Source organism: Macaca fascicularis, chromosome 9 (genome assembly GCF_037993035.2).
Source record: "Macaca fascicularis isolate 582-1 chromosome 9, T2T-MFA8v1.1".
Classification (NCBI taxonomy): domain Eukaryota; kingdom Metazoa; phylum Chordata; class Mammalia; order Primates; family Cercopithecidae; genus Macaca; species Macaca fascicularis.
This window is the reverse complement of record NC_088383.1, coordinates 127,300,197-127,372,285: the sequence shown is the minus strand read 5'-3', so window position 1 is coordinate 127,372,285 and position 72,089 is coordinate 127,300,197. Positions and strand designations below refer to the sequence as shown.

General features: G+C 38.0%; 1 protein-coding gene and 1 long non-coding RNA gene across 5 annotated transcripts; one reads left to right on the top strand and one right to left on the bottom strand.

Annotated features, from left to right (window-relative positions):
* Nucleotides 1–1,292: 1,292 nt before the first annotated feature.
* LOC102126612 (uncharacterized) lies at nt 1,293–4,729 on the bottom strand. Its single transcript, XR_006689552.3, has 2 exons — nt 4,603–4,729; nt 1,293–1,734 (listed from the first exon to the last, which is right to left on the bottom strand). It is a non-coding gene; the product is annotated as an uncharacterized lncRNA (long non-coding RNA).
* A 19,024-nt stretch (nt 4,730–23,753) lies between these two features.
* Nucleotides 23,754–56,065, top strand: FAM204A (family with sequence similarity 204 member A). Of its 4 annotated transcripts, XM_065521465.1 has the most exons (9): nt 23,754–23,808; nt 24,150–24,351; nt 29,632–29,873; nt 30,407–30,494; nt 30,620–30,650; nt 30,835–30,934; nt 40,733–40,822; nt 55,482–55,588; nt 55,883–56,065. In XM_065521465.1, exons 3-9 carry the CDS (start codon nt 29,640–29,642, stop codon nt 55,932–55,934), a joined length of 702 nt encoding a protein of 233 aa, XP_065377537.1. In that variant the 5' UTR covers nt 23,754–23,808; nt 24,150–24,351; nt 29,632–29,639; the 3' UTR covers nt 55,935–56,065. The 4 variants fall into 4 exon arrangements, with proteins under 4 accessions (XP_065377537.1, XP_005566612.3, XP_073858964.1 ...); XM_005566555.4 differs by lacking the exon at nt 24,150–24,351; XM_074002863.1 differs by lacking the exons at nt 30,407–30,494; nt 30,620–30,650; nt 30,835–30,934.
* The last annotated feature ends 16,024 nt before the right edge of the window (nt 56,066–72,089 follow it).

Here is a 72,089-nt window from a genome sequence, read left to right as displayed (position 1 = left end):
TTCTAGTTCTCTGAGATTTTGTATTTGTTAATTCTTTACAAACCTATTTTCCTTTACATTGAGGAGCATAGTTATAATAGCTGATTTAAAATTTTTGTCTGCGAATTATTTATCTGAGTGTCAGTCTGCATTGATTGTTTTTGGCTTACGTTTTCTTTTTTTCTTCATATGCCTAGCATTTTAGATATTATCCAGAACACTGTGAATGATATGTTGCAGAGCCTCTGGGTTCTGTTGTATTCCTCTGAAGAGTGCTGATTTGTTTTAAGCAGGCAGCTAATTTAACTATTTCAAACTCTAAACTGTCTCCAGTGTGCAGCAACAGAAATCTCTGATTGGTTCTTCTAGCCTTAGCTGGGTTATTTGCACACATGGTTCAGGAGTCAGCCAATGACTTGTGCAGAGTTTATACATAGAACATGTTACTTCCCCCTCTTTGGCTCTCATTTTTCCAAGATTACCCCCTCCTCACTTTCTGGTTACTATAATCACCATGAACCCTGTCTCCTGACTCTTCATGCCAGTAAGACTACAGATTTTCCATTCATGTTTTTTTTTTTTTTTTTTTGAGACGGAGTCTCGCTGTCGCCCAGGCTGGAGTGCAGTGGCCGGATCTCAGCTCACTGCAAGCTCCGCCTCCCGGGTTCACGCCATTCTCCTGCCTCAGCCTCCAGAGTAGCTGGGACTACAGGCACCCGCCACCTCACCCGGCTAGTTTTTTTGTATTTTTTAGTAGAGACGGGGTTTCACTGTGTTAGCCAGGATGGTCTCGATCTCCTGACCTCGTGATCCACCCGTCTCGGCCTCCCAAAGTGCTGGGATTACAGGCTTGAGCCACCGTGCCCGGCCTCCATTCATGTTTTAGTAGCCTTTATTTGGCATGGATTGGGACTGGCTTTCCAGCAAAGAGCTCTGATAATGGGAACTTTCCCACTGTCATCTCCTTCTTCCAAATGCAGATTCCCCTCCATTGTCTGCCTGCTTGGCTGCTCTTCAGTGCCTCTGGATAGCTGCTTTTTGTATTTTGTCCAAAACCCATAGTTGTTATGTGTAGGAGGATTACAGAAGCCATAGCTTATTTCATTTCTAGTTTGAGTTTGTTTGTTTCCCATGGTTTTTTTTTTTTCTTTCCCCCTCCACTATTGATTACTTTTTCCTCTCTGTGTCCCAGGGCAGCTCTTCTGTGAGACTCTGTGCCCAGAGTCTCACAGCCTCTCCTGAAAACAGCCTCAACAGACTTCATCATTCTAAGCACAGAGGGTCAAATCAAATCCAAGGGGCCAGACAGGGGATGAGGATACGCTACCAATGTCCTTGTCTTAGTTTTATTTGAAAGCAGCATAGTTTATAGATCAGCAGCCATTTATTCAATTCAGCAAATATTTGCAGAGTGTGTATAAGGTACAAGACTGTTTTAGGCCTTTTGGATACATTGATAAACAAAAAACTCAGGGATCTTTGCCCTTGGGGAGTTAAAATTCTAAAGAAGGACACACACAATAAACAATAGACATAATAAATATTATAGTATGTGGTATACAAGGCAGTAATGTCCCCAACTTCATCCTCATCCCCAAAGCAGTTTTGATTGTTTGAAATCAGTCTTTCCCAACACTTTTATCTCTCTTCACTTTGTTGACTCGTTAGAGTTGTTTTCCCAGAACTGAGAAATAGGCCATGAATCCTGAAGGAAAAGCTCTCTGCCTCAGCTGCTGCAGTGACTCAATTTCACCACTGGATGGGGGAAAAAAAATAGAAGGAGCTAAAGAGGAATCCTAAAGGAATAGAGGGCAAAGGAAAAACCACAGTTCACGTATTCCTAAATCCAACCTACTCTCCACTCGCCATGTGACTTCTAGTTTACTTGTAGTGCAAGGATCATACAATCAGGTAGTTTCATCAGTCTTGTACTATTGTTCCTAGAAACTGAGAAAGTATTTTTTGGGGGGGCACAGATTATTTTTTTTTGTGTGTGTGTGTGTATGTATGTATGTATTCTACTTGCCTTAATACTTGTATTTTTCATATATGTTATATGTAATATATATGTGTATGTGTGTATGTGTATGTATTTTATTTTACTAGCATTAATACATTTAATGTATTAAATTCATTAATACATTAATTTACTAGCAATTAATACATTTTACTAGCATTAATATATTTTTCATGTATTACATGTGTATACGTATGTATGGGTGTATCTATTATAGGCCTTCAACAAGCCATTTTGTGTTAATTATTTTCTTATTTTCTGATGCTTTGACATTTTGGGGTCTTGCTGATCATGGAGAGACTGCCCCTTCCAGAGGTAGTCAATACCTAGAGATAGTAAACACCTCCCAGGAGTGAACCTTTCATAAACAAACCAACCAATCCAGAGCCCCTACCCTCAACCACCTCCTTTATCAAGCTCCTCCTCTCAGGGACACTATCCCCCTGCCCCACTTACCCTAGGGCCAGGTATCAGGAGACTTGGGGTGGTTCCTGTCCCTCAGAACCTGTGGAAATTGTCCAAACTAGCCCATCCTAACTGCCTACCCTGCTTGTCTTTCTCGCAGAAACTTCAATAAAGGTTCCTGCCCACGTTTCCCTCTCACCCCCTCTGCCCTCTGCCCGATTTGGTGCTTCTTCCACACGGCCTGTGTGGTGTACCCTGCCTCCTGTTTCTAGGGACCCGTGAATATAACTTCCTCCTTCATGACAGTTACTCTGTGTCTGCATATCTCAGCATACTTGATTAAAACAAATCCCAGGTACATTTAAAACACAGTGTTAAAGCCTTTTCGAGGTATAGTGTCCTCAGTATGATGATTTTACATATATGTACACCATCATCATTGTCATTGCTCACATTAAATAAGTTTACTATGGTCCAAGCATTGTGCTAGGTACTTTGGGGTATTTAATCCTCATGATAATCCCTCAAAGTAGATGCTTTTATTACTCCCACTTTACAGATGAAGAAACTGAGGTGTAAAGAGGTTAACTCACCCAAGTTGAAAGTAGGATTTAAACTCAATTCTGCTTAACAAAGCCATTATTCTTAACAGAAGGTCAGTGCACATTTTTTGCAAAAGGCCAGATAGCAAATATTTCAGGCCTTGTTGGACTTATGATCTCTGTTGCACCCACTCATCTCTGCTGCTGCTGCTGTAGTGCAAACACAGCCAAATATGATGCATAAATTAACGGGCATGACCCTGTTCTGATAAAACTTTATTTGTAAAAATAGGTGGGGGGCTGGGATTTTGTACGTGTGTCAGTTTGGCTGCCCCTGCTCTTAACCACTCGGCTTCACTGTCTCCGTGATGGCAAAGACTCTGATTAAAACTGAACATTCTTCTCCTCTCCCACTTCATAACGGTGCTCATCAGAGGCAAGTCACTGGACCACTCTGGGCCTCGATCCCTCCTTTAATTCTTCACTGTGAACTTCAATCCCTTAGATCTTGGTGGGAAGAGGAACTTGACCTATGCTGTAGCTCTGAACTTTATAATTCTGGATTTTCAAGAACTGAGCTCAGCCACAAGGAGTTGTGTACCATCATAGAAAAGGATAGAGTATGTCAACGTCCATAAGGTGGCTCCATCTGTCTAAAGGAGACATTCAGATGAAAATTGTAAAAGAGCCTTCTCTTCTTTTGTCTCCAAAGCAGTACACTAAGTGGTCTACCATGCTGTAGCCAATGGGTGGACAAGTCAGATATTCTGTTTAGGGGAACAAGCATGCTTACTGAATTTTAGTATGCATCAGGCCATCAGGCACAATGCAAGGCATGTGAAAACCCTTATTTCACCCACAATATCCCTATAGAGGTAGGTATGGTAGTTTAGGGGTAAAGGAGGAGAACTGAGACGATGTCTATATCCAGAGGACTGCAAGCAAGGGCCTCTCTGGACAATGCCTCATTTGGGAACCTGGCAGATCCAGAAACTAGCTATCATTAGTATGTCCAGTGATGACAAATTCAATTACTAAATGAATAGGCCATCTGTTCTGACACATTGGCCAGAGTATCAATGTATTTATTTGTCTGGAAGTATTCATACCTAATGTGCAGTTGGTTCAATGAACATTTCTTGAACACCTCGTATGTGCTAAGGCCATGGGAACAAAGATATAGAAGAGGACATAGTCTTTGCACTGAAAGAACTTTCAGAGTGTCACTGCATGACGCTGAGGGATATGAGTGCTGGGGGAGATGGTGAGTCAGGGACAATCTGAAAGTGAGTCACATCCCAGTACAGACCTACCTGCTGGGGCACACTCATCTGGAGCCTACCTATGGGATAGACGGAGGACACTGAACTGGCTGCCCAGGAGATCTATAGCCTTTCCTCTGCTCCATCTTCTTAGGAGACATTGAACACTAATGATAATGGCTCGTATATCTTGATGCACACGGCACTGTTTGCTAAGTACCTTACATACATGGCCTGGCAAACCAAATCTGCATTCTTGAGTGTGATAGTGTAGGCCTCCTATGATCGAGCCCCAATACTACATGCTAGCTTTTTCTGCTCTGTAGATACCCTACCCTGCAGCCATACTGCATTGCTCTCCATTAATTTCACATTCCAGCTTTAGCTGATACGATACCTTCCACCTGGATTGCCTTCCCTGATTCAGTCTGTCATTAAGATGGTCTTCTTTCCATGCCCAGCTCACACACTCACTCTTCCTCGAAAATTTTCCTTGACAGGGATCTCTCTTCCGAACACCTGTAAAACTTTGTATCTCACTCAATGGCACTTAAATCTCTTAAAAAATAAAATCAACACTCTTCGTTCTGATTATAAAAGTAAAACGCTGCTCAATGGAAATGACTCAAACAAGAATGGTGAAATTTTGGCAAAAACATCACACTCCTCTCATTTTAAGTTCCTCAAAGACAAGACTGCATTTAATTCATCTTTATATCCCCTGGAATCTGCCCACTTTAGCACCAGATTGTCTACTCTAGCCTTCATTCACAGTAAGAATTACATAAGTATTTATTTATTTGAATGAATGAATTATACTTAGGATTTTTATTGCTAAACCTAGAGCTGATTTTAAAAATTTATATGAGGTTTATGATTAATGATGCTATTAACATGTCTTTACTTCTAATATTATAATATCTTTTCTCTAAAAAATTACTGATACAATTATTTTGTTGCCAGATTAATGCAACGTCTGTACTTTCTTGGAGTGTCAGGCCAAATCCATCTCTGATCATTTGTTATTACTGGAAATTCTATTGCCTCTATCTTCAGACCACTTTAGAGATGAATTACTTAATTCATGCTGAGAACATTTCATTACTTCAGGTTGTTCACCTTTCAAAGTTCCTCAGGTATCTGCAAGAATTTGTAGTTAAAATATTCCAGGGTTGTAGGTCTTAACTTCGTTGCAAATTGACTACACATTTTTATCGTTAAATCATAAGCATCAGGTGACTTTCACATTTCTGCTGAAGGCATGTTTCTTATTAGGCTAAAGCTGTTCAGTCTGTACAATTAATGGTTCATAGCACACTAAGGAACATTTATTAATTTTCATTTTACTTGTTTTTTTGAAGGTTACTTGTTTTTTTTGAAGGGGGTTAAGGGTTCTAAGATGGACTTATTGAAATTTTAAAAGGTGTAAATAGGTAAATATTATGGTCCTTGAAAAAGCGAGACATTTTCCCCTTTAAGCATGTGATTAATATTACTAATAAAAATGTCATCAGCCTTCCCTGCCAGGGTGATGCAGTTAGAAAGACATTTCGTATGTACGTGTGTGGTTTGCTTTCCATATCTAATATGACATTTTGAGAGACAACTTAATGTAAGAAAATTACTTTTAAAAATAGATTCTTGATGCTTTGTTGTTCTTATTCAATAATGCTAAAGGAAAATTGTATCTTCCTGTACATTTACTTAAGATTTTGTCTGACTACTTTTGGTAGCTTATATCAGTGTTTGAGACATAAGAATTTTGTCTCTCTTATCAGATCATGTAACATGAATACCATTCTTGTTGAAGTTTGAGTTTCTGGAAAGCAGGCCTCCTTCCTATGCTTTTGTGGATAGATCATTTATCTTATACTTAAATTTGGTTTCATTCATAAGCTAGTTTCTTAAATTATTTCTTATGCTACTATTCATAGTATATGGCATTGGTTATATATAGCAAACTAATTTTGGCATAGATCAAGCAGTACTTTTTAAACAGCCATATTGAGATATAATTGGCATACCATTATAGTTCACACATTTAACAAGCATAATTCAGCACAATTCAGTGGTTTTTAGTCTATTCACAAGGTTGTGTAATCATCACAACCGTCTAATTTTAAAACATTTTTGTCACCCCCAAGAGAACTCCCACACCCATTAGCAGTTACTTCCCACCAGCCCTAAGCAACGACTAACCTACATATTTTTTTTTGAGACAGGGTCTCGCTCTGTTGCCCAGGCTGAAGTGCAGTGACGTGATCTCAGTTCACTGCAACCTCTGCCTCCTGGGTTCAAGGTATCCTCCTGCCTCAGCCTCACTAGTAGCTGGGACTACAGGTGCACACCACCACACCCAGCTAATTCTACTTTCTATCTTCATAGATTAAGCAACATTTTAGCAACACATCTTAATTATCTCAAAGTTTTGGTGATTTCATGACCTTATTAAAACTAATATATTCAACATAATATTCGGGTATATGACATTTTTTATCTTTGTACAATTTTTATCTTTAAAATGGAGCATCTGGTTTATCACAATTTCAGATCCATAGTTTAATGGCAGGAGTGTTAGGTTTGCCTGTGCTGTCCTTCTGCTTGGTTGGTACTTTAAGAGCTTTACATTTGCATCTACAAAAATGCAGAAATGTTAAGTTAGAAATATGGTGAATATTTGAATGGTTAGCACGAAACATACTCACAGCAGAACAGCTGAGGCAACTGTATCGTCCTTCCTTTTTATTCTTCAGTTTCTTCTCACTGCCTCCCAACACATAAACACACACACAGACACATACACACTCACACACTCACATTCACACACACACTCACACACACACAGTAGTCAAGGTCACATTTAGTGAGCAGAATATATCCAGTGACAACAAGAAGTAGCAATACATGTCTAGTATTGATATATTATTATGCAGACTGTAAAAATACATGTGCTGTGTATTTTAATTACATACACATATGGCTTATTTTTAAATCATAGTGGGAGTTACGGAATGTTCTCGAGAGGTTAGAAGTGCTAAAGCAGAAAGCAAAACTATATAAAATAGTATTCTAGGTAGATGTTTGATTCTACTGATTTTACTCATGGCATTATCAGAAAACCTGGAGATCATCCATCTAGCTAATCATTTGTTCCACGCGTATTTATTGATTAATGACAACATAAAGGGCATAGTACAAGACCCAATAACAATAAACAGCTAGAATTCAGCTTCCTCAGGAACTGTTGTCCAACTTCAGCACATAAGAGTGGTCTTTCTTCTCACAAGGAAAGAGCTCAGTGAATCATGAATCTTGTACTTTTTCTTGAAAAACCAAAGCCCATATTTCGCAGGAAAATTCAACATAATTGGTATATACCCATCTTTTTAGGTGAATTAGGCCTTAACTGACAGATAACCCACTTTGTTCTAAAATTCAACAAACTCTCGGAAAATCTTATTCCACACAATCTTTTGAATATGTCATTTGCCATTTATATTTGATGGCCTTAAGAAAAAAAACTTATAAAAAGGTATTAATGCAAGTAGATAATAAAGCTGCATTCTATAAATCTATAGCAGCTTACAGTAATCATTAAAGCATGCAAAAGCCTTTCATCTATTCAAAAATATGCAGTGCACAGAATGTCTGCTAAGGTGCATGACAAGTCAGAGTTAAATATATATTAATAAATGAATTAGCTTCATAAATAATAGCCATAATGACATTTTAGGAGACAATAAGTCTGAGGATTGTCAGAAAACGGTTGATGTATGAGCTTCACGTCTCAGTGATTCTTCAAAATGAATAGGCTTTGCGAGATAGTTCAGACCCGCGACCGGCCTATTTCCTTGAATAATTTACTTGTTGTCAATTTGTACAGCCACATTACACATGCAAATTGTGCTGCCTGTGCAAACACCACTTGGAGATGATAAAAACAAATTTACGAAGGCTATAGAAGAAGGATTTATTTCACTTTCTCACCCAGGTCAAGCAATACATGTATCTGACGATTGTGTGTACCCAATTTTGTTGTAATTATATCAGCAAATTATTCCTTATAATCTTATTATTTTTAGCAGTCTCCTTGTGCTTGGGATAATTAGCTTTCTTCACTCAGTGTAAAAACAATTCAACTTGCCAGCCAGGTAGGGCATAGCTCCATTATCTGTTTTGGGTTTAAATTTATTCCCTATATTCTTGGACACTTTGTGTAAATTAAAAATTTCATAGTCCCTAATACTGTACACGCTGTTCATTCAGTGATGAATTAAGGCCCCTAAACCTCTCCGTTTGCTATTAGATATCTCACCCACTTTATATGTTAATCTGTGCTAATGAATTCCACAACCCCTAGCCACAGTGAGATGACTAAAATTATTACCACTTACAGAGATATGCCTTTTTCATTTAAAGTTCAATTCAAATTGCTCGCATAAACAGTCTGCCACACAAAGATACCTCCTATAAAGGAGAGTTACTTACCTATAAGTAGAGTTCTCTGAAGGTAGTATTATCTTTGGATGCACATTCCTGGGTCACGTGCCCTCAGGTCTGTGGCATGAGGGGAGAGAATTCATCGCTGACGGGCAGGTCTTTCTTTCCTTGGGGCCCTTCATTAGCTCTGTGGCCTGTATTCCTGAGGGTTATTTGTGCCACACCTCTTTACCCAACCAATCCTTTCCTTAGCACAACAGACCCCAAGGAAATAGTGGGGTAACAGAACCACCTAATGAGAATTGTAGGACTGGTTATCATCAACGATGGCTGATGAGCCAGAAGCAGCTTCCATCTTTATAGAAGTTACCTATAAAATAAAGTGCCCAGTAACTAAAAAAAAAAAAAAAATCCAGTTTTTTTAAACATATAATATATAATTTAAAATCTATACATTTTTACTTTTTGCAGAAATAGCATTTTCATTATGGAAATAATACATTCTCATTGTGGAATTCTCATAGTAGAAAATACAGATAAACAAAAAGAATAAAAATCATACATTCCCACCAATGGTCCCACCACCCCGTGACAGGCACAAGTGGTTTCTGGTATCTATTTTTACAGACTAGTTTTCTACTTAGATACCATCTTAAGATGACAACAAAATCACTAGTCTTATCAGGTCCCTCTTCAACCCACTCCAACCAGAGGTTCCAGGACAGGATGCCTACCTCCTTTGCCCCTATGTCTTCCACTTAACTCATTTTAAGAGTGCTGTTTGCTATCTTTCCCTAAAGTTGAGTGATTCCCAGAGTTTTGGGTGCTGAGCCCTTTGCTCCTTCCACCTCTCTTTCCTCAACAGAATATCCAAGCAAGTTCTCATCCTGCTTTAGCCCTGATTTACTCTCTATAATTACCACCTTCTGAAATAATCTTCCAGAAATGATGCAGTAAGACACAGAGTGTAAAGCACAGTCTGAGGTCAGCCCCTGGGCCAGACCTCGCTGTACCTTGTATACCTGGATTGTCTCAGTGGTACAGGTGGTGCTGCGCTCTTATTGCTGCCTCTGCATTTGATCCTCACAACTGCTGTGCAAGCTGGCAGAGCAGGTGCTGTTATTCCTGTTTTGCAGATGAACATCTAAAGTCTTGGAGGTTAAGTAACTTGCCTGGGAGAAAAGAATTGGTATCCAGGTCTTTGCAACTCCTGAACATGGGACTCTCCATTTTAATTATTGCTCTTAATTGTTGCTTATGATTTTGGAACTTAGGGCAGTTGGTATGTTTTCAGTATTTCTTCTTAAAGATGGATTCTTTCCGAAGGTAAATCTTTGGAAATCTTTTTGGCTAGGGATTCAGAGCTTCATACATTATTTTATTTTGAGGTTCCTTAATTATTTATTACCTTGAGAAGGCTATTTACATAAAGCAAATATTTTGCTTTAGGAGAGTTTATAATAGTCTACCTTTTATAGGATTCCCTGCTTAAAAGTCAAAACAACTTCTTGGGAATGAGAGTTTTCCAGTCTATGGTTAAGAAAATACTCACAGATTAACTTAATTCATTATCACACCTGGATGGAGTATGATCAGGGCCCAACTTGAGTCCTTCCCACTCTTTGCTTCTCTTTTTGCCACAGGGTCACTTATAGCATTACACACTCATGCAGTTAAGATGGCAAATCCCATGTGATATATAGTATGGGAATAACATCAACTTAGAGGAACATTTAGTACATTGTTTGAAAATGTGAAGCCGTCACATGGATGATAGATTGAGCAGTCTACAATTAACCTGAGTTAATATTTGGCAGAGCCAGATGGATAGCTCTTAACATCTAATCTCACGCAGAGTGCTTTATGTTCTTCATAAATAAAGAATAATAAAAACAAATATACTTGAATTCAGCATCTTCTCTGGAACACAGTGTGTTCGCCTAATTGTCTTATCTCCATTTCTGAATTGCAAATGTGAGTTTGGTTGCAGCAAGACCAAGCCCAGAAAAACATGAAGTAGGTGAGCGTGGCTTTCTGCTTCTCAACCATCCTCATTAACTCCTTTCTTCCTCCTCCCAGCGTGCCCCGGCCCCTTCTTCTTGGGTGCCTTTGGCCTGCTAGCTCTCCTCTCATTAAAACGACCTCCCCGAACCCAGATGGTCATTCAGTTTCACTGCAGTGCAGTTGGATAATGAAGTTTACTGTGTTCTCGCCCCCAGGATTATTTTTGTTTCGATAGGGGAAAACTGTGGAGAAGAGATTTAGGGACCAGGAAGACGTTCCCGGTGGCTATCAAATGATGTTGTTTGGCTCCAAGTTCTCAATTGTTATGCACATCTTGGTTGTAGAATTGTTGAATGCCATGTGGAAGATCTAGGTACCTTGTTTGGTTTACTCATATACTAGATGGAGATAACAAGAAACCTCCCCGCTATGACTGTTGTGAGAATTCAATTAGTCAGTGTATGTAAAAGCACTTGGAATCGTTTGGCAGTTAGGAAAGACTCAGTTCGTTTTTAGAGATTCTTCCATCCTCGCCCTTCTCTTCTTTCCTGGGGGAGGCAATGTGGTATAGGAGAAAGCATATGGGCTTGGGAGTTAGGTGATCCTAGGCTCAGATCTAAACTCTGCCATTTGCTAGCTATACGATCACGAGCACACAACCTTTTCTGAACTTTAATTTCCCTTAGTTTAATTTAGGGATAATCAGAGTATCATGTATGGCTGTCATGAAAATTAAGTGAGATAATGTGTATGTTATGCTTAGCATGGCGTTTTGTACCTAGCAGACACACATTAGTGAATTATTATTCATGCTAATAAACACAAAAGACATAAATATATTGAAATTCAACAGCACGATTTTTAAGCTATTGCCTCTTGTAGTCACTTAACTATGAATGTCAGCTTGTTTGCATTTAGTAAGAGTTTCTAGGCTTATGAACCATAGGTATCATTTCCTTTCTGTGAATATTTCCCCACTATTCAAAAAAAAAATTTAAAAATCCAATAGTATATATGGATAAAACATTTTAATGAAGTTCTAAGGAGGTGTTAATGAGTGGATCGTGGCTATAAAAGAGATGTAATATATGGCAAAACATGAAGTATATGTTAATAAGACCTCAATGAACAAAATAGTAAACAAAAATAAAATCTAAAAATTCTGTCAAGCAAAATTATGGAGAAAGATCTTTAAGTTTTAATTTAAAAAATTAGTAAACATTGATAATTTTTTTTGCAGCATCTTTCAAGTCTTATTACCACTTAAAATAGTTTATGATTATTTCAAAATATATTTTAAATAATTCTCTTTATATCAGAAAAAGAATCCTATGTATATACCATATAAAATAATAATATATAATCTACTTTACAATAGTTTCAGAGCTGTTTCATTAAATTGGTTCTAGCTGTTTCCATTAAACTTCCTGAGTTTCCTTCTTTCCTTTCTCCATAGAATCAATGGCCAAATCCTTTATATTTGTTCCCTCTTTCTCATTTTTTTCCAGTCTATGCTTGGAACAGAAAATACGATCTTTTGTTTTTGGATTCAGTCCTATTGCCAATACTTTTTACTTTATTATTGCTACAGCCAACTAGCAGGCTTCCCTAACTACAGTCTACAGGCCTCTATTAACCTACCTTTTCAGAGAGAGTCTCCACAATTTGAACTCCACTCACCTTTCCCATTTTTCTGATGATGAAACTGAGGTTTGGGGAAGTTTAGATTGTTGAACACAGTCATACATATCTTTGTGATTTCAAAGTCCTAGGTCTTATCATTAAACCATGCTACTCTTTCCTAAACATGGCCGAACATTTTCCAAATTTTTCTAAGATAAATTTTCCTATCATATATACCTATTAAGCTCTTTACTTCCTCCTAAGGCCGGTATATATCCTACCTTTACCAAAAAACTCTTTGGAATCCTGAACTGATTACATTGTTTTCTATTTACTGTGATCTTGATAGTTTTATTTTAACATTTATTTTAAGTTCAGGGGTACATGTGCAGGTTTGTCACACAGATAAACTTGTGCCATGGTGGTTTGTTGTACACATTATTTCCTCACCCAGGCATTGAGCCTAGTACTCATTAGTTATTTTTCCTGAACCTCTCCCTCCTCCCACCCTCCACCCTTCGATAGGCCCCAGTGCGTGTTGTTCCCCTCTATGTGTCCATGTCTTCTCACATAATAGTTTGTTTTAATCTCAATATAGCACTTAACAGTTTTTTGCTTTATATTAAAGTTATTTACTTCTGTCTGTATCCCCAACTAGATTTTAGATTCTTGGATGGCAGGGAGCATGTCTTTTCTGTCTTTTTAAAAAATTTTTGTTTTCAGATAAGGGTTCTTAGAATTATCTGTCATATTTAATTATCCTACCCTTTCACACAAAAATAGTGTTCTCTAAAGTACTTTGACATTGATAGATTTTAAGTCAATGTTAAATACATGGAATCAAAATTTTATTTTAGAGGAGAAGTGAGGTTCTGTTTTTAAAGAAATCTAAGTGTGTTTTTTCTGTTCTAATGGCAATTTTTAATAAAAAACAGCAATTATTAATTAGGTCTTCTTACACAGAATAAATTTTCTCAACAAGGATATATTCTGTATAGCTAAGAAAAATGTATGCCAAGTTTACTCGTTATTCATCATTTAAATATTTACCAAGTTCCCAGCATCTACCACTATAGATAATACAGTTGTCAAAGTGGTACTGAACATAAAATGTAACAGTCCTTGATCTTAAATAATATAAACTAAAATGAATAAACTCTAACAACAACAACAACAACAATGATGACGAAAAGACTCCATGAAAAACACAAGGGATGTTTAAGGAGGTATGTAACTGTTTGAATTACAAACACACTTCCCAAATAAGCTTCTGTGTTACCAACCAACCTTTCCATACATAATAACTGTAGACTTTAGAAAGAAGCAAAATAACTGTTCTAAGGCACTGGAGAAGAAACAAAAGCAGGCAAACACTGGAGAGGTTAGATACTCAGAAGAAGTGGAAGGCAAAGGATTAGTTTACCTTTTTTTTTTTTTTCAAGCTTTTATCCTGAGACCAGGTCATAGCCAAAGCTGGGTAGGAAGGCTAGAAACTGAATAGAAATCTTACTTGGGGAAAGAGTTTGGGTCAATAACAGCTGCTAGAAACTGAACTGGAATCTTGAAAAGAAGCGAGGCAGAAAGGGTGAGCCTAATTTCTACATATAAGCTATGTACTAATCTTTGGATGACCGTTGAATTATGCAAGTGAGGGGCAGACTTTAAGGAGCCCAGCTAAGGCTAAAATAACTGAGCTTAGCTTTGAACTGCCACCTATTGCCAGGGAGACAGAGCTTACAGTTTGGGCTTAACCTAGTTAGGTGTCTGCTTAAAAAAAAAAAAAATATATATATATATATATAAATTTTTTATATACATTATATATTTATTTATATATAATGTATATTCATTTGAAGAAGCATAATAAAATCCAGAGTTTCTACAACATATCCATCACAATTTCTAGCATAAAGTTCAGAATTACTTGTCATATAAAGATAAAAAAAACATGAAGCAGCTTTAAGGAAAAAGAAAATCAATAGAGACTAATTCTGAGATGACACCAAAGTTGAAATCAAAAGATAAGAATTTAAAAAATAATTATGCTTCAGGACTGAAATGAAAATATATTATAATAATGAAAAGATAGAAAACCTTAGTTGGGAGATATAAACTATAAAAAGGAAATAATAGAAATTCTAAAACAGAAAAATAAAATATGTAAAATAAAAAATTCACTGGATGGCTTAGATGCAGAATGGATATGATAAAAGAAAGAATCAGAGAACTTGAAGATAGACCATTAAAAATAATATATTCTGAAGAACAGAGGAAAAACTTTTTTTTAATATATGGTTTTTTTCTAAATAGAGATGGGGGTCTCACTATGTTGCCTAGGCTGGTTGTGGCCTCCTGGGCTCAAGTGATCCTCTTGCCTTGGCCTCTCAAAATGCTGAGATTACAGGTATGAGCCACCATGCCTGGCCTATTTTAAAAAATGATCAGAGCCTCAGAGTCCTGTAAACAAATATAAAATATCCAAAATTGGAGAAAAGTAATGAGAGAACAGACTAGAGACATTATTTGGAGAAATAATGGCTGAAAATTCCTCAATTTTAGCTAAAGATATAAATTTTGTAGTTCAAGAAGTTCAGTGAACTTCAAGCAAAATATTTAAAACATAAACAGCATATTTAGAAACACTACAGTCAAACTGTTGAAAACCAAAGATAAACAGACAGTCTTCCAAGCAGTCAGAGAAAAATGACACATTCCATATAGGGGAATAATAACTTGAAGGACCTCAAAGATTGCATCAGAAATAACAGAGGCTAAAAGACAATGGAACAACAATTTCAAAATAATAAATGAAAAAACTATCTACCCAGAATTCCATATCCAGAAAAAGCGCCTTCAAGAATAAAGATGAGTTCCACTTCTACCTAAGACATAGAAAGCTACAAAGAGCATTAATACCATCGTAAAAATAAGAAAGTGTCATATAAACGACAAAAGTATAACTTTCCTTGAACCCAGAACACTAAGTTCACAGGGCAAACAAATAGCTATAAATCTAAGAAATGACAAGCTCCTTCAAGGAGCAATGATACGGGAGCACTGACTCACCTGGGAAAAGCACAGGAAGAAGGAACAAAGGAGAAATAGAATAAATACAAAATATCTAGAAAGGTGGTAGATTTAAATGACTATACCAATAATTACATCAAATATAAATGCTCCAGCTACAACAATTTAAAGAGATTGACAGGATAAAAAAGCAAGACCCAAGTACGTATTATCCATAAGAAATACACCTTTTTTTTTTTGGAAACAGGGTCTTGCTCTGTTGCCCAGACTTGAGTGCAGAGGCATGGATCTTGGCTCACTGCAGCCCCAACCTCCTGGGGTCAAGTGATAGTCCCATCTCAGCCTCCAAGTAGCTGGGTCTGGCTAATTTTTGCACTTTTTTTTTTTTTTTTTTTTTTTTTTAGAAGCGGAGTCTCACCATGTTGCCCAAGCTGGTCTCAAACTGCTGAGCTCAAACACTACACCTGCCTCAGCCTCCCAAAGTGTTGGGATTACAGGCATGAGCCACCATACACTTTAAATGTAAATCATATATATGTTAAGAATAAAATAATGGATAAAGATATGCCATGCAAATACAAATTTTTTAAAACCTAGAGTGGCTATCTGGATATCAAACAAAATAGACTTCAGAATAAGGAATATTACCAAGGATAAAGACGACTATTACATAACAACAAAAAGGTCAATTCACAAAGACGTCATAAAACCCCCATATATATGGGCACCTGAAAACATAGCTTCGAATACCAGAAGCAAACCTGATATAAACGAGAGAAGAAATAGACATATCCATAATAACAGTTTGAGAATTCAACATTCCTGTCTCAGTAATCAATTAAACAAGTTGGCAGAAAATCAATAAGGAAGTACAAAACTTGAACAGCACGAGCAAGTTGAGCTAACTCATGTCTGCAGAACAATCCATACAACAACAACAAAATGCATAATAAAAATCTAAAAATTATTTATATATAATAGCAATGAAAAGTTGGAAATTGAAATTAAAAAGAGTTCCAACACAGTTTATAACAATTTATAGCATAAAAGCCATGAAACAGTTTTAAATATAAAATATGTGCATGATCATATGTTTGAAACCCCAAAATATTCATGAGAGAAATTAAAGAAGACCTAAATAAATCTAGAGATAAACTTTTCATGGAAGACTCAATAATGTTAAGACATCAGTTCTCTCCAAATTGATCTATAGGTTTAATGCAGTCCCAATCAAAATATTAGCAGCATATTTTTGTAGAAACTGACAAGCTAATTCTAAAATTTATATGAATAAGCAAACAAAAAAGTATAGTAAAAACAATTTTAAAAAAAGAATGTGGTTGGAAGACTGACATTACTTGATTTCAAAACACATCATAAAGCCACTGTCATTAAGACAGTGTATATTGGAGAAAGAATATATGCATAGACTAATGGAACAGAATTGAGTCTAGAATATATATGGTCAGTTTGATTTTCAGCATAGGTGCAAAGGCAATTCACTGGAAGAAGGAGTTTCAATAAATCATGCTGGAACAACTGGACATCCAGGTACCAAAAAATAATCCTTGACATATACTATATCATATATATAGTTGACGCAAAATGGATCATAAACCTATAATCTAAAACTATAAAAATGTGTAGCATAAAACAGAAATAATAAAATTGAAAATAATTTTTGTGACCATTAGCCAGTCATGGTTAATGGAGACTCAGGGCGCTGAGGCGGGAGGATGGTTGGAGCCCACGAGTTTGAGGTTGCAGTGAGCTGTGGTTGCCTTGAGCTATGGTTATGTCACTGCACTTCAGCCTGGGTGACAGAGTAAGATCCTGTCTCTAAAAAAAAAAAAAAGAAAAAAGAAAAAAGTTATAATAAAAAGCAAAAAAAAGTCTTTGTGTCCTTGGACAAGGCAAGGATTTCTTAGAATTTCCTAGACATAACATCTGAAGCATAAACTATGAAAGAAAAAATTGATGTTAAACTTTAGCAAAATGGAAAACTTTGCTCTTTGAAACACACCGTTAAAAAGTCAAAAGACAATCCAGAGACATCATAAGTTATTAGATAAATTAAAATTGATACACAATGAGATACCACTATACACTTACTTGAACACACTTACTTTTTATGTCCATACCGAAGAATGGGGAGCAACAGGAATTTTCATACGTTACTGGTGAAAATGTATAATGGTACAGGCACTTTTGAAAACACTTTGGTAGTTTCTTATGTAGTTAAATAAAAACTTATCATTTAATCCAGCAAACCCATGCCTAGGTATTTACCTGAGAAACGAAAACTTTTTTTATACAAAAACCTTTATGTGAGCATTTTAGCATCTTTATTTATAATTAATAATTGCTAAAAACTGAAAACAATTCAAATATCCTTTATCTGGTGAATAGACGAACTATGTATAGCTACACAATGGAATACTACTTAGCAATAAGAAGGAACAATCTGCTGATACACGCAACAACACGCATGATCCTCATATGCATTAAGCTCCTTGAACTAGGCCAGACTCCAAAGACTACAGACTATTTGATTTCATTTATATGACTCCATTCCAGAAATGGCAAAACTATGAGGACAGAGAATACCTCAGTAGTTTATAGGGGCTGGGGAGGGAGAAGTGGTTGACTATATATGGGCATGATGGCAACTTGGATATATTCTGTATACTGATTGTGGTAGTGTTTACATGATTATATGCATTTGTCAAAAATCATAGTGTATACAGAAGGCGTGAATTTATATTGTATGTAAATTATAAAATTATTCCTCAATACACTTCACTTTAAAAAAGATAAAGATATTTTCAGATAAAAGAATACTAAGAAAATCCATTGCTGGCAAATCTACACTACAAGCCATGCTAAAAGAAATTATTTAGAATGAAGGTAAATGAAAGCAGATGTAAATTCAGATTTACAGGATGGAGTGAAAAGCCTTGGAAATAGTAAATATGTAAGTGTAAAAGACTATTTTTTCCTCTGTATTCCTTTAAAATACATAATAGTTTCAAGGAAATAAAAATATCTTAATGTGAGATTTACAATGTGTGTAGATGCAGTGCATATGACAACATTAAGAGTGGGCCAAGAGCTTTGAAAGGACCCACGCAGTTCCAATATTTCTACATTTCACACAAATTGTTAAAATGTTAACTTTAAGAAGCCTGTAAAAAGGATGAGTACTGTAATCCCTAGAGTGACCATTTAAAAATAAGACAAGGTATAGATAAAAAGCCAATGTATATATTTGATCTGGTTTGAAAGGATGAAAAGATATTTAGCAGATACAAAAGAGAAATGTATTTCAGGCAAAGGAAACAGTATATAGTAAATTCCACTTAGCTTACTTTTCCATTCTTAGGACTTCCATAGTTCATATTTACATCATGAACCTCACAATTATAGTACTCATGGTTTAAATATTATTATGTCTCAGACTACAAACTTCTTGAGGCCAGTTTCTACACAGTTCTTTTTTTGCATCTTCAACCCTTAGCATAGTGCTGAGCGTTGGGCACATAGTAAGGACTATGAAGATATTGACAGATAATCTAATACTCTATCAACATTTATGGGTTTCTTAGTTTTTACACGTGAAGGAAGGAAGGAAGCTAATATTAGCCACTGACTACATGCCAGCCTCTATGTTAAAGTTTTACATGTATTCCTTCATTCAGAGACATTAATCAGACAGTGGGATGTTTTTGGAAGGTGAAAGTATTAAGAAAAGGAAATTAACATAGACTTCAATATAACGAATCAGGAATAATTGAAGAGGATGCCTCGAATGGGATCTGATCACTCACTAGATCCTGAGGGGGAAGGAGAGAGAGAAGACATTCTGCTACTGAAGCCTCTCTTTTTATGAGTTCCCGGTGGGTATAACGTGCCACTGGGCAGTAATGATATCCACACTTTATTGGTTGCATTGTGCTGGCATTTATCAGGAACCTCTTCTTAAAAGAGGCAGTATGTGGACAGTGGAGACAGCAGGATCTTTTGAGTCCAGTGAAACTTCCCCACTCTGGTTCTGCATGTTACTAAGCACATGACATTAGACAAGTTTCTTAAGCTCTTGAAGTTTCAAATTTTCTTAGCTATAAAATGGATACACTAATAGCTACCTTATAAGATTACATAAGATATTAGATACAAATTTCGTAGCCTACAAAAATGCTCAATAAGCCTCCCTCTCCTGTTCTGCTTTCTGCCTATGTACAACCTGTTGGAACTGAAAAATTAGAATTACTAGACATGACCAATAAATAAAAAGCGTTTTTCTTTGGCAATGTTCTGTATTACAGAAATTTTGTTTTCTCAAACGTCAAGTCCTGTTGATATCGTAGTGTTAGTTATTCGACATATTCTTGGAAGACTAACATGGTTTATAGATGCTTCAGTTTGCAAACCTAAAAAAAAAAATCCAGATAGAGGGCCAGGCACAGTGGCTCACACCTGTAATCCCAGCACTTTGGGAAGCCGAGGTGAGCGGATCGCAAGGTTAGGAGATCGAGACCATCCTGGCTAACACTATGAAACCCCCCGTGTCTACCAAAAAAAACCCCAAAAATTTAGTCTGGCATGGTGGTGGGCGCCTGTAGTCCCAACTACTTGGGAGTCTGAAGCAGGAGAACGGCGTGAACCCGGGAGGCAGAGCTTGCAGTGAGCCAAGATCAGCCACTGCACTCCAGCCCGGGTGACAGAGCCAGACTGTGTAAAAAAAAAAAAAAAAAAAAAAAATCCAGATAGAGAAATTGTCATTCCTTAATCATGAAGGATATCAACATGAATCCTGAAATTCAGAACTCCCTAGTTTCAATTCTTTTGCTTAAGTCACTAAATCACTTTTTCCTCTCAATGCCAAAAAAGAGGTGTTTGTATAGAAGGAAATTAATATTCTCTTTCTCAGTTTCAGCAAGAAGTACATTTATTATATGTTCAACAAAGTTGTATTCACTTTTCCAACTTAAAAATATTTAAGGGGTTTCATTATATTTTGAGAAATTATTCATCAATCAGGGATTTAGCAGCCACCAAAAAGAACTCCACAATTAATCTTTTATAATATGGGTGTGACTCTACACTAAAAAATTGTTAAATGTAAGGAAAAGCTGTTCATAAACTATAATATTTCTTGGCAAAGAAAAACTGCTTTGTGTTTTTAAAGATATGGTTGAGAATTTAAATGAGAGCTACATGCTTGAAATTAGTGCCAGATGCAACACAATTCAAGCACAATTCGCTAACTGCATCAGATATTTCACTGTGATTTAGTAAAAGGTATCCAACAATTCTACATTTCATAGAAATCTCAAAACTCAAGTATTTCATTCACAAAACTCATGGCTTGGCAGGCTTCCAGGGCAGGAATTTGCTGGAAGAAAGGTAAATTTATTGATCAACATAAATCAAAGGACTGACATTTTCCCTAGAAAACTGACAAAACAATAATATTCAGAAACTGAAGTTCTTACAACCAGAGCGAGAAGAAAAGTCTGAGCTATTATTTACATTTATTATAGGCATCCAGTATTGTGATAAACAATTAGGTAGTTAAGAAGTCTCAAATCAGCATTGAGAAACTTAATTTTAAAATGTTAGATATTTTTGAAATAGGATTTTCCAAAAACTTTTGCAATGAAACCTGGTGTTTGTAAATCTTTGTAGTAGTTATAATTATATGCCACCTCTCTCCCTTGCATTTACTAATATATGCACTAAATAATGAGCATTCTTTGATGGGATCTATATAGAAACAATTGAGTTTTACTTTTTGTTTTTGGTATTTTTTTGAGATGAAGTTTCGCTCCTGTCACCCAGGCTGGAGTGCAGTGGCGCAATCTCAGCTCACTGCAACCTCTGCCTCCCGGGTTCAAGTGATTCTCATGCCTCAGCCTCCCGAGTAGCTGGGATTACAGGCACGTGCCACCATGCCCAGCTCATTTTTGTATTTTTAGTAGAGATGGGGTTTTAGCATGTTGGCCGGGCTGGTCATGAACTCCTGACCTCAAGTGATCCACCTGCCTCGGCCTCCCAAAGTGCTGGGATTACAGGTGTGAGCCACCGTGCCCAGCCCCAGATCATTCTTAAATATACAAACATTAATTCCTTCCTACCCCATGCCTCAGTTCTTCCCCCTCTGCTATCTCTTTTCCCATTCTGGTTATATTTCCACCACCAGCAATTGTTGTGAGCTGAATGTTTGTGCACCCCTACAATTCCTATCTTAAAGCCATAACCCACAGTGTGGCTGTGTTTGGAGATGTGGCCTCTAAGGCAGTAATTAAGGTTAAATAAGGTCAGAAGGGTAGAACCCTGATCCAACAGGATTAGTGTCCTTTTAAGTACAGAGAAGAGACACTCGAGAGCTCTCCGAACAGCGCACACAAAGAAAAGGTGATGGGAGCGTAACAGGGTGAGGGTGGCTGCCTACCAGGCAAGAGAAGAGGCCTCAAACAAAACAAAACAAAACAAACACAACAAAACCTACTTTGATGGCATCTTGATCTTGGACTTCCCAGCATCTAGAATTGTGAGAAATAAATTCCTGTTGCCTCAGCTACCTTGTCTGTAGTATTTTGCTATGACAGCCCGAGCAGATGAAGAGCAATTAAGAGGCCTGATGCAGTTACAACAGCACTCTTAGGCACACCTTTTTGTTAACTGTTTAACTTTTTAAAGATTTGGATTCAAGGAAAATCCTATTGAGAAGCTGAAGAGATTCGGCCAAAAGAGTTTTATACAGATCCTTAACTCATTCAGCCTTGCTTCTACTTTAGAATCAGAGAATGTGAACAGGAAGATGGACTTCAGTGATCCTAACTTGTTGATTCAGGTTTTACTATGATGCTGGGGTTATATAAAACTGATCTCTAAACTTGGTGCATCTTCTAGAAGATGTTGGCAGTGAGGTGGTGTAGTAGATAGTTAAGTAATAGGCTTAACCATCCGTTGATGCGAAATTGAGATATATTACTGAGTGCAATGCAAAATTTTATACACATTCAGCTTTCTTTGAAGGAAGACATTATTATGTTAACAGCAAAAAACAGCTGAGATTGAAAATTAGTGTGGGCCAGGTAATATGTTAAAGTCTTTATGTGTACAGTAATCTCCCTTATCCACAGAGAATACCTTCCAAGACCCCCCAGGAGATGCCTGAATCCTGGAATAATGGCGAACCCCATATACGGTTTTTCAATCTGATAACCAAGATGGCTACTAAGTGACTAAGAACCTGGTGGCATAACAGCATGCATATATACTAGACAAAGCAATGATTCACACTGCAGGATATTTCATCAGGATACCCAGAATGGGATTGCAATTAAACATTTGAATTGCTTATTTCTGGAATTTTTTACTTAATGTGTTTGGACCTTGGTTGACTCCAGGTAACTGGAATCAGGCTAAGAGAAGCCACAGATGAGAGAAGCCTACTGTATTTTCTCTTTCTTTCTCTTTCTTTCTTTCTTTCTTTCTTTCTTTCTTTCTTTCTTTCTTTCTTTCTTTCTTTCTTTCTTTCTTTCCTTCTTTTCTCTCTTTCTCTCTTTCTCTCTTTCTCTCTTTCTCTCTTTCTCTCTTTCTTTCTTTCTTTCTTTCTTTCTTTCTTTCTTTTTTGAAACAGCGTCTGGTTCTGTCGCCCAGGCTTTTCTTATATAATCATCACAAAATTAGCAAATAGGTACACTTAATGTTATTCTTATTATAAAACAGATTTCGGAAAATGCAAATATTTCTAAAATAGCACTATTCCCATCCCTATCACATAGGATACTTTATCTTCTTCACAGTGGTTTTCTCGTTTTTGTTTTTGTTTTTTGTTTCTTGTTTCCTCATTTTCTATGTTCTCCAAGTACTCCCTTCAGGGCATAACACAGCGCCTGCCACAAAAAAGAAAAAAGAAGTTCGGTAAACTTTTGGTCCAGTCAGCGCCATCACCAGATGGTAAGGGCCATGAGAGCAGGAGTCTGCCCGTTTTCTGCTAACCAGAGATTGGCATGATGCCTGGTACAAAGTAGACGCCCAATAAATAGGCGAAGAAAGAAAAAAAAAAAAACCAAAACAAAAATAAAAAAAGGAAGAGAGGGAGGGGAATGGATGAAATGAATGAAGACGTTTGCAGAAGGGCCTAGAAAGAAAGCACTGCAACATTCTCCCTCCTGGTGGCATCAACTCTTAGTTCAAGGTCTATCTATGTCAGCCCTTTCCTCGCCCAGACGCATTGGCCGACAGCAGAGAATGAAGAAAGGACAAAGTCTTTAAAAATGTTCAGAAGAAAGAAAAAACGGCAAGAGAAAAGAGAGAAAAAAAAGCAAGGAACCACCTCCTTCGCACGGACTAAAAAGGCACGCCCCACGAGGCCGGTTGCCAAGGCGACCCTAGGGCCAGAACGGCCCCAGCCCATTGGCTGAGACGCAGGAGCCAATGAGAAGGCGCGATGTTGACGGGGTCTTAAGATGGCTGCCGGGCGACCCTTTCCTGACAGGTGAGTACGGCTTATGGAGGGTTGGTTACCCGCCGGCTCGGGCTCCGGCATGATGAGTTGGGAAGGCCTCTTGCCGGCAGCCGAGGGGGGCGGTATGGGCGGCCTCATAGCTCCTCGGCCGAGCCTCCCGGAGCAGGCTAGAAAAGCCCCCGGCCCGGGGCCGCGGAAGCGACGGCGGGGCCATCCTCAGCCTTCCTCGGAAGGGGCGTCGCAGCGGCCTCCCCAGCCTGTTATGAGGGAGGGTTTCTCCGTCCCACTCCAGTCAAAGTGAGAGGGGATTGAGGAGGCTTTCGATAGGGGAAACAGGCTCATGTTTACAGTTGCTGTATCCCGGAAAACAGCTCCAGTTAATGGGACTGCCAGCAGGCTAGACATCCTTCGCCGGAAACTGCAGCGCTTAGTTCTGTGCCCGAGAGGGGATTCTGCCTGTTTTGGGATTGGAGTGGGGCATTGCCGCCAGAAAGCCTGCAGAATTCCCGGTTGTGCAGCCAAGCAGGAACAGGTGTACCTTACTAGACCCATCCTCTTGCCATCTTGGACCTTGTAAGTATTCTCACAGCGGAATCGACTTAAAATGAGCCTTGAACTGTTAACTTGGTTTATTGTCTTTCCATGCAGGATCTTGGGTCTGGGAAAATGTTTTTCAGGCCAAGTAAACGAACACTCTCTTTAATTAAAACAGTTGCATACATGCAAAATCTTGCTAAATAAGTAGGTTTTCTGGATTGGCCGATTGTCAACCTAAATTCGCTTTCAGGCCTGTAATTCAGTTGTCCTTTCTGTACCTTTTTTGAGAAAAGGAGCACATTCATTTCATAAAAGTAAATAGGATATTTACGTTAATGTTGATGTTAACATGCTTGAAAATAGTAACCATTTTTAAGTCACCGACACTGATTATGATGTAAATTACAATCTTCAGATTGTTAAATGTGGTGGCTTATAATTAGTATATAAGTGAAATTAATTTTAGATCAGATGAAGTTCAGGCTTCTGGGATTACTTCTAATCAAATACAAAATATGGGAAATAAGCCTTATACAATGAAAATGGAATTTAAATTCTGGAATAGAGACAGAAAACATTTACCCATCGAGCTGCTCAAATAATATCTTTTGAGTTTTGGTTATAAGCAGCTGCCTGGTTGTCCAGAAAATATGACATTATTACTCAAACCTCTGACTGTGACTTTGACTTTGATGTATGTAACTTAGTATAGCATCTTACATAGCTTTCTGTACTCAAAAAGTACAGAAAAAGAATTCTTAACCAAATTTAACAAGTCTGTAATTATAGGCTAAGATCGTTCTCAGACCGAGTCTCAAATCCTTGTCTCCGCTTACAACTCTGCCCTGTAAAAGTTCATAATCTAAAGCCATGGGGCTATTTTTGTAAAACAAGTGGATCAGAATTCATTAGGCAAGTCAGTTATCCTATCTGTAAATTGAGGGCGGAGCGGGCAGGGGAGGGGGCAGATATAGATAGTAATTCCTAGTGGAAGGTTTGTTGTGAAGATTAATGGTAAACCAAGGCCTGCCACACTGTTTGTATGCCATGTGTAGCAGTGACTTGCTTTGTTTCCCCTTTCTGGTTCTTGTGTTTCCTGTTGTAACTAGGGTTCCTTCCCCTTCTCAGTGTCCTGAAGTGTACAGCATCTCTCCGAAAACATTCTCTTGGCTGAGTTGCTAGGTAGAGGAGAGAAACCTTATCTACTGGGATACTGGGCTCTAATCAGGATTGCAGTCCTGGAGAGAATGGAGTGATACATCCAGGAGTGAGATGACTCTGGGCATTTGGGGCACTTATAATATCAAAATCTTAAAGAGACACTTTAGAGCTGTAAGACATCTCAAAGATCATTTGATCAAACCTTTATTTTATAGCTTAAGAATGGAGGCCCAGACAAATGCAGTGACTTTTAATTATGTTGCTCAGGACTAGAAACCATCTTCCAACTTTAAAAACTCTTTTCCCCTGTAATGAGTGCACAGTCTAGAACAGTTTTTATTGTAATTTGATTTCTCCCTGGCTGCTATATTTTGAAAGATTGTGTCTACTAAACCTTGTTTATGAATGTTTTTTTCTGATAAAAGTCAGGCCTATAACTACCATTGAACCTCTGATTATCATGTGGTGAAGAATAGTGCTTCGCTAAATTTGTCTTTTCCTGTAATGGTGAATGGTACTGTCTCACTGAGGGGAAAAATAAAATAGTTTGGGCTTTTTGAAATTAGCTTAGAGACTCCTGTTACTATATTCATACTTAGATTAGGAACTACTGAACTGTACCCTGTTTTTGAGTCATTGTTATCTGACCAAATATGATAACTAATGACGATGGGTGGTTTTCAAGGGCAAACAGACAGACAAAAAAACCCTAGTTATTCAGACTAGGACAGTATATAAATATTTTCAGTTCGTGGCAAATTGTGTTAGCCGAGGACTAAAGATGTGTTCTGCATAGTACACACAGAAGGTCTTTGAGGATAATTGTGGGATGGAATAAATCTTAACTCTAGAGGTGGAGGGTGTGTAAAATGAAGAAGGTGATATTCAAAACCATAGAGAGAAAAAGGATTCTGAGTCATTTACATTTTCCTTGGGGCGAAAATGATTAAATTGAAAATTATTTGGGTTGCAGGGTAAAAAAAACGAAAGCTTATGAATTAATACGTTGGCTGCTACATGGACTTGGCTATAATCTATAGTAAAAAGATTTAAGTTTCTGTTTCTCTGATATTCCACGTCTCTTGAGACTGGCTGAGTGAATTTTCACAGTTAAAGGGTAACTTGGGATTATCTGCTTTAAAATAAAGAAATACACTCTGAAAGACATGAGTAAGAGACACAGATAATCATCCTCCACAGCAGCCAAAAGAGGAATAACAGGAGGCCTAACATGGTGCCAGTTGGAAACTTTGTGAATGACAACTATATGCTATGAATAGAAAGACTATTTTCAAACATGAGTCCAAAGCAAAAGTCACTAAGCAGCCACTCCATATTGGCTGATCTGTAATTGGGCTGCTGCTTACACAGGCAACTCCATTTTGCAGGCTGCACAGTGAGTGGCAGCAGTTATCCATGTTTATCAGTGACTGCTCAGTCTCCCTTGTGTTTGGTTTTTTGAGAGTCATGGGAAAATGGCACATGACTTTAAAGGTTTTCAAGAGTGGAGTTCACAACCTACCTGATTTGGATTTTGCCTGGATTTAGAGGTGGATTCCACTTTTTTCAAGCTATTTTAATTTTTTTTTCCTTTGGGTACACTCAAGAAATTACCATACCAGGCAGATGCCACATCAGCGGGAGCTAAAAATATATAATTTTGAGAAAATTTAAAAAGCCATAAAAAATGCCTACTTGAAGGCTGATTAGCAACAACAACAGCAAAAATCTTGCCTTCTTCAGGGCAACTGAGACTGTTCCCCAGAGGGAGGTATGTTTGGGTGCCCAGAGCATAGACTATCACCCTGCAGAGATGCTAAAACAGTGGTTTGGTGGGAGACCTGTGCCATTGCCCACTGGAGAGGCACACGCATTTCATAAGCAGTCACATCTGAAGTCCAGGTCAAGGAATACTTGGCTCAAAAATTGAACAGAAACTTGCCATGTGTGTAGATGTCATTTCATGAGGCTAGGGATTTTTGCCTGTTTATATACTTCTGTCCCCAGAGTCTTGAAGAGTGTCTGGCACACAGATGGGCATGTAAAATATTTTATGGACAGGAAGGGAAACACTTACTTCTAACATAGACTCCAGTGATGCTAAGAAATCCAAACCTGGAATTTGTTACTGTTTTAAGTCCTTAAATGATAATGAGCCTAAAGGTATATTATATGCCGGTGGCCAAATCATACTGGAACTTATTACTTCTTCCTTCCCCTTGCTCTCAGAACAGGAGAAATCTTTTTCGTTAATAGCATGATACCTATTTTTCAATATTGTCATATTTTACATGATGTCTTTTGTGCTCTCAGAGTATCTCAAGAGTACTTCTGTCTCAACTTTAAAAATCCACAGACAGGTTTAGGGATAGATCTGGGTTTTATGGGGCCTGGAGCTCATATAACTTCGGGTCTCTTCCTTTAAAAAAAGAAATGCAAATTCTGAAAGTACAGTACTTTGGAAAGACCTGTGCAAATGAGGAATCTTGGAGCTTAGGTTACCATTATCTTCCTGGTAATTTGCCCTCATTTTATTGCTCCATTCAGAAAACTAAACATTAGTATTTGTTATAGACACTTCATCTCAGATTGTGACTATCAAGGAAGGAAATGATGGCATCAATTGCTAAGTGAGTGCACCACAATTATCAGAAACTTCAAAACTATCTTACGAACCCAGTCACTCATAATAGAAATGATAAAAATGTAATACATGGCCATAGAAATAATAATAGCAAAGAGAACTTAACATTTATTGAGCCCCTAGGACCTCCTAAACACTATGTTGAGGGGCTTATCTCATTTAATCCTCAGAATAACCCTATAAGCAGTATAATTATCCCTGCATTACAGATAAAGAAATCGAGGGTCAGAGATGTTAAATGATTTCCTCATACTACTAGTAGTGGCAGAGTCAAGATTCTATTTGGAGCAGTTAGATGCCAGAGTCCTTCCTCATAAAAAGCCAACAGAATATTTGGTGAGGATATTTCAGAGAGCCAGCAACTGATGAGACTGGACCAAAGCCACAAAAAGTAAGATCTGATTCTTCGGACCTGGAAGGAAGTCTTGAAAAGATAACATAAATCTGTTATCGCAAAATCCCTGATGTGTTTGTCTCAGAGAGAATGGTGGTGGTTTTTTTTGTTTGTTTGTTTTTTAACTAGGTTAATCACAATATGGGACAGAAAACTGCAAAACAGATTTCCGTCCTTCCATTTTATTCCTTCAGGTTGATAGTAAATCATGAGCAGTACAACCGGCTTCTTTATTTTAAGCATCTTTTGAAGGAACTGGTTTTGACTCAATATATGTGCTAAAATAGACTGTGCCATGGAGATCAATAGTGAATATGTACTTGAGTATTATACTTTTAGCAAATGATAACAATTTTGCTATTTTAACACGTTTTATTAAACTTAATAGTTCTCTCTACCAATGGACTGTATAGCTAATGCTAAGTAATATCTTGAACTTTACCATTAGTTTCCCAAATATAGTATTGTTACTTTAAAAAGCTGTACATTTTTGTTAAATTGTTAGGATTATATTTCATTTAATATTATTTTAGCAAACAATATTAAACTAAAAAGTAGGATATCTGTTTTACTACCATACCTTCCTCCAGCTACTTACATAGCTTAAAAATTTTCCTTTAGTTGCTTTCCTGCTCCTTAGACAATACGCCCTCTGGAAGCTTGGTCCATTAAATATAGGTGAAACAAGCAGTTTTATTCTCTAATTGGTATAGCTTCAAATATGGTATTTTAATCCTAAATTGCTTGCAAAGTATGTTGTTAGGTTTTTAACATTCTTGAGCAGTGCATTACTGAATTTCATGTTTTTTTAGACAAAGCTACTCATATATTAGAGAATTAAGGCTCTATTTTCTTTGCCCGTAGGTGTGTGTTGTAACAAACTTGTTTAAACAGCTTTTAAACTTCTAAACTTTTTTTTTTTACTTACACAAGTGAAGATTTTAATTATTTTAATATGAGTTCATTCTATACCATTTTAGATGGGGGAAAAAAAAAGTTTAGATGGACTGTTCCCAAACGATTGTTACAATTATTAGGCACCTGGAATGTCTTCTAATGGTCTTAAAATTATTTCTATGGTTATTCTACATGTGTAAATTAATCTTTTTCCTCATAGAAGAAAAGATGTGGAGTGGGCTGCTACCTCCTGGCCTAAATGAAAGTGATGCTGAGTCAAACTCTGAAGATGAAGCTACGTTGGAGAACTCTGGACTTAACTTACAGGAAGATAAAGAGGATGAGAGCATCAGAAAAACAGAAATCATAGATTTCTCAACAGAAGAACCACAAACTGAAACAGAGTCAAATGTAAATGCCTATGAAGAGTGTCCTTCTGGAATTCCCGTAGATATGTGGAATGTAGGTTTTCTCTGAAATGCTCTTGCTACAGCCTGTGCGTGTACACACCCCTGATTGTGTCTCTGCCCTGGTCAGAATGTGCCTGTGTTCTTGGGACTTAACAGGGAGGGAGATGGACTCAGAATGCTTTTACTATTCTCTGAGGCATTGGCCACTTAGATACTTGCTTTTATTTTGTTTTGTTTTTCATAGAAAGACAAAGAAAAAAAACCCCAAACCACTATGCAGGATTAGCTGTTTGCCTAGCGTGGTACATGAAGAGTTTCTGTCTTTATTTTATCTTTTATTTATCTTTTTTGTTATCTACATGAGCTTCACTCTCAAATTATGAAATGACTTATTTCAAAACAAGTGAATATCAAAACTCAGGTTGTGAGTCTCAGAGAATAGAGCTTCTCAAGAACTGACTACCATCATTAAATTGGTATCTTTATACATGCTGAAATATAATTGTTTTATTACTTCATTATTTTTTAAATGCATGTTTTTCTGGAAAGTGTATTTGCTTCTCAATATTTTTTTCTTTTACATAGAAATTTCAAGAATTGCATAAAAAACATACTGAACAGAAAAGCACAACCTCAAGATTCAGAGGGAAAAAAAGAAAACGCTCCAGAAAAGGTGTTTTGTTTTAATTCAGGTTGTTAGTCGTGCTAATGCTAAATTGTGACTGAATTTAACCATTTTTTTAAAATATGATTTTGAAATTAGTGAAGTTAGGTATTGACACTGTGAATTCTTTTCAGATAAATCGAAGAATGAAAAAGAATCTCATAGGTAGGTGGAATTTAAAATAGTTATATATTTTAGGCCATTGTAGAAATTGTTGAACTAATTGTTTCTGATCGTAATCAAACATATATGAACTAGTAGTTGTAGTATAATTGTAGTAACCAATTAAAAACAGTAAAAGTAAAGACAGTATATATTGTATAAAACAAAACTTACTATCTTCTTTTAGTGAAACATCCTCAAATGAAACCCAATGGAAGGAGCTTACTCAGTATTTTGGAGTCAATGATAGATTTGACCCACCTGTTAAAAGGAAAAAAGTTGAGAAGGTAATATCCTTGTTATTGCATCTTATACCAGCTAGGAGGATACGTTTGTGATTAGCCTTGACTAAAGTACTTGTTCTCATTAATTCATTCAGTTAAAAAGTTAAGATGCCTACTACGCACCAGAAAAGGTGCTAGATAAGTAAATAGTTACAAATTATTAAAAAACTGCTAAGAGAAAGAACGGGCTGTTGTGAAAACATTAAAATGGGGGCTGTACTTTAGCATGGATGGTCAGGGAAAGCCTTTCATAGAAGGTGCCATGTCACTGAGACCTGAAGGATGGAAAAAACTGTTTATATAAAGAATGCTAGCACAGAGGCATGGGTAAAGATCCTAGAGAAGAGTCGTCCTGGGACATTCCAGTAATCGTAGGAAGGCCAGCCTGTCTGGAATGGGATCAGTGAGGAGGAGGGTAGCCCACTATATGATTATAGAGGCAGGCAGTCACTGACCAAATTGTGTAGGACCTCAAAGGGCTTAGTAAAAAAATGGGTTTTATTCACAATGCAGTTGACAGTCATAAAGGCTTTTAAGTCAAGGGAATGACATGACCTATGTTAAAAAGATTCGTATGACTGTTACCTGGTGAACTGATTGTGAGGCAGCAAAAACAGATGAGAACAGAACAGTTAAGAGACTTCTAGGCATAAAATGATGATGGATTGAGCCAGAATGGTTCTGCTGAAGAAGGAAAAAAGTGGATGGATTTGAGGCATATTGTATAAGTAAAATTGATGATACTTGCCTCTGGATTGCTTGCGAGGTGATAGGGAGGGTTTGAGGTATGTGGAAGGAAAGAGGACCATTCAAAGCTTTAGCTTAAGCAGTGGTGTGAATAGTGATGTTACAAAGAGAAATTTGGGGAGGGGAAAGGATTGAGAGTGGGACTTAGCCAAAGTTCAGCTTGGGACTTGAGTGTTATTGGAAAGCAGGAGCAGAGTAGATGGTTAGTATAATGAGGGTAGGGGCTCAGAGGAGAGCCTGACCTTTAGATGCACATTTGTAGTTGTCAGTCTCTAGACATACTAATACTTAGTAGAGGCTTGTGTGAATGAGTAACTCACTTATTCACACAGGGAAATGTTGGAGCATGAAAATCAAGTGCTGAGTGCTAGAGCTGGAGGCACAGGGGGCTAGTTGAAGCCCAAGTATATTGTATCCTGTGTGTAATAGACAGATGCCTCTTTCATGGATCATTGCTGTAGACTAGTGTGTGTACCTAGAGACCTTTGTCACTTTCTGATCCATCTGTATTTCTTCCAAAGTACCTCTGATTTTAAATCCATCATTGCATGGTACTGTGTCATTGAGGGTGCACACATTAAGGAACTGTCAAAACAGAATTTTACTGTGAATTTTTTGATTCCAACTTTGCAAAAGTTTCTTATCATCCAAAAACAGTCCCTGGAACATTGGGGAATTGGAACCAGAATCTCTTTCTGCCTCAACTAATTATTGCTCCCGAGCAATCTCATTTTTACAAATGTTCAAGCAGGTGCAGAAATGCTAAATTTCTTGCAAAGAAAAATCACTGGTACAGTTGAAACTAAAAACCAGGTTTCATGACAGCAGTCTCAGTTTCCTAGGCTCAATGCAGAAGGGGTGATAACTGTTTGCAAGTGTAATTGCCATTCTCTTGTGATGCTGGTGGGCCGAACAGTGGCTGTGTGACGGGAGATGCTCTTGACTGTACCAAATGTGTTCTAAGGCATTAGGGAGGAGGACCATGCTGGTAGCCCGGGTCCGGGTGTTATCTCTGGCAGACCTGCCGTAGAGTTCCAGCTGCTGGATGAATTGTTCTTTTGAGGGAAGGAATGGTCAAATATTGGTTCTATTAGGAAATATTTTTTTAAATTTTACTTGTGAATTAGATGGTCTTTGAGTTTCATTTGTTTACCATGTTTGTTAGGTTTTCTCATAACTATATTGACATTAGAATGTCTAAATTGCTTCTTAGTGAAGTTAAAGCCATGAAATGAACTTCCTAGCTACTCTAAAAAGTAGAAACTTAGACATGATTTTTTTTTACAGTCTATCTTTATTAAAATTTTATTATCCTACATATAAATTGTACCTTCTTGATACTGGCTAGATGCCAGGCTTACTCTTATTCATTGTCTAGGATTTGGAATTTGTATGGAGTTGCTTTAATACAGGTTACTAGGATTCTTTGCACAAAATTAAACAACTCAATTTTAGGAACCAATGTTCTATTTCACATTATGCATTAAATGTGTTCTAGAAGGAAATTATAACCCAAACACTATTTTGAAAGTGAGGTCTCTGTGTAAGGGAGACTGCTATAAGTCCTTTTGTAACTGCCCATTGATCTGTTTTATACGTTTGGGTTTTCTTAACTTTAGATATTCATCCTTGTGATGATATTCATCTTAACAGTAGATACTCGTCCACATAAATTACATCTAGCTAAGGAAGTTATGGTGGTTTTCTAAACAAGGAGCCTGAGCTAACCAGGCTTCTATCTGTCTAGGATTTTCCCCGCATTTAATATTCCACAAATAAACCCAAGCATAAGAGGAAAGGAAGGACTTAGTGAAGCCAGATTCTTTCATATTCTCTTGGTGGTTCAGTATAATTGCATGCCAGCAGGTTCCCACTCATTCTTTGGTTTGGGATCGTTGGTTTAAATGGCACTCCTTTGGCTGTCCTGCTAAAGTTTCTACTGCAAATCCAACAGAGTAAATAAACTTTAAAGAATGTCCACATTGGAGATGCTGAGATAAAAATTAAATAAATGTAAATCCAGCACATAGTAGCGACTGCTTATGAAATCTAGAGATGATCATGAAAATCTGTGATGCGGTTAGAACAAAACTAGCATGAATTTCCATCCACTATTTTATTTCTCTGGAGCAGAGAGCTGATCTGTTACCATATCTGAGAGAACCTTTTTATTTTGTATTTACTCAACCCTCTAGAATGGTAAAACAAAACAAACTTCTTAATCTGTGTCTATCGTGCAGTCTTTTTTTTCTCCCCGTTTTTCTTTTTTGGAACACTGCCAAACTGAAACTTGCTCAACCAAGAATGTCTGTTTACAGCACTGCTGTCACCTGCCTCTCAGACAATGCAGAGGCTTGTATTTTTTAAACATAATCTCCCTAATATCCAAAGCTGTTTTAAAGTGTTCTTTGTATTAAATACAGCTATAATTGTGTTTCTGGCAGCAGTTCTGGGACTTACTAGTAATTCTGTAATCATAGCATAATTATTTTGAATCTGTGGGAATTTCTTTAGAATAAATTTCACTCATTAATTTCACTATAAATGTCTCAAGTATTCTTTAGTTGAATCAGTTTGATTAGTCAGCAGTCATTATTGAAGTAGTTTTATGTATACCTAATGGATACTTTTTGGCATGAAAAACCAGAGTTACTTTATTAAATGTTAGAGTAATTGTACAATGTCTTTGATGAATTTTTCAAGTTTTTTATGAGAGGAAACTGCTATTGTATAGTGTAGCTTTTTCGAACTTTTTTTTTTTTTTTTTTTTAAGCAGAGTGCTTTTTCCAAACAGACTCTTAACATGGTTCTCCAATACATAGATCAGTTAAAAATCTGGCTTCCTTGGGTGGGTGGAGGGAGGAGGTATAGGAGAGGGAGGTTTAGGGGTGTGATGAGAGAGGTATGGGGAGTGTTGAGGTGGTACCATGAAGATCTCCTGGTATCAGTTACAAACCATTGCCTCTTGGTTCCTATGTGATTCCTGTGGGGTGGGTTGATAGGTCCAGTGTTATTCTCATACGGATAAAGAAACCGAAGCTCAGCATAATTTGCCTAAGAAAACAAACCAGGTAAGAAGTGAAATGAGACTTTAAACCCAAGTCATTTGGTCCCAAATCTAGCTTTTTCTGAATGGGGTTTTTATTTACCTGACTCATATGATTTTTTTTTTTTTTTTTTTTTGAGACAGAGTCTTGTTCTGTTGCCTGGGCTGGAATGCAGTGGTGCGATCTCAGCTCACTGCATCCTCCTCTTCGCGGGTTTAAAGGATTCTCCTACCTCAGCCTCCTGTAGCTGGGACTACAGGTGTACGCCACCACACCCAGCTAATTTTTGTATTTTTAGTAGAGATGGGGATTCGCCATATTGGCCACGCTGGTCTTGAACTCGTGACCTCGTGATCCTCCTGCCTTGGCCTCCCAAAGTGCTGGGATTATAGTCATGAGCCATCGCACCCAGCTGACTCAAGTGATTTTAAGTAGGTATGATTATATATATATATAAAGTTAACAAAATTATAAATAAATACATGATTTACATTTACGTATGAAAGTACCTCTTCCCCTCTCCCCCACTGCCCTTCTTTATGAAGAGATTGCCTTATTTTTTCTTAGATATTTAGGTTCAGTAATGCAAACTTCAATGGATAATTCATTTGTGTTAAGCTTTAAAAATTGAATATATTAACCGAATAAATATTTAGTAGCAGAATTTTCATATAAATATATTGTGGTATAGTTTGACTTTAAAAGCTTTAACCATATATAAAAAGTTATTCTACATATGCACATATAGATGTTAGCCCACAACGTTAAACCAAGTACCCACACATTTCTTAGATATTTGTAGTCCTATCTTCTTGACATTTATGGTAAAACTTTATTAATTGGCAATTGTTGCCTTGTGGGTTAGATACTTCGTTTAGATGAATTTTTCACCTGTGGCCAAATTGCCATTCCTAGGTTTGTGTTGAGATATATCTTAAATTATGTTTTGATTCTAACCAAAAGGCAACTTAGAAGCACACCAAGGCGCTGCAGGCTATCAATAGCTCCTCTGTGCCTCCTGCCACTCCTGTAGTATGGAAGACATCCTAGATAAGTCAAATAAAGGCTACTCTTGAGTCTAGCTTAAAACTTTTCAAAAAGCCTTAATACTCAGACTCTAGTTCATGAGACTATTTACTGACAAAGTTGAATGCTTGAGTCTTGTACTTGGGTCTGAGCTTGAAGTATGATACAGTCTGTAGCCTTATAGAGATAAGCCTTCTCTTTTGCGATAATGGTATCCTGATATTTAGGTTTAATAATAGGAGCAGCTTATTATTTATTGAATGACTGCTATATTCTAAAAATGTGGCTAGGTATTTTATATATATGTTCTTTGACTCATCATAATCTTGCAGAGAATGTGGTTTTATTCTCATTTTATTGCATGTGAGATAACTGCAACCCACAGAGGTTTAGAAACTCATTCAGGGTTGCTTAATTCATAAGTATAGGAGCTAGTCTGAACCTAGGTCTGACCCTGCCAGCTGTGCTCTTTGTGAACTGCTATGAACTTACAGTCTTTAAGGAGATGGGAATGTTTTACTAAGTGTTTTGAGTGTATTTGGAATATTAATATGTTCTTATGGAAACAAAGTTTGTACATGGAACCAGGAGTTTTTCAGAACTAAAAGAAGCTATTACATTTTATTTAAATAAATTGCCAGAAAGAGAGATAAAAGGGCTAAAAACAAAGTTGAAAATGTGATAGAAATCTAGAATTTTTATTTATAGAAGGGTTACTCATTCAAGCCAGTCTTTTCATTACCTTTGAGGAAACAGAGGCTTATGAGTCAAGTATGTCATTTACCCAGAGCTTTGACCATATCTCCTGTCTTCTAGTCCTGTGCTCTTTCCATTGTAATATGCTATTACCTTTAGATTCTGCTCTGAATGGCTGGGGGAATGGAAAGGCTTAAGAATGGAAGCTGTTAGTGAGCAGGTTGCTGAGATGAAAGGTTGGAGCAGGTCTAGGTTGATTGCTTCCTTGCATGAGATTGGATAAGTTCTGAGTTGAGGTCAGGCTATGCAAGAATTTGTAGTGCAAGGAAACTTGTAGTTTGATATTAATGTTTTGTACAAATACATTTTGACACATACAAATATGCGTCAGTGACATTTGAGGCAATGCCTAATATTCTGCACAGGAAAGTGAGACTGTTGTATTTACATTTTTAAAATAAAATAACTATTTTCAATATAAATTAAATAGTAAAGTTCTAGGTGCAGGTACTATTTTAAGCTCTGTGAGCCCAGGATGGAGAAGATACTCCCCGTGCCCTTGAGGAATGTATATATTCTAGTACCAGGATAGATGCATATATAAATGAGTACAATACATGTACCTTTTTTTAACCATAGGGGCATTATGACTTCAATATTACTGTTGTGAATTCTCTTGGAAGCTTCTCAGAGTAGTTGGTTGTAATAAATGTTCCCAGTTTGAGTGGGGTCCTTTTAGTATGAATGCAAACATGGATGACTGCAGTGTGAACATCGGCTCAGTAGCACAGACTGAATTAATGTCTTCTATGTAGAAGGAACTGGGCTGGATTCTGGGACACACCAAGCCAGTGACACACAGCCTGCTCCCACTGAGTATAGGACCCAAGAGGGGAGAATACACAACTTGCTGTAGTGTGTCAGACAAGTTAAATGCTGAAGGGACACAAGGTACAGCAACAGTACAGTGTGGAGAGCCTTGTGTGGGGTTTGGGGAGGGTGATGGGGTCATAGGAATGTAGGGCTGAGGAGCGCTACATAGATAGGGAAGGTAACATTCGACGTGAGCCTAAAGGAATGATTAATATTTTTCCAAGAGAAGCACATCAGAGGCACAGGGAACATTAAGAAAATGGTAAATGTGGCCAGAGATTAAAAAGCATAGCATTGCTGAAGATGGGGCTGAGAAAGCATTTGGGGACCCCTTTGTGAAGGGAGTGGGGTGTTATTCAAAGGGAATATGAAGTAATGCTTTAAGCTGGGTAATGATATCTGTTTCAGAAAGAGAAGACTAGTTTGGAGATTGTTATAATATTCCAAATAAGGGATTGCATGCCCCTGAAGAAGCACAGAATGAAGAAATGAGAGACCTTTGCCAAAATAGAGTTCAGATAGGAGCAAGGGGTTGGAAGCATTGAAGATAACTCAGGATTCTATCAAGGGTGACTACGGAGGAGGAGAAGTGGGACAGCAAGTATTGGGCTTGTTACAGACCTTGCCTTTTCAGGCCTTCAGTGTGAAGATGATTAGCAAGTAGCTGGAGATGCAGATATTAGTACGGGGGAAGTCAGGTGTTTTTAATTATTTAGAGAGCGCAACCAGCTCATAAAAAGTAATTGAAGCTCCAGGACAGAGTAGATTACTGGGGAAGGTGAAAAGTAAGACGAAAAATATGCTAGTCAGAAACTTGAGGAACACTGTGATTAAGGGACAACCAGAGGAGATAGTGGGTAGTTTTGAGAAGGAGGACATGGCCGACTGTGGTGGCTCATGCCTGTAATCCCAGCACTTTGAGAGGCTGAGGCAGGCATATCATGAGGTCAGGAGATTGAGACCATCCTGGCTAGCATGGTGAAACCCCGTCTCTACTAAAATACAAAAAATTAGCTGGGCGTGGTGGCATACGCCTGTAGTCCCAACTACTTGGGAGGCTGAGGTAGGGGATTCACTTGAACCCAGGAGGCGGAGGTTGCAGTGAGCTGAGATTGCGCCACTGCGCTCCAGCCTAGTGACAGAATGAGACTCTGTCACCCAAAAAAAAAGACACAGTTGACATATATTTTAGCATGCATCAGAATCATATGGATTGCTGGGCCCCTAGTCCAGAGTTTTTCACAGAAATTGCATTTGCATTTCCAAGAAGTTTCCAGGTAATGTTGATACTGCTAGTTCAGCACTTAAACTTTGAGAACCACTGGCTTAGAGTTTAGTTGATAATGGTAATTGTGGGTTGCAAGTTAGAGAGGAAGAAGAGGAGGATCTAAGAAGGGACTGAAGGACTGTGCCAGGGAATGAGGTTCCAGTAAAGGCAAAGCAGATGCATTAGGTAAAAAGACTTAGGGTGAGTGGAAGAATTATATTCAGGGAGTAGAATTCTAGATTATGAAGTTTTGGAGGTGGAACTTTCGGGCAGTGTCTATAACATGACATACAGCAATCTTACTCCAAGTGCACTGATAGACAAAGAGATAAGGAATGTGTGCCTGAATGTAACTCAGTGTACTACTTTCCTCATGGAGAAATTCTAGTCCCCCACCACCCCCAGCAAAAGCCATCTAGACAAACTGTTTTGTTGTTGTTTTTAAGAGACAGGGTCTTGCTCTGTCACCCAGGTTAAACTGCAGTGGTGTGATTATAGCCCACTGCAGCCTCAAACTCCTGGGCTCAGACAATCCTCTTCTGTCAGCATCCCTAGTAGCTCTGGGACTAAAGGTGTGTATCAGCACTCCCGGCCACTACAAAACTGTGTTTAGTCATGAAGCTGATTTGTATTCTGGCACAAGCTCCTCATCTTTACATGGACCAAAATAAACGGTTCATGGGTAGGCACTGTGTACAGACCAGACCTGGCCCACAGGCCGTGACTGAAGCGGCACTGGCCTAGAGTATAGATTTCTGAAGTGCATGAAGTTAGAGGTCCCAGGGTGGTGTTTGGACCATTAGGAGAGGAGTTCTGTAGAAATGGAAGAAAGAGATGTTTCTGGAGACTGGTAGATGATCATAGGACAAGAATGGGAGGTGAGCATTAGATCCTTATGGCCTCAGGTCAGACTATGAGGCACTGTTGAATGGTCTCCAGCTAAACAGCAAAGCAAGCAGAAAAGTCTGTTGCCCTTGCAGGTATTAAATACTTAGGTGGGGTCTGTGAGAAGGAATCATCTTCTCTTAGCAACAGACATCAGTGACGACCTTACTGGTCTTTGTTTCTGTAATCTGTTTAGGCAAATTATGTTGTTATTTTTTACATCTCATCTCAACAAAGGCTACACAGGAACAGAATTCTCTCAGTTGACTGGCATAATCAAGCAATATGCTGATGGAAGAGACATTCTTAGGACTTCTGTTATTAAATAAGGAAAAGTCTGTAAGAGGTAGAGTATTAACAGTGAATGTGGAAGTTAAGAGACTGTTGGGATAAAATTTGCTTCTAAGAAGCATATATTAGACCATATTTTAAATTTTTTATTATCTGTAGTAACTATTTTCACAAGCTAGAACTGCAGTTATTTAAGTCTAAGCATCTTTTTATAAATGTGTGATGCATTCTACCCTAGTCTGTTTGGTAATCCCATTAAAATATTAATTATAATTTCCTGAAGTATCTTTAGTAAATAGAAACATATACATAAGAAAATAAAATCAATCTTATGTGTAATTTTCCTCTGCTGTTTAATATTCAGCCTAACGGTCATAGTCAAAGACTGTGGAGGCTATTGATTGAAAGTCTTGAGCTATAGGAATGGGCAGTAAGAAAAGAGACAGAAGAAACTTGTGGTTGAGAATGCAGGCTCTGAGCAAACCTGAATTCATGTGATGGCTTTACTGCTTACAGACTGTGGCTTTGGCCAAGTTCAGGAGTCTCAGGCTCTGTTTCCTCACCTTTAAAACAGGATAGCATTATTATTCATGGTGTTATTATAAGAATTAAATGAGCCTTCTTACAGTACTAAGCCCAGAATCTGCCACGTAATAAACGCTGCATAATTTTTAGCTATTGTTTTCATCAACATTATTGTTGTTATTAAGGGAAAGCATAGGCTTTGATTCACAAAAGTCTGGATTTGCATCTTATTTTTATTAGTTCAAGAAGTTATATGACCTCAGGTAAGCCATTTACTGTTTCAGCCAGTACCAGTGGGAATGGTAGCAGCTACCTTCTGTTGTTACTGTGAGAATTAAATGGTCTACATGTGTAACACATTCAGTATAACCCTGTGACATGGTCTTGGCTAGCAAATGTTTGCTTTTCTTCCTGCCCTTAATTTTAGGTTTCTTTTCTTTGTAGTCAGGCCTTGAAAAGAGGATAGACCAGGCTGTGGAGGAGTGGAATATTGAGAAGGCTGAGGAACTTAGCAACCAGCTAGCTACTCGAGAGGTGAGTCAAATGGGTTACACATTTTCTGTGTTTTCAAATTTTCTAAAATGAATGTGTATTCTTTTTATGATCATTAATAAGTTCAGCATTAAAATATTTCATCTAAGGTTTTCCTTTTTGTCCATTTTCTTCTCTCTCATTCTGTCATTTAAATCATTCTGGTCTAAAACTCTTGCTAGAAATAATGCATGATTGATACTGAACCTTAGATTTTACCTAGATCAGAGAGGTTTGTTTCATGTATGATTAAAATGCTAGCTTTCTTTTCCATTTGCATCTTTAACTCATTTGAACTCTGAGGGCAACTGTGTATTCTAAGGTCACATCCCTCAAACTTTTCTTAACCCTTGGTAAAATGCTTTCTTACTGTTTGCTCAGCACATCCCCCCTCAGCCCTAAAGAATTTTGAGTCTTTTTTCTTTTTTTCTATAGTATAAAACTAATAGATATATTGGATATTCTTTTTCCAAGTACAGAAGACCACAAGAAGATTCTGACTTATACTCCTGGAGGTGGGGTGTGGGCAAATTCCCCCAGTTGAGAATTAATGTCAGTATAGATTAAAGAGCTCATAGTGGCATGTGTTTTTATTATTTTTGTTGTTTTGTAATTCCTTTTTTTCCTTTCTAGGAAAAAATCTCCACCATAGTCTTTTTTAGTGCCTTGATCCTTCCCTCCTTCACCTCAGACTTAAACTACTCCATAGTGTTTTGTTACATAGAGAGCATCATGGGTTATCTGGGTAAATTACTGGCCACACTCGCTATTCGGACTTTTTATCCTAAACTGAGACCAGAGATAACTTTGTGATTTCTATGGAAGTACTGTTGCACTCTTTCATCGTTAGATCTGATGTAAAAATATCTACTGTGGATGGATGGATGTTGTGATTTTTGCATTTTTCGTTTTGTCTTTTTCTTTTTGACTGCAGGCTTTAAGTATCTTGTGAATTTTTTATTTTGGCATAAGGAAAAACAAGTTCAGAAAGGGGATTCAGAAATTATCTTTTTTTCTTTAAACCTTTTAAAATCATTTGTCACATTAAATACTTCTGTGTTTAATGTGTGTGAATGTGTTTGTGTGTGTGTGAGAGAGAATATATATTAATGACTAATGTAAAGGAAATTATAAAGCCATGGACTTAATTTAGGGAAATAGCCAAGAAATAACACAAATGGCAGTTATTTGGCCTTTCAGAAAATAAGCTGACATTTTATATAAGGTATTTTTTAATTGTAAAATGTGCGTAACATAAAATATACCATCTTAATCATTTTTAACTGTGCGGTTCGGTAGCATTAAGTACATTCACATCGTTATCCAACCATCACCATCTTCCTCCAAAGCTTTTTGTCTTGCAGAACTGAAACTCTGTACCCATTAAACTCTGTACCCATTCTCCCCTCCACCCAGCCTTGGGCAGCCACTCTTCTGTCTCCATGAATTTGACTGCTATGGGTATCTCATATAAGTGAAATTATTTAATATTTGTCCATTTGCATCTGGCATATTTCACTTAACATAGTATCCTCAGATTTACTCCATGTTGCAGCATGTGTCAGAATTCCTTTCCTTTTTAAGGCTGAATAATACTCCGTTGTATGTACTTCTTACATTCTGGGTTTATATTGCATTTTGCTGATGTATTCATCTTTCAGTGGACACTTGGGTTACTTCTACCTTTTGACCATTATGAAAATGCTGCTATGAATATTGGTGTACAAATATCTGTTTGAATGCCTGCTTTCAGTTCTTTTGGGTATGTACCCAGAAGTGAAAGTGCTAGATCACAAAGTATTTTCACTGTTTTATTTTTTCTTATAAGATACAATTCTCCCCTTCCCATCTTATAAGTTCTTGTGCGTGCAGTTTAACCATTACTCTATTTCATCTCTAAGGTAGCCATATTTTGATTCATTGAGTATAGCTTTCATTGTATATAACAGCATTTTATTAATCTATTTTAGAATAGAAAGGTACAGGTATCTCATTTTAATAAAGTGAATTTGAAAGTGTGTTGAATGGTGCCACAAACTCAGTAGGATTTCAGTGTTAGTTGTTATTACAGTGGCTTCTTCAATATGAATAAAGTAGGAGTCCTTCTCCCTATGATGAGATCTGTGCTGAAAATCATCTTTAAAATTCTATTCAACAAACATAATCTGTTTTGTTTGTTAGTAAGTAGACTCTTTTGGCACTTGAAACTTTTATTTCCATAGAAAGGCTTTTAGAAATAGTGGCTTCGTTTCTTGACCAGCTTGGAAGTATAGTTACTTCCAAGTATAGTATATACTTTCAAGTAATTGTACTTGAAAGTATAGCAAAATTATACCAGTAGTATATCTAATCTCCAAATTTTGGAGAGTTGACCATGAAAATGTCAGGAAATGGTGGGGAGGGGCAGTGCCTGTGGGGTTGGAAGAGACTCCAATGCATAGATACCTTTCTGGCTCTAAGAATGGGGGAGTATAGTGAGGAGTGGCTGAAGATTTAAGGGAGCTTTCAGGGACTGAAAAGCACACAAGGCAGCAGTAACCAGTCCCTAGGGATACAGAAGCTGGTGGAAGTCTGGTCTGAATATCTACCTCATTTGGATCAGAAACAGAACCTTCTAGAGAACTGATACTTAAATGCATTACTAGTGATGATGAAGTATTCCATGTCCTGCCGTATGTTGAACAAGTGTCTCTTGAATCCCTTTAACAATTCTGGAAATGTGTTACCAGTTGCTGTCAGATGCTGCCTGCTCTGGAGTCTGTGAGATAGTTCCGAGTAAAGCATAAGACAGGCGCATAAGAAAAACTAACAGAGACATAGAGTATGGCTGCCCTATTGTTCTTAGAAATGGTATGGAATTTTTCTCTTCGCTGGTCTCTTCAGGATCACAGGACTTAACAGACTGGTGTCCTATTGCCGTTGCTTGTCCATTCTTCCTTTTGGAAGATCCCAGAGTTGCGTATTGTGTGATCTCTTCCAAGTAGCAAGTGACAGACCAGCAGAATCCCCCAAGTCAGTCAGTTTCCTCAGAGTTTGCTTTGCTAAAGGAAGAAAAGGTAAGGCAAAGCCTAGTCTTTAGGGTTAAAATGTGGACTCCGTGTGATCTATGCACAACTGTCCATCTTTTTATCTTTTTCTGCTTATTAGTACCCCCATCTGAAACAAGGGGAATTCACAGAGAAGCATTTATTTTACTGCAGGTTCGATGCTCCTTTTAGTAGAGTTAGTAATGCTGAAGTTTTGAGTTGAACACATTTTACTTAAAACAAAAAACAACAACAACAACACCCTTTATATTTTGCAATTATTTCAGACTTTCAAAAAGTTGAGAAATTTGTAAAAAGATTTCCTATTTACCTTTCCCTCAGATACTGGAAATACATTTTACAACATTTGCCTTCATGTTTTCTAGTTTGACATAATTTATTTAAGTTTGCCAGGTGTCCCACTAATTCCATTTATAGCAAAAGAAAGTTCTTTTTCCTGGTCAATGACTTTGCATTTTGTCATCATGTTTATTTAGTTTTTTTAATCTGGAATGTTTCCTCAGTCTTTCTTTGTTTCTCAGAACCTTAATATGAAGAGGCCAGTTACATTGTAGCATGTCCCTTACAATTTTGATTGTCTACTGTTTCCTCATGATTAATTTTAGGTTATGCATTTTTGGCAGGAAAATCCCGGGAGTAATGTGTGTTTCTCAGTGTCAGCGATCCAGAGACTCATGCAGTCTCTTTGTCCCTTTCCTGATGGTGTTACTTTGATTAACTACTTCAGGTAGTGTCTCCAGATTTCTCCACTGTGACGTTATTGTTTCTTCCTTTGGAATAAATAAGTGTCTTGTGGGGAGTTAGGAGATAATCTGAGACTGTGTAAATGTTCTCTTTCTCATGTTTTCCCCGTTTGTTTTAGTGTCCACTGCTGATTTTCTTGCTTGTGACAGTTTTTATTATGGTGACAGCCAGATTCCTTTTGATCTTTAAAATATGACCTCATTGTACTTTTAATCGTCACCTGGCAAACTAAATCTAAAACTTGGCTTAAGTGAGCTATTGGATTATAGAATCTTTTATGTGTCTTTGTTAAATTTCTCAGTAAATGTGGACAATTGGGATTTGGATAAAGTTTTCCTAAATGATGCACTGGGTTGGTGTAGGGTCACCATGTGACATTCTGCCCACCAGCAGTTGCATATGCACTCTGTCCTTGTCTGCCGCGTTACCATTCACTGCAAGCTTTCCTTCTATGTGCAGTTTGAAGCTGTTTGTCAAAGCATACAGAACTAGTGCCTTAGAGGTTTCAGAAATGTGAGTTTCCTTTGAGGATATTAGGATTCTTTTTTTTTTTTTTTTTTTGCTTTGTCATACTGCAGTTTTAGAAATGGGAATTGTATGATACTGACTAGATGTTTTCCATTTTTTAAGGGCTATTTCCTGTCATACTTTTTGACAAATGAGATTGCTTTAGAGATACATGAGGTTTTCAGCACTTGTAAATGTAAGAATAGTAAATGTTTTCCTCAGTGTTCTTTTTAGGTTCATACAAATAAATTTATTTGATGTGGGATTATAGCATTCTTTTAATCAGATTATAGCATTCTGATTAAAAGAAAAATAATTTAGGCCCTGTTCTTTGCCCTGTATAAGTGGAAAAACATCTGGAAAATGTTTGCAGTTCAGACACAGGCATTGGAAAGATACCGATGTTACTTTCATTAAGCACCTGTGAAGAATAATCAAGTTGGAATTTTTGAATGAATAGTTTGGTTTGAGATTTAATTTTACATATTTATCTCCTTGGTACCAATCACTGTGGATATGAGATGGGATTTTGAGAACTAAGTGTGAGTTTGGGGACAGAAGCCCTTTATGAATTAAATGTATACGTGCATGGTAGGTGTCCTTTTGGAAATCAGGTATATTGGTTTTCATCAGTACCGTTTTCTTTTTTCAAGCAGCAGTGACTGGGACCTGCTGATAAAGCCTTTGCTTAGAGGCACAGATCTCAGAGTTCTTAAAGCCTTTTCCAACCATAATAAGTGAAACTAATTTTTGATGTTTAACATTTATAAGCCTATGAAACCAATGGGGCAGCATCAGTATTGAGAAAAATGAAGCCAAAAGTAGAACCATGTCTGAGAATAGGCCTTGAAAGTAGTTCTTAAAAAGAAAAAAAAAACCACACACACACAAACGGTATTCCAAAATAATACTGTTAGTGTGCTCCTGTTGTGATACAGCAAGAACATAGTTTTCCAGAATCATGTTCTCTTGAATTAATGATGACATTAAGATGTGTAGAATCTGGTTTGGGGGGATGGCTCAATCACGTTCACATGTTTGAAGCCTAGATTTTGCCATCATCTTTGGTTTTATCATGTAATGTGGTTGAGACTGTCCCTCCTGTTGATTACTTTGTTAAAAGTCTTGGAGGAGAGATGAAGTAGAAACATATAGTTGGGTTTGTGTCATACTGATGAAACTGTTTTAATTTGAAATATGTGTGTGTGTGTATGTGTATAAAATACACATTCAAGTATTTGAGCATATTTGTGGCTTGTTAAACTCAGACTTGGTTTGATGTACATTTCATTCATTGATAATGATCATTGAAAATGCCACGCTTTGGTACTTTCTTTTCTTATACATTATGTTTATTAAAATCTAAATCATACCAATTTATAGAAAACAATAGAAACAAATACTTTAAGATTAAGTGCTAAAGCCTAGATTTAGCTAAGGAAACAGATTTAACTAAAAATTGTAATAAATAAATTATTTTAATTTAATTTTATAAAGTTTATTTTATTTAATAAATTAATTTTTTATTATAAATGAAGTAGAGTGCTTAAAATTTTGGATTTTAAAATACAGGTAAAGTTAATAATGTTAAAGAAGTAGCTGCTTACTACTGATTACTTAGATTGAACCTCACATAAAAGGGAATTTCTCTCTAGGCATCTTCATGTTAGCCTGCTGTAGATAAAAACCAACTTGGTTTGGCTGCAGAACAGTGAGTGTCTGCCATCCAAAGCATCATACCTATTGCTCAGGTTGATTTCCGTTATACCTGTATAGTGTGATGGCAGAAATGAATGGGGAAAAAGAGGTTGCCTGTGAATTTCATTTGAGCTTTTTTATGCCCTTAAAGATTATACTTTTTCTGTAAATAGCTGAAACAGGATGGTCTTTGACGGCAGAGTAAACCTGACTCCTTGAAAACACCAGAATTTCATGTTGTAACATAATAGTTTTGCACAAGCTACAAAGAGTAATCATATTGGTTTTTGATGATTTGCAAGGCATTTAATATAATATTTACATCTGAGATCCTATGGTTATAATGCACTGCCATCTTTGTTGAATCCAAACCCTTTGATTTAGAGTCATGATATGATAAAATTTTTCATATTTTAAAGCTCATTTTTTGAACTTATAAAAAAGGAACTAAGGCAATGACTTTAGCCTTTAGTGCTGTTGAGCTTAATATTATTGAGTATATAACCACGGTGTATCACAGGTAGAAATGATAAATATATCTATATCTCATTTTAATGGTACCCTCTTTATAGATGTAAGTGTGGTATTGGCAGAATGAATTGTGCCAGGAATTGAATTTTAATTTGATTATAAATGAAGTAGACTGCTTAAATTTTTGGATTTCAAAATACAGGTAAAGTTAATAATGTTGAAGTAGTAATAGTTTGTCAATATTTCAAGAAGGTAGGAATGGCCATTAAAAAAAAAAAAGTTTGAATTGTTCAAGTTTTATTTTATAACTAAGTGAATTAAATGCTTCCTAAATTTGGGCAGACTGTTAATTTGTAGCCTAATCTCTGTAAAGCAATTGCGTAGAACATCTGAAGGCATTCTCCTAGAAGAGGACTGTATATGAACATTTGAGGAGACAGATTTTTCATTTTATGTTAACATCTGAGAAGTAGTCCTTTCTCAAAAGTGCTGTGGATGCTGTAGCACTTGCTCTAATATTCAGGAGGACTTTTCCAGTCAGTTTATTGTTAGCTTTTGGTTTCCTTGAGAGGGTTCGACTACAATTCTTCCTTTTCATTTCAGTTATTAGTTTTATGTAGATGCAAGTGCTGTTATCTTGGTGGAAAAGGAGCTTGAAGTCCCCTCCCCCGGGGGAAAAAAACCCTCTCCCCAAATAATACAATTTTGATCAGAGTACCTAGAGTGTTACTGTATCTGGAGTTCAAAACATTTGTTTAAATTTTGAACTAGAGATGTTCTCAAACTTAAGTTTAAAGTTACTTCTAGTCAATGCCATTATGTTTGCATCAAAAAAATAACTGAAAAAAAGTGAATTGAAAGACAATGTTATAGTGAAGCAGATCTTTTTTCTGTTTTTGTGAATACTTTGTGTAGAAATGTCTTGACAACCATGTTTCTGAGGTAAAACGGTTTGCTCAGATACGAAGCTTAACGGTGTATTCCAATTAACTGTTCTAACAATTGACCACTGGAACCTGTGACCCTGCGGAAAGGTTGCAGGTCTTTTCTATTGTCTTAATTGTGATTTCTAGCCACTGAAGACTGAGTAAACATAGTAAAAATGCATTAAGTATTATATGTATTTTAAGGGTTTAAATTTAATATCTCCAAATCAACATTTTATTTTTATGGAAAGGAAGTTATTTCATTGCTAGTGTCAGGGATGTGTATGATGAATATAATCTAGGTTTTACTGTAAAAGCAAATGGTTGTTTTTTGTTTAAATGGTTATTTCATACAGAGTCATCTAATATCTGCACTCTCCGGCAAAATATATTTTATGTCTCTCTTTCAAATTTTACTACTGTGCCTTCTGTCCCTTACTTTTTCTTTTGTTTGCTTGTTTATTATTACACTTTCCAGTAAAGCAGTAGAGTTTAGGAGACCATTTTCTTTTTGGTATATTTCACTAATCAGCAATGAGAAAGAATCTAGGAGACTGGGGAGGGAAAAAACCTCTCACCAAATAGGCTTGTGTTGGTCAGCAGCTAATTCATCACCTAGGGAAGGTGGGAACTCTGCCTTTGGGAAGGGTATGTGTGTCTGTTGAGGATCATCTAGGACTCGCTGTCATTCATTAACTTTGGTCATTTTTCAGTGCTTTTTAATTTAAAAGTTCCTCTGTGTATCATTTTGTATTCCGCACGTTATCTAGGGGGGCATTTAAAGGGCTATTTTAATTATTTGAAGCCTTGTTCTCCTTAGTTCTTACAAGTAATTCAGCTATTACATGTAGATCAACAATTAGCAAAGTTTATGGAAAATAAGCTGTGTCTTCCCAAGTAGGAGAGGACCTGGATGAATTTCTTTACATCTAGTTTAAAGATATGTTTGTTCCCATACAAAATTGTGCACAGCCGTGACATTGCAGCATTTTAACATCAGAAAAATAAGGCTAGTGTTCAGTAATGGTTTTTTTCTCTCAGGTTTTTAGGTGTGCTCATTCAGATCTCATTACATTGAGGATGTTTTCTTTTAACCTTTGGGGTATGATTGGGTGATCACCTCGAATGGCGTTCCTTATGCTCTCCTTTAATTATGTTTATCTGTGCTTTTAACTAACCTTAAAAGATTTCAGATGTTACAAGTCTAATTAAAGAGACAGACAAAGCACAGTTTATACTGTAGATTTTTTCTGCAGTTCAATTAATCAGCATGTTTTCTCTTTTAATTAAAACCATTTTAGTAAATTAAAGCCCACAGCAAAACACATATATAATTTGTTTGTAATTAGCTCTTAATTGGTGGTAGTTGAAGCTTAGCACCCTTGGTTTCTTTCTTCATGATTGCCATTTTATTAGCAGCCAGTCATTAATTAATCTTTTTCTAATTAGCTTATAAAACTGTTGATGGCACATTATTGTAAATGTGATTTTAAGTTCAAAGCTTGTTAATAGGCTTTCTTACTTAGAAGAACGGAGATAAAGAAATTGCTGAAAACAGTACTACAGTTCTTTAAAAAAACTGTCTTTCTTATGGGGGCTGTGTAAAGCATCTAACAGCTTATGGTTAATTTTTTAATGCTTTTTTCCCTTATGAATGGCATAAGTTGCTTGAATATAAAGGTCTGTATCCAGGAGTAATTTCAACAGTAGAACATCTTCTTCTCCCTCCTTTGGAATACTGTAATCCACATATAATTTGAAGCCTTAATAGTCATCATTAAAACAGGTGTTATGTAAATGATTTCACTGTGAAATCAGAGTTGAGTATATGAATCATATATGCACATATACACACATATATGAATGATATGTGGATATACACATATATGATAAAAGATATTTGTATATATATCTGATGTGTTTTAAAAACAGGATTTGTTGGGTTATGCTTTGAAATAAAGTGATAGGAGTTGTAGGTATAAAAATAAATGATAGCTGTTTATACAATTGTACATACATATAGATATATGTAGTACACAAACATGCAAACATATGCAAACCTGTCCATGCACATTTTAAGGTGACAGTGAAATTAGGTTATTTTTTAGAACAGAAAATGATTTGATTTAAAGAAGGAGTTAAGTGACTGGATATGGCCTAGTTTATTTGCTTCACCAGGGCTTTGGCATCTCAGGTGTGACCACGGAGGGAAAGGTACCAGTTCAAATGTAGATGTCTTGAATTTACTAGAGCACATACCATATTGAATTGTGGTTTGAGTGAAACACATTGGTCACATTGTATTCTTTGTTGAAATATACCACCAGTTTCTTAAAATTCCTTCACTGCATGGCATTCTGAGCTGTTTTTTAAAAATCAATCTTAGTGCAGTGTTTCGAAAGTTATTTTTTAAAAACACAGTATTACCAGTCATTGAAAGTGCTTTTTCTTATTTGCTTCTTGAACTTTGTACGTTATTTCAACTTTGGCTATTTCTTTGCTTGTTTTTTGGAAGGCATTTTATGATGCTATGCAAGAGACACTAGAAAGGGATAGCTGACAAGGAAAAAATTAAAAATTGGATAAAAAGTAAATGAATAATGTCATATTACTAAAAAGATGAGAGGCTAATTTGTGCCGACTTTTTGCTAATTTTGTTCAAGCCTCAAAATGAGGAGCTGTCACCCGTTCTGTGTAGCACTGATGACAGTGCCAATGATCCATGAAATAAGCTGCCGCTGGCTTTGTTCTGATAAGAATGAACAAATCTGCACAATGTTCGGCTCCCAGAATCTCATTTTCATACTTGCATGCAGGCTAAAAGAAATAAGCTGTTTGCAGGCTTGATTAATCAGACATTGGAGGGGTTTTTGTCTCTTTGATCTCTTTCGTCTCCTAGGTAACTTGCTTGACATTAATGTTGAGCTTGAGTAAAGACAATCAAGAATTGTCGACCAAACTGATATAAAAATTAAAGACCTTAACACTTTAAGTACTCCAGTAATGGTTCCGCTTTACTTCAGAAAACATCTGTTTTCATTTAATTAAAGAACAAAAGAGAATGGCATAAATATTTTTCATAGAGACCTATTATTCCATAAAAAGTTAAAGTATGATAATTGGTATTTTTAAATAAGTGCCTTGAAAGTGTTCAAAAGGGAGGAAAACTTTAAAAATCTGTTACAAGCTAGTAATTTTGAGATGAGTAAAATATATTCTGAAACGGATAAGAAATTTACAGTTATGCTAGATTAAGCGGTTTGAATCAGATGCTTCAAATGATTATCAGCAAACTTTATAATGACAAGATTTTGCAAGAAAAACTAACTTAATTTGAAGTTTGTCTTTTAAAAATCTGTACTATGTTACAAGGATGTGCCATTATATCTATTTTACAACCCAATATGATTTACACACGCTAAACCTGTAAAATTGAAAGGAATTTAAAAAAATGTCGCCGTGCATTTGCTTGAGGTTATGCAGACGCTTTTACAAATCTTCCAAGTGGCTGTAAAGATGAATGCCTCAAGGGTCCAGCCAGGGCCCTGCTTTTCCAACCAGCTAAAGCCCTTATCTTAAATCCAAGCAAAGTACCATTAATCTTTTTGAAAGACCTTTTATGGCTTTTAATATATCCCAAATTAGAACATTTTACACCCTTGGTTCCTGAAATATGGTGATAAAAAGCCTTTAGAGCTTAATTTTCCTTACTGCATGCTCTGACCAATTTGCAGTTCTTTGTGATAATGTTTAGACACCTTAATTAAAATGCAGCAAAATATTGGATGTTCTATATGGAAAATGCTGATACTTTGGCTACACATACAAGAAATTTTGTATATATTTTTATTCATTTAAAGAAATTTCTTTCCACATTGTGTTGCTATAGTTATCTGATGACCCAAAACCATTTTTTAAATATAAAACCATTGACCAAGGTTTTGTGATGTTTACATTGAGCATGAAGATGCATTTTTCTTTTTATAGAACTGAAAGAGGGATTCTTTTCGGCCTATTTTATTTGTTTATAATACTGCAACACAGCATGATATTCTTTTATATTCTGGAACCCAGGTTAGTCATCTCGACTGGGAAACCATTTCTTCTCAACTGCCTGTTTCATAGAAGGTCTTATTATCCTTTTCTATTTTCAGATATTTTTTCTTTCTCCAGAGAAATAAGTGAGACACATTCATTTTAATTATATGAAGGACACAAAAAGGCTATGAGTTTTCATCATCATTACAAGCTATAAGATGTCTTTCTGTGGAGAATACATAGACCAGGTTTGTTTAGTGTTTTATCAGCTGAAGAATAGTTTAACCTAAGCCAAGGTAAAATACAGTTAGAAAATACACCTTTTATAGGATCAGGTCTGTTTGAAAGTGTTGCCTATGTACCTAGTCGTTTATTAAGTTTACAAAATGATAGAGCCCTCTCATGTGAATGGCTGTTTAATACGTTCTAATGAATTATTTTTAACAAGCATATACTGTATTAAGGAACATATGCTGTAAGTATTTACCGTGATGCTGGTTGTGCTGGATTTGGCCTTAGCTTTGCTAGAGCACTAAAAGCTTTTACAGTCTTAGAGTACATGACATGTCGAGGGGAAGAGTCTATTGAAGTCAAATGACTGCATGCCCAGACATAGGGATCTGCTCTTTGGCTTGGTTTGGCTGTCCTAACCAGGACAACCATGTTGGGAAATTCCAGTGAGAAAAATGTAAGCCATGTCTTAATTGACAACAGTTTTAAAAAATAATTTTCTCACATTGTTAATGTGGTACATGGCAAATATGGCTCAGATAATTTTTGTTTCTTACAGTATAGTCTCAGTTGAAATATAAGAGAAGCTAGCTGAGTGGGCCATTTTTGGTGGGTGGTTTTAGCAAAACTGAATTTGCATTTGATAGGAATGGAGTTAATGGAAAAAATATAGATTTTTCTGTTTTACCTTTTGGCGATGGGGAACAGGAAAGACACTGAATTGTCCACTTGAATGTTGAGAGACCTATATGCATCTTAAACACAAGTAGCCAGCTATGATTTACAGCAGAAGATAGTTTATTAGGTATATTTACTGCTCCCTTCAGAGCCTGCTGTACCTCCACATTTCCCAGCCCCCTTGTATTTAGTTGGAGCCATGTGAGTAGTTCTGACCAGTGGGCTCTGAGCAGAAATGATTTGTGTCACTACTGAACTAAAGCATCGAAGAGCCATTGTGAGGCCCTCCAGCTCTTGTTCCGCCATGATAATCCTGAAAGCCATATGTTGAGATGTTGGCATCACAAGTTAGAGGAGAGTCCTGCCCATCCACAGGGACTTAAAGCGAGACAAGAAATAAAAGTTAGCTAGTGAGATTTGGGTATTTGTTGGATACTGCAAGGTTGACTAGCCTAACTAGTTGACAGGTGTTAACTTGATTTTTTTTTTTTTTTTTACATGTATGACAAATGGATAGTTTTTCAGTGGATAGGAATTTCATCTTAATGATAAATTATGCCACAGCCTCCTTCCAGAGTTTCATTTTCTCCTGGGATGATGATGATACAGGCTTTTGATTCTTAGCCTTTTTTTATTTGTTGACTTACGTGGACTTTTCTACAATAAAGAACTGGAAACGAAAAGAGAACCAAAAGAACAAAGCCAGTACTAAAGCAGTCAAATGTAACTGCCAACTCCTCCCCAGCCCCACAGTTTGAAAACAACCCATTTTGCTCAATGCTGTATCTCCAGCACCTAGAACAGTGCCTGGCAAAATTATGCATTTGTGCCTTTGTAAAATTTGTTGAATGAATGTTATTCCTTTGAAAAAGAGGAAGACAACAGTAGCACTGCTAAATATGGATTTGAGTTTTGGGAAGACACTGAGGTCAGTCTGCTTTACAATGACTCATCCTTTCTTCGGCACCTTTCCTGTTGATGTTGACCAATTTGGCACTGTAGTTCAATTGTCAGCTTCCTTCCATTTGTTTAAGTTCTTTATATATATGTTCTTAACTGTACTGAAAAATCAAATCTGTTTTTGCCCTCATTTATAAACTACAGACAGTGCTTGATTACTACTTGTCGATTTCATCTAAAGGAGACTGTTCTCCAAGATTAAGCTGAAAGACATGTCAAGCGTGCCAAACCTTGCTCTCCTAAGTTTGCTTCTTTGCTTACACATGTGCTCAACCTCCTGCCATGCCTCACTATTGGCAAGCAGATTCCTAGAACTTAGGCTTTAACCTGTTGACTTTAGAGTGGCTTCTATGTCATTTCTTCTTTTTTGCAAGTCTGCCTGTCTACTAATGTGCATCAGTTGAGTACAAGGGATAGAAAAGGCAAGAAGCACCAAAGAGGTACTTAGTTTTTATTGTTTAACCTGGGTTCTTAATGGGTACTCTTGAGCTGTCCACATTGGTGGGCATTTTAAAAATAAGAGCACACTAAAAGTAGAAGATATCATCACAGTGCTTATCCTGGAGAGACTTGCTGGGGAACAGCTCTGCAGCCAGAGCGCTGTGTAGAGCAGAGTGTGTAACTGAAAGTTGAAGGGCTGGAGAAACAAGGACTGTTTTAGGTTGAGTTAAAGAAGACTTCTGGGATGGGGGATTTCACTGTGAATGGACCTTGTAGGACTGGCAGATGGGTGTAAGGGGGGCACACATAGAGGGCCTTGCACAGGGGACACTTTAATACTGTGGTCCTGGTGCCCAGCCTTTTCACCTTAGTACCCCTGATATTCTTTTTTCTCTCAGTGAATTAAAAGCTGTTGCCCATCATACAGAGTGCATTTATGAAGTAGTAATTAGCTTTCCCATGTTTTATTAATCACATCTGTGACTGCCAATCAGAGCTTCTGATCAGCATGAGATAACTGGTGTGACCATACTGAGTTGCTGTAATTCTAGCCCAGAGCAAAGAAACTTGATGTCTCTGTCAGTGTCTGCAGCCTTATCAGGGGTAAATTCCTGTTCAGCCTACTGCAATGCTGAAATAGCTTGAAGATCCTCATTACTACCTTTGTGGACCCTCGAGGGGCCTCAGTTTGAGAAGGATTTCCATCCAGGAGACTGGTATAACTAGGGTAAAGGGTCTATTGGGAGTCACAGGAGATACGGGTCCTATCTTTGTATTCATTATACTTTGAGAGGGACTGAACGTAGAATTTCTAATTTCTAGACATGGCTTTCTTACCCATAAGTTCTCAATTATTTGTGATTCCTGTATTAGCTGGAATATTTATTTTCACTTTTTTTTTTCCTCCTTTGTAATTCTTAGCTTGGTGTAAAAATTGCCAAAGCAGTTGCCTGCCACAACTTTGTAAAAGCCAAAAAGGAGGTTGAAAATTCACAGGCTGCCCGAAAAAAGAAGAAACTCGCATGGGGGTGAGTTTACTTAAGATTTTTAGTAGTAATTCTTCTGACTTCATAGAAATTGTAGAAATTCTGCTAATATATTTTGTGATCTAGTTCATGTGTAACTGTTACTCACTTTTTTTCTTTGTTGAATCTTTATCAGATTATAAATATGGAGGTGTTTCTTCATCCTGTTTAATGTTTATTTTGTAATCATTGGAGTATGTGAAAAATTTTTTGTTTTGCTTTGGTCTCTAAACGTGTTCAGCGAAGTATTTTTTTATTTTAAGAAATAAATTGAGATTTTTATGTTCTTCATTTTAGATTTGAAGCAAAGAAGAGATGGGAAACCAAAAGCAACATGGGATACATGTAACTTGCCAGAGTGCTTCAAGACATTTGTAGACTCAGATGCTCAATTTACTGAGAATGTTTTCCTGCCTGTGTTAATACCTCAGAAAATTGATAGCACTAAAACAAAAATAAACATAAAATTTGAGATTTTGATTATCAGCTCTTTTCAGTCTTTAAGGATTTTGTCCTGTTGAAGTGAATACAATGAAGCATTCTGTTATTTGTATAAGAAATGTAAGAAAATATAGAAAGAAGAGGATAAGATTTTGTTTATTTATTTGTATGGATGGACCCTCGGCATAAAATCACTTTGGGCGCTTTTCATTCATTTGGTTTAGCATGGCCAGTGAGCGTCTTGTACTTAATTTTTTTTTTTTTTTTGAGACAGAGCCTCACTTGCTCTGTCACCCAGGCTAGGGTGCAGTAGCACGATCTTGGCTCACTGCAACCACTGCTCCTGGGTTCAAGTGATTCTCATGCCTCAGCCTCCTGAGTAGCTGGGATTACGGGCGAACGCCACCATGCCCAACTAATTTTTTTTTTTTTTTTGGTATTTTTAGTAGAGACGGAGTTTTGCTGTGTTGGTCAGGCTGGTCTTGAACTCCTGGCATCATATGATTCACCTGCCTCTGCCTCCCAAAGTTCTGGAATTACAGGCATGAGATACCCTGCAGGCCTTGTATTTTCTTATCTGTACCCAGTGTAACTACATGTTTACTGGAACTGTGTTTTTAAGATTGACAGTTGTTTATAATGGATTAGTCGTAAGTGCCAAAAAGTCTCAGTTGATATTATCTTTACAAATGACTTGGCCTTAATGTTATAAAAGTAGTTACTTTTTTTTTTTATTGGAGGCAGACTTGATATTTCAGAATTGCATAGTAAAAGCAATTTATTAAGTTTTGTGTACTTTCAGATAAACTATTACAATAAAGAAAGGGGCAGAATATAGTATTTGGAAGATGATTCAAATTCAGCAATGCCTAAAAATGTCTTACTAAATATCTTTCTCAGCTATGTCATTCTTCAAATTATGAGATGGTTCTTAGAAGAGAAAAATGGTGTAATTGTATTAAACGGACAATTATAACTCAAGATAATATAACTTTGAACCTTCTAAGAACTGATTTATTTGGTTTTCCTCCCATTCCCCATTCTTCCTTAAAAGATTGAATGAATTAATGAGCCGAAAGAGAGGATTGATAACATGGGAAATCATTTTCATTAGAGGTACATTTCCTGGTTCTAACAGAAAAGGGGCTCAGGGAAATCATAAAACAAGCAGGTGAACAAGACCAGGTGTGTTGGCGCCTGCCTGCTCAGTGCCCAGCAGAGGTAAAGAACCACTCAGCATAGTTTTCATCAGTTCACCTCTTTTGTCATTGTCAGAGGTTTCCTACCTGTCTGATATAAACCTTCTCTGGGTTGATAATATAAATTCAGAAACATATAAAATGAATCATGACTATAATTATATTATTGTTATTTTTAGACTTAAAATAGTAACAAAATTTTATTTATGGTGGCACATTTAATGGCTTTTTTTCTATGTTCTGGAATAAGAGAACCTAGCTACTATTTAAGCATCCAAAAATCGTACCTTGCTTTTTCACTTAGTTGAAAAAAGCCAGCATAGAGAAAGCAAAGTTTTAGAAGATTATGTGTCATACTAATTCAGTATCCAGACCAAATGTTGGAAAGTCTTATTTTATGATTTAAGGAAAGTCTTATTTTATGATTTAGTATCCCTTGTTCCATTTTATAGATATGATCATGTAAAACTTACCTACAATATTCATTTCAAACTGCTAAATTAGGTAAATACAGACTTTTAGTATAGAAACCTTTCCTCTAAAAATCCATTATGGGGGAAATATTCACTATACAGTCCAGTGGTTTTGTCTGAAATCCTAAAAATGTTATTTTTGAGCAGGCGAGTGGTATAGATATTCTCACACTTGGGGCCCCAATATGGGCATTGCCCTTTGACTTCTGTCTCTTTTTTTTTTTTTTTTTTTTCTACTCCTTAGAGCATTTAGTGACCAGTGACCCCTGCAGGCATGTTGCACTTCCCACATTGAGGCCTTGCCAGAGTGGCCTCCTGTAGGGTCTGACTTGGAATCCTGTCTAGCCAAGGAAGCCCTTCTTCAGCCTGCTCCAATGCCTGCAGTTGCCCCCTCAGCGCCCCCTTGGGGTTCTCATGTAGATGGGAACATTTTAGCTAAGCGGAAGGCAGGCATTGCAGCAGAATTAAGTGTAGCGGGGGCTCATTTAATAAAGGAAGCCACGTCTCCCAAGTCCTCACCCTTTTCGGGGCATGGGTTGTGGAAAGCTCTAAAATATTATGTATAGCAGAAGAAGGGGTTGGAGGGAAGATTTGTGGGGAGAGGTTGTCTTGGGTTGGCCCTGCTGACATGTCATTTGAGAGCAGTTTTATCCTTTCTAATAGCAATTACGCATTTTGCTCATAGGAACATTATTCCTTGAGTACACATGCTGCTCAAAGGATGTAGTCATTTGTCCATTCCATTCTAGTCATAGCAAAATAAGGATTCTTTTTGGATCAGTAATAACTTTGGTTCCTAAAACTTCAATATGTGCATTTACTACTACCAGAATGCCTGAGTTAGATCAGTAATGTAAACGTCAGTTATTGTTCACTGAGATTAATATGTTTCAGGCCATTGGGTATGGAATTAATGGAACTATGATTTACTCTTTAAGTACTTTAGGCTAAAACAACTTACTAAAGAATAGTAATTTTGAGCTTTACAGCACTGGTTCTGAGAAGTAAAGTTGGCAGTGCATTCTTGTTTGGGAGCCCTCAGGATGTTTCTGATTTTCAGCAGAACATTCTGTGTCTTTCACCGAAAGGAGAGATTGAATATATAATCTTAGGTTTGCTATAATTAGTTCTGATGACAGAGTTAAATACCTCAGCCAAGACTGTAAATCAGTACGTAAACAGGTTTCTGCAACTGATCATAAATCTCAAACTCCATATTTTAAACACACTTTTTTTTTAGGCTGACAGATAAGGGAGCAGCAGGCTAAGGATAGGAATAAAATGTTATCTGAACTTTTAAGTCACAACTTAGAACTCACATTAAAATCTTCTGATTTTCTTTATACCTTTTGTCTAAAATATTATATTTTAACTATTAGCTTATTAATAACTTTAATAAGACAAGTTTGAATTTAATTCTCAAAAAATGAAGATATAATTTATAAAACGTCCAAATTTTTGGTAAGACATTACTTTTTAAGAAATGTGATCTTGCTAAATATAAAACATGGTATGAGGTTGTTGTTTAAGCAAAATGAGAACTGTACATTATTTTTTAAGAGATGATAAAGTTTGAGGAGGCAAGCTGATGTTATGTCAGATCTCATTTTGAAGTTAGTGAAACCTAGTCTAATCCAGAACCAACTGAATCCAAGTTTTCCATTTTGGCAGAAGTTGCTTTTATTTTTAGTATCTGGCAGAGCAACAAATGCTTTGCATGTCAGTTTAATATTTTTTCCTGCCAACTGTTTATTCATTGGCTTAAAATTTACAGTCTACTAAAGTCTTAGCTCTGACTTTCATGAAACAAATAGTAATATTTGGACAAAATATGTACATGAAAATCTTTTTCCAGAACCAAATGTTGATTGGTATTTGTGACATCAGTGCCTTCTAGCATGGTGACGGGTCGAAAAATACTTTGAAAAGTCGAAGGCTGTGTAAACCCACGGCAGTGCATCTCAAGTGATTTTTATTATGACGTAATCAGAGTATCTAGGTTTTCAAATTTAAATTAGTGGGTGACTTTATGCTAGAAAGTAGAATATGCGTTAGAATAAGTTTATCAATATATATTCTTGGCCTTTGTAGGATACCGAGACAATAAGGTCCATTTTTCATTTTTGAGGTTGGGGCGCTCTACAGATTTTGATAAAATGTGCAGAACTGCATTCTTTAATCTTTATTATTTCATCCTCCCTCCACACTGCTTGCCTTAAAAGAAAAAAATACCTACACACATTTTCTGGTGTTACTGCCGTAATCAGCACAGACTTCCTGGAAAGGGATTCCTGCCTTCAGTAAAGGACATGACAGCATGTGGCCAGTGGAGATTGCCACGAGGAAACTTGGAAAGGCATCGAACCATTTTGCTCTAATGTAAAAGTGAGGTGTGTTGTGTCTTTGGTATCTCCTCCTACTCCACTGTGAGTATTCTGGAGGTGTCTGTTCCCTTTCCGGAATTTCTTCAAATACAGCGATGCTTCAGAGTAGCTTCCTGCCACATTGGCTTTCACGATCTCCATCCCTGGAACACAGCTATAGGCTTCTGGGAGACAGTTTATTAAATGCCATGCAGAATGCTATGTTTTTAGATGTGCATGTAAAATCAAGAATTAGCTGACGAATAATTATCTTTTTATTAGTAGTAGTAGTAACTCATTTTTAGAGTCAAGTAAAGTTTGTTTTCCAGGTGAGATGACATTTTTAAGAAATTGAATTTAAGTATGTGCTTTTATATCCGGACCAGGTTTCTCAAGGAAACAGAATACAAGGGAATGAAAGGGGAAGGGACAGTAATGCCCAAGAGAAACCTCAGCTCCTAAGTGCTCCCCTGCCAGGTTTCCCCCATGCCTGCCCACTGGCACTGTCCTGGCAGCTCCAGCCCACACCCCCTCCTGGGCCCTGGGCTGCCTCTTGCTGAATAGCTGCAGGGGGCCTGCTATGTGACAGGTATGAAATGAGGTAATCTTTTTCCACCTCTAATTTCTGAAGGGTGTGTCTGTCCAGTTTTTACTTGTTCATTGAACTTAAAGCCTTAGAAACCAACAGCTACAGTACAAGCTGTAATTATTGATGTCTGTTTCATATTCATCTGTAAGTTCTGGCATGTGATCAAGAAGTTAATATATCACTTCATCTTCAGGCGAATGTGTCTCAGCTATAAAGGTTTTATTGTTTGATGGATAGCATACAATTATGACTGCCCACAATAAAAAGTGTTTTCATTTGTAAGATGGGTGATACCAGAAGTAATTATGAATGTCACAAGGAATAGTGAAACAATGAAGCTTTGCGTTTCTTTGAATTGCTCCCTACATAATGCCCAAGGAACGTTTACTGAACGCCTACTATATGTCAGATAAACTAACGCTTGCAGGTGAAAAGATGAATAAGCACAATCTAATAGGAAATATATGTAAGCCATGTTTTGAACAACTCGATTTTCAGGTGGACTATTAGAAAATCAGTGAGTTTTTCTTTGCTGAATACAAAGACCTAATCTACATATAAGAAGTAATGTAAACTTAAAAATTTTAGTTACCTGAGTATATGCTTACTCTACAGGTTGCTGAATTTCCTAGCTAGGCAGTCAGCTATAGTGTCTCACCAGCTTAGTGACTAATCCATACATGCTGACATCAGAGTGGGTGGGATTGATGCCTTGTCTCCCCTGGAGATGAGGAGCATTGGTGGGGTTTGACTCAGGAATTAGTGCAAATATTTGTTCTGCACATTACTCAGTGATTTTAAGCTTAAAATTTTCTTAGACTGCATTAATGTGTCCTTTATTTTAGCTTGGGTGGGCCACGGTACCTGCCCGTGTTAGGGTAATGCTTGCTACTACTACAAATATGCCCCCCAAAATATAATGACTCAAGAACAGTGCAAGTTTATTTCTTGTATATGAGACAAAGGAGGATGTTGCTTGCTATCAGCAGGGGCTCTGCTCCGGGCTGTCATTCAGAGACCCAGGCTGACAGCGACTCACTGCCTTCTTTTCCTAGTAAACCTGGGTGTCCCCTCCATGCCAGTCAGCTGGAAGGGAAAAGAGCATGGAAGAGCACTGGTGGGAAGTTACGGGCTTGGCCTGGAAGTGGAACACATTAGTTCTCTCTTTACACTGGCTCAGACTTCCTTCATCACACTAACCACAAGGGAGGCTGGAAAATGTAGACTGGGAGGAAAGAAATTTTAGTAAATAGCTCGCAGTATCTACCACATTGCCTCAATCACGTATGATGAAGTAGTAACTTTACATTTTGCTGATGTTGAGTAGCACAAACTACTATTTGTGATTACTTGGGTGTGTTGACAGCTGAGTCAAAGTAGCCGCTCATTACCATGTAGTGGGTGTGGTGTCACAGTGTGATACCTGCTGAAAGAGCACTGCGTGCTCAGTCAGTGAGGCAAAGGTGGTGCTGAGTATATCATAAAGGGCTGTTGGGACTTTACCAGGTAGGCGAATAGAAGCGAGTATGTCCTAGGTAGAAGGAACGGCGTAACACATTTGAAGTACAGCAAGGACTTTAGCAGGGGCCGGGGAGAGAATGAGAGCAGGGAAGTGGAGCAGCAGAAAGAGATGGCGTTGAAAAGAGCTGGCCAGAACCAACTCACACGCAACTTTGAGAGATGCTGGGGAGATTAGACTTGTGCAGGGAAGAGTTGGGTGTCTATGGATGGTGATGTGGGATGAAGAAGGAAGTCAGAGAGCAGGCTTTTAAAGAGTAATGTTATATTAGTAGTTCAGTAATACTGAGTTAGACATTTAGTATTTAGTAAGGTCATATTTATACTTGTGTCATGGTACCTGTGGAATGCCATGGAAATGTCAAATGGACACTTGTATGTAGCAATCTGGAGGTCAGAAGGGAGAGAGGTTGCAGAGACAGGTTGAGGAAAGAGGTCTTAAAAGGTGGCATGTCAACAGGAACAAATGCCGCTGAGCTGTCAGGCAAGATAATGGTGGAGAGGTGGCTGTTGGAGTTTGTGTCAGATGGCACCGGTGATCTTGGCCAAATCAGACATCCAGACCAGAATTGCAATAGATGGTGCAATTGCAATCTTAGGTTGGATTCCTAGAAACAGTGCCTCAGATCTCATGTGGAGGTGATTTGTAAAAGTATGCACTTCAGGAAACATTTGTAAGGGAGGGAGCAAAGCCGATGAGGAACAGGAATACCTGAAAGGGGTAAAGCCTTGGCCTTGTGCTGGGGGGAGAGGGCTCTGTGAACTCTGCTTGTGGCAAAGGAGTTGGTTTTTTCTTTTTGAGACGGAATCTTGCTCTGTTGCCAGGCTGGAGTGCAGTGGCGTGATATCAGCTCACTGCAACCCCTGCTTCCCAGGTTCAAGCAATTCTCCTGCCTCAGCCTCCCAAATAGCTGGGACTACAGGTGTGTGCCACTACGCCCAGCTAATTTTTGTATTTTTAGTAGAGACAGGGTTTCACCATGTTGGGCAGGATGGTCTTGGTCTCTTGACCTTGTGATCTGCCCACCTCAGCCTCCCAAAGTGCTGGGATTACAGGTGTGAGCCACCGCGCCCGGCTGGAGCTGGCTTTTAAACCCTCTATCAGTCTGTCAGTCAGTCAGTGCCTGCACTGCAGTGCAGGCCAGCATTTTACATGGAATTAAAGGAGAGATGGATGGAAGGGGTGGAGGATACATACCTGGTCCTTCCAGTTAAACTAATAAACAGTCATGACTGAGAATATAAGCCTTATAACTACTGTTATTGTTCTGTAAATTATTAAAAAACATTTTGAGGATTCATTGTTAAATATGCCCCTTGCCTTAGAGGGACATCTTGGTTCTACATACATATAAATGTCTAGCAGATTGAAAACCTACAATTCTTTCATTACTCTTTCCATAGAGTGCTCTTGCACTGTTCCTCTAAGAAAGCCAAAGACACATTATACTTGTTTTATAGATGAGGAAATCAAGGTGCTGGGAAGTTTAAGCGAACTCTACAGCCATTCATCTAGCATAAAAGGGCTGATGTTAGAACCCAGGCCAGGCCTTTTCCTCTTCCCCACCCCATTCCGGTGGTTCTTGAAGTGTGATCCATGCCCACCTGCAAGCAGAATCACTTGTTAAAAATGTAAACTCCAGGGTCCCTCTCTGGGGGCAGGGCCTGGGATTCCACATTTTGAAAAGCTCCTCTGTAATTAGTGCATACAAAGAAGACTCATTGTCTTGGAACAACGCTCGCTTCTAACTTGGGGAGTCTGGGATGGGAAAGGGAAAGCAAGCCAGTGCAACTTGCACATGTCTTATCACAAACCATAGGGAGGGAGGTGCCATGTGGTATAAACACTGAGTCTAATGCCATTAACATAAATGCTCGTATTCCCAAACAATGCCTATACTAGTACATTACTTCCATTTTCCAAAAAACGAAAGGAAAGGTTCCGTGTCAAAGAACTCAATTGGAATCCTCGCTTGGTACTTGCTTCCTTGCCAGCAGTGCTCAAAAAGAGAAAAAGAAAATCCAAAGTCCATGTACATAAAAGTTCCATTCCCGATGGTGGAGGCTTAATTAAAGTCCTCAGATGTTTCTGTGCACCTTGGAAAGCATTTTTATGAAATTATATATTACCAGAAGTGGCTCCAACAATTCTTGCAGTTAAAAACCTTGTAACTCATGCAGCTCTGTCAGGAGCAAACTGCCTTTTTCAAGATTTGGTGTCCCGCTTCCTTTACCTCTGTAGCCTGTGGCAGTGAGGGCTGCTCAAGGGCCTTCAACTGCCAGGATGGCACTAGAGGATTTTCCAAGGTTAAGGTCAGATAACAGAGTCTGGAAGAAATGGATCCCTCTTCCTGCATTTCCTTTTCTCATTCTTTCAATAAATGTGCATCGAAGGCTTGTGATGTGTCTGGCACTACAGCAGGCACTGAGGATGCCACGCTGAACAAAGCAGCTGGATCTTCATAGAGCTCATATTCTAGAGGGAAAGACGTAATAAGCAGACTCTGCAATGTCACACAACATCACCTAGGAAATGTAGAGATGCAAGTGCTCGGGCACCAGGCCAAACATGAATTAACTGTGGTAGCAAGACCTTGTGTCTTCTGATGAGACATTGAAGTGTGAGAACCACTGGACTCCCATATGGTGATAAACTATGGAGAAAAAGACAGGGCGGAGGCAGGTGTGTTGCTGACACCAGCAAATGTTAGAATAGTGAAACTGCTACACCCCTGGACTATGAAGCAAGCCAGATTTGAATCCCAGCTCTGCTACTTAAAGGCTGTGTAACCTCCGGCAAGCTACTTAATCTCTCTGTACCTTGGGTTCTCCTTCTGAGAAATGGAGATAATAATAGTAGCTAGCTGATAGAGATGAGAGGATTAAAGGGACTAATGAATATGAAAGTGCTTAGAATAGATTCTCACACATAGCAAACAATATACTTGTTGGGAGACAATTCTCTGGACGATTCTTGTATTTCTACGTGTCTTGGAAGCAAGGCACTAAGTACGCTTTTGTTCCCAACTATCTTTGCAAGGATGTTTGTATATAACATCCTTGGAAGATTGAGATAGTGTCTCACTCAAGAGCAAAGAACAGACATGCTTACTCCCGTTACAAAAGATTCAGTTTCCTAACTCAGAGTTCCTGTTCTTGAATGAAAGCCCTGCAGTGTACAGGTGTCTTTGGCCCTCTTACTGTCATGCTTTAGGAATCAATGCAGAAATGCTGATAGCTATTTCTGTTGTGAGTAAATGTCTGAACCGAAAGTCTAGTGTCTTCTACCAGCATTTGTAAAACTGGCCAACTGACTTGTTAACTTGCAAGTAGGGTGAAATCTCAGACCCTTCATAGTTCTTGACAGTTCTGTGAAAGTGTGTGTTTGTTAGTACTACTGTCATTATTATTCCACATTACGTGCCAATTTTCTGGAAGAAACAAAAATGTAACTCATGGCCCTAGCCTTCAAAGAGTTCCCATTTGAGTCAAGGGGGTTAAATATGCAAAGATGACACAAAAGGCATACAGTAGCAGGAAAGCACAGACTTTGGAATAAAACTTGGGTTTGAATGTAGCCTATGGATGCTCACCAGCTATGGCAACTCTGTGCCTCAAATTTCTATTTGTAAAGTGCTATTGCTAATAATGCTTACTTTGTGAGGTTGTGAACATTAAGATAGTGCATGGAGAGAGCTTAGCACAGACCTGGCATGCAGTAAGCACTCAGTTACCATTACTGGTGTTGCTCTATTGCTTTTGTGCTTAGGATACAAGCAGAGAGCACTTTCTCTCCCCTCCCTGGGTCTTTAGGGAAGTAAGGCCCCAGTACTGTACTTCCTTTCAGGTGGAAGATGCTTTCCTTGGAACCACCAAACCCCAACTCAGTATGTCCCTGGATTCTGCCCAAAGAATTCCCCAGGGCTAAGCTCCTGTAGGTGGGTGGCTAAAGGACTGGCTTCGGAGTCAGACAGCTCTCAGTGCATGTATTCTTTGAGATTTAATATGATATATAATGCTTTGAAGTTTATGTGGTTGTTTTTGATGATTTTATTAATGTGCATAATAGTCCTAGCACACAATATGTGTTCAGCCAATGTTAATCAGTGCTCACGGCTACAACACCATGATTTAATGGCCCATTCAATTTTCATGACTGTATTCCTAGGGTATTTCTCAGTGACTCATACATGGTAGGTGTTCAGTAAATATTTGTTGATTTAATTGGCTTGAGTGAATGAAAGAAGTAATAAGTCCTTTCATCTTTTCTTTCAAGATATTTCTGCATTAAATCATCCTCAGTATATTTTTTTGAAAGCCAAGTTTTTCCCAAAGTTCTTCATTTCCTCACCTCCCTCTCTGCCACTGGTTTTTCAGCTGCTGGGGGCTACAGACCCTCTCTCTAGAAAGATGGACATGTGAACATAAGCACTGCATTTTGCACACGATTTCCATGGTTCAGAGACCACCTGAACTTCTCCCTCTAGAGGACCCTGCTTACACACTTCCATTCCAGGGTGTCCAGCCCATTGAGATGGCCAAGAAATCATATCCCACTCATCTCCCCAAAATCAGCAAGCTGTCATGGACCGTCCTCAAACACAGTTGCTACTTTGTTCCTCTAATCAAGGCCACACAAGACCCACTTCCAATCTACTTGTGATTTAGGGGTAGCAAAGGATTAAAGCAATTCTGGTATTTTAGATTCCTATTTATAGCAGAATTGTGGTTTTCAAAACAAGCTAATGGAAAAATTGTTAGTAAAAATAGGTTCATTTGGTCTTATTGATCATACTTGTAATTCTGAAGATTCCACATGTACTTTTTGTAACCATATTTCTCTTCTCTTCCATTCTCTAGTTGTGAGAAAACCCAGTTGTCCAATAATTGTCAACCTTCCCTTGGCCTTAGGGAATGAGCACTCAAGACCTTTCTGGGCCAAGTGTGGTCACTGACTCCTGTAATCCTAGCACTTTGGGAGGCCGAGGAGGGAGAGTTGCTTGAGCCTAGGAGTTCAAGACTAGCCTGAGCAACATAGCAGGACTCCATTGCTACAAAAAATAAAAAATTAGCCATATGTGGTGGTACACCCCTGTAGTCCCCAGCTACTCAGGAGGCTAAGGTGGGAGGATTACCTAAGCCCAAGAGGTCGAGGCTGCAGTGAGCCATGATTGCACTGCTGCAGTCCAGCCTGACCCTGTCTCAAAAAAACCAAAAAACAAAAATACAAACAAAAAAACCCTTCTGGAAGCAGAAAGGAGGGGGTTTTCCAAAACCATATCAAGTACCTTAGCTTGACCTCAAAAAAACACAGAAGCAGAGTTGGTAATTGATTGACAGGAAGGGCAGCTCAAAGCAGGAAATGGAGAATGGTATGAAAACACTTAAGCAGTACTGCCCAAAGGAAGAACCTGAAAAGTTCAGCCATAGATTTTCTGAGAAGATGAAAGTGTAGGCATTAGCATACTCAAGAATCAGGCAGAGAGTTTTCCCCATTTGGAAGCTGAAAAAGGAATGATCTGCTGCCCAAGACAAGAAAATGATATGGGCCCAGAGGGAACTGTCACTCACACGTACACTGTCCAGGGGGCCGGAGAAGGATTACAGCCGCCATTTTGGCTTCTCTAGAGTGAAGCAGCAAAACAATGTCTACTGGTTGCTAGGCAACCATTAGCCCATCGCTGCCCTTTTCCATTAAACATTATCTGGCTTTTTAGATTGTTTTAATTTATTTTTTTAAACAGGAAAGGTAATGCAACAGAGAATTAACGGTGCAACCTAACAATGAAAAAGCATTTGAGGTTCCCAAATCAGTGAAGGCTTTGCAAAGGTTAGATCACTCTTGGGTGGATGCCGAAGATAGTGACAGTTGACTGAAATCTCTTCCCCAAATATTTCATCACTGGTCCTCATGTTTCCTAGTGCCAAAAATAATAACACTGTGGACATAATAATCTCTGAACATTGTAAAACGTAGGGCCTGGGATCTTTACAGTGATCTAGTAATCTCTGTCCTCTGCTACCACCTGCTCCAAGCTAGATCTTGTCCTGAAGCAAGTTTCTCTATCGGCAAAGAGTGGTTGTCAGAGGTGGTAGAATGGAGTTCTAACCCTGGTAAGCTTTGCAGGTAGCTAAAATCATGATATCCAAAGAACCTGAGCTTAAATACATGGAAATAACACCTGTTTATGCAAAAAACGCTTTCTGACACATAAAAATGAAAAGTAACTGGTAGGAGCAAATAAGCATCTTTGTTCAGATATACATTGCATTCGGATTTTAAACATACCTAATGACTTTTAGAACAAGAGGACACTGAGGTACCCAGCAAGAGGGTGGGAAATCAGGATGAAGAGAGTTACGGCTAGCCTGTCCTGCACCACGCACACAACCTATCTTTTTAAATACCAGTGGATTTCCTAGGGTAATGAGAGAAAAGAAGGCCTGGGCAAACCACACGTCTGCACGGAAGTTCAAGTCCAGATCACTAAGAGGCCAGTGAGGTATAGGATTATGGAGGCCTCACCCAGCCACCAGTGGCTCAGGGGACCTGTTTAGGAAGAGATTGAAGGAAAGTAGATGGGTTAGTTCCATGGACTGGGGCTCAAAAATTTAAAGCCACACATAACGTTAGCTTTCTCATTCCCACACACATTTAAGATAAAGGAGATGGCAGTGTTGTGCCACCCGGAGGATGGAATATGCAGATAGCTAGGTTTCTATACTGGTTCTGCTCACTAGTCTGATCTTGGGTAACTTTTTTGGGTCATTTTTCTGTAAGTGAGGGCAATAATAACTACTTGGTCAGGGCTGCTGTGACAATTCAGCAATAAAACGTGGTCAATTGCAGTTAAGTATAATAATAATTATTATGACTTTATTGTTGCGGTTATCACCACCTCCACCTCTAATACTGTTCCTGTACAGCTAGAGAAACACTGCCTTTGGTTGTGCCTTTCAGATTTGTGTTCTTTCAGGCTGCCTTTGGTGCTCTAAGTGCAATTTCATCAGGATAAGAAGAGTATGATATATGTTGCTCAGGGCCCTTTAACAGGAAGGGACTCCAGGCTCAGCTGTACCCAACCAGATACCTGGCTTGTGGAGTAATTGACAGCCTACAGGCAAGGGTGGACCAACTTCGTGATCGTGATACCTGCCAGGGTGTGAGGTCCAGTGTGACAGTGTCAGTTTCATAGCCTTTGCAGATCCTCACATGTACTGAGATAGAACCACCATTTTTTCCTATGTGCCCAACACCAGGCTAAGTACTTCTTATGCATTATCTTATTTAATTTTACAACTCTGTGAAGCAAATGCTATTATCCTTATCTTGCACACGAGGAAGCTTACATGCAAAGAAGTTACACAACTTTCCTAAGACCAAACCCATGGTAAATGGCAAACCCAAGGCCTGAAGCTCTGCTAGACCATTAGTAACACAATGGCCCCTGGCGTGTCCAGTGGGCCATCTGGTAATGAGAAAAAAGAAGGCCTGGGCAAACCACACATCTGCATGGAAGTTCAAGTCCCTGTCTTCTGAGAGGCCAGTGAGGTATAGGATTATAGAGGCCTCACCCAGTGCAAAGAATGGCAGCTGACAGCAGCAGCATAGTTAGGACATGAACTCCTGGAAAACCAACAGGCCCCTTCTGGTGCAGCCAACAGGGATGGGAGACATGAGATGTGCATTTGAGCGCTGTGGTTGCCCGGTTTAGAGAATAGGTAGATGAATGAATTAGGAGAAGGAGGAAAGTTTGAACCAGAGGAATTTGGTTGTCTAGACTCAACAAAATGAGAAGAAATTTATTCAGTTATTTATTCATTTAAGACACACTTAGCCAGGGACTGTACTAGTCATGGGGATAGAATGGTGAGCCAAGAAGAAGGAGAAGGAGAAGGAGGAGAAGAAGGAGAAGAAGAAGGAGAAGAAGGAGAAGAAGAAGGAGAAGAAGGAGAAGAAGAAGTCTTTTCTTGTGCAGGCACTTCCCTCTTGTAGCTTACAGTGTAGTGCTAAAGAACGATATCATCAAAGAATCACCCAGACGAATAAAAAGTCTACCTGGGATAAATGCTGTAATGGAGTTTGTGGTTTCAGGAGGGAGAGTAAGATGGTGAATGTGACCTGATTGGGGAGACTTCTCTAGAAAGGGAGAAAGTGAAGTAGAACAAGAGAGTGTGTAAGAGGGCTCTGTGCAGAGGGAACAGCCTCTGCAAAGGTCCTCTGAGGAGAAGGAGGCAGGGTACACTTAGAGCTTGACCAAAGCACTTGCACAATGAGTAGAATTTGTCAAGTCCACACAGTGTCCAGGCTCGTGGATCCCAGAGCTGCTAATGGGAACAGGTACAGCATGTGGGCCCACCCTACCGCAGATCCCCACAGCAACCTGCTCCATTGGGAGCACTGCTTGTGGCCCTCAGCCTTTCTACACACCTGTCACCCACTCTGAGCAGCATCATTGAGTCACAGCCTGTTTCCCTCTATTGTCAAAGAGCTTCTACTTAGAGCTGTTACATCTGCTATGATCCGCCACTGCTCTAAAGGGGACCATGGTTCTGAAAGAGGCTTCACCAGGTGGAAAAACCATCCTTAGGAAGGCAGCAGCTTGACCACTGACCATACAAGGGTGCTTCCCATTCATTCCCAGAACGACCAGGCTCCCCTGGCCTCAAACTCCCCCTGCTGGATTCTGTAGAAGGGTGAGGGTTCATTGGCCTTTGGTGCCATGCAGACATGCGATACTTTAGGAGGGCATGGTTACAGTTTAGTGAAAAATCACTCCTATTATTATCATCATTTTTTATCATCAACTAGTTAAAAGGACATATGCCAGAAAATTCCTGAGTAACTACAAGCATGATTCAGTTGAAGATCCATCGGCAAAATAATTTTTGAATAAGGTGATACTAGTTAGCAAATATAAAAACTGTATCAACTTGGTCACTGTAGTAAACTACCCAGAGCATGGATATAGAGCCCTTCCGTTAGAGCTGAGCTTTTCCTCCAATTTCAATTTTTTAATTAAAAATTAATTGCTTTGAAAGATACCTAAACACAAATTCCCCTCATTTTGTGGCTTATAAGAACTTTGAAATTGGTGCATTGTTGTAATAATCCCATTCAAATGATTCTATTTTGTTAGGAAAGGACAACGTGTTTTTGATCCGGAGAATTTTAGGAGAATTATAGTTGAGGTTTTCAAATAAATCAATATTTAGGGGTTCCTGCCCGATGGGAAGTGACCAGAGCTGTCAGTGCTTCCTCACAGAGCCTTCAACTTATGTGCTGTTTGCCATGAGAGTCCCAGTCACCCACACTGCATGCTCACACATGTTCCATGTCCCCATTGCAGGGCAGAAGTGCTGCCACTGCCCGGGCAGGGCCCAGGGGCCATGATGGTGCAGGCTGAGGCCACCCCGAAGACTCCCCATTTGGCCACAAAGAGGTTTTCCTGCAAGGCCAGACTTTGGGGAAGTTGCCAGAGTCCGAGTCTGACCCCCAGTTGTGCAGATCCAGCCACCCAGCCTTGCCAGCGTTTCAGAGATATTCCCACGCAGAGAAGCTGACTTGTGCTAACTTTACTTACAAGAGCCCAATTTATGTAAACAAGATGCTAATTGATTAATTTACAAGAAGACACAAAACTCCCCAGGGAACTGGACTCTTGCATCTGTGGATTAGCAGTCTCCTCTTGTAAGAAAATGACACAGGAGGCCCAAAATCGCAGTCAGCTTTCTTTAGCCATGATGACTCCCTTTTCTAAACTTCAGCAGACCCCTCGCCCCTCGACCCACCCGGCTCCAGCACCACCATTCTTATGGGTGCCTTCTTCCTTTTTCCATGCCAATACATTCCATCAGATTCGTGTCCTCTGGGCCTCTCTAAAGTGACTTTGCTTGTCTGTTCTCCCATCTTTTAGGCAC

Excerpts from the sequence above, each read along its gene's own strand:
- FAM204A (XM_005566555.4), top strand. The coding sequence starts at position 29,640 with ATGTGGAGTGGGCTGCTACCTCCTGGCCTAAATGAAAGTGATGCTGAG. Across the intron at positions 30,651-30,834 it reads AATGAAAAAGAATCTCATAG|TGAAACATCCTCAAATGAAA; the intron begins GTAGGTGGAATT and ends ATCTTCTTTTAG. Across the intron at positions 30,935-40,732 it reads AAAGGAAAAAAGTTGAGAAG|TCAGGCCTTGAAAAGAGGAT; the intron begins GTAATATCCTTG and ends TTTTCTTTGTAG.